Here is a 72,089-nt window from a genome sequence, read left to right on the forward strand (position 1 = left end):
CAACTCATGTGTGCACAGAACATGTAATGCGCTTGCAAGATTGAACAATATTATGGGAACATGTTATTAATGTTGTATTTGGATTGTTAAAGATGTAACGTTTTATGTTTAAATAAAATAACAAATGTTGCATGTTGGGTTCTGAAAATATGTGTACATTTTGAATGTGACACATGTTGTCTGTGTGGCTTCTGGGTAGATACATGTATTGGTCAGTTATTAGTGTCATTTTATAGTGTATCATGTGGGTATGAGTGAAACCAGAAACGTGGTCAAGCTCTCAATTACCTCTAATTGACACTGAGCTCATTGCCTAGAATTCTGTTTTTGATAAACCAAGTTTAGGTATCCGACTCTTTGTTATATGGGAGCTGGGGTTTAAACAGGGTTATGCTCTATACTAGTGCGGGAAAATGCAGTGAGTGTGGTGGATGTAAGGGCTCCAGTAAGGGCAAAAGCAATGTGGCTATATTTACTATGGCTATGCATAGATCAATTGTGGCACATGCATTAGGGTCACCTGTGTTTATGATGTGATTCTTTATAATGCAGATACCTAATCAGATGTTGAAGAGGAGTTCTCTGTTGGTTCCATTGGCTGAACATTGTCCATGCGGCAGGTCCTAGTGAAATCCAAGTACATGAATTATCCTAGCTTTGTGGAGTAATTTAAAGGCATAGTCAAATTCCAGGATGCATCTATGGTTCCCTTGACTCAACATGGTGTCATTCTCATATGTGTTTATGGTGATTTTCCTAGGGTGCAGGTACATGTCTTGTGTTTCCCATCTTAACTCTCCAGTAATGGAGAAACTGTTTTTTGTTTTTCAGTGGTGGCATCCAAGTTAAGCCTAGGCATCACATCCCCAAGGGCTTTGTGGAACTGTGTGAAATGAGGAGGGACATACATCTTCGACTGTTTTGAAACACTGGTGTTAGCTTTACACCTCCAGGAGGTGGAAGAGGAGTTATGGAGTGCAGCCCTTATGAGCCGACTGTCAGCACCTGGAACTGATGTTATTATTCAGTTAGCTCCTAAAGAGAGGTCCATTTATGAGAACATGAAAAACACTGTCCACAGGAAGTACTGCAAAACCCCAGAAAAGTTCCTCTGAAACTTTACAGACACACCAAAAAGGGGAGTCAAATCTTTGAGGTATGTCATCATTAGTCCTTTAAGTATATGAGTGGATAGGTCACAGGTAACAATGTTGACACGTTTGAGGACACATTTACATTGGTTGCATGTGAGAATATCCTTATAAATTGTTACTCCATCGTTTAGTGCAAAAGAGTGTAGCAGTCCATAAGAGCTTGCAAGGGATGGCAATATGTATGTGAACACTTGAGTCCAGAAAAACACGCAGGTGACTACATATAAACCAGACGACAGGGCAACTGATACAAGTTAAACAAAGTAGGTAAGGGCACAGGTCCTACTCCTCACGTTATGAAATGCTCCCCAGAGCATAATAGGAAATCCATGCCACATGGTTCGTGAGATCCCACAGAATGAAAGAGTGATGGTTCCAATAACACTCTACTTGTAGTTCTTATTCTTTTTTAGTTTGCCCTCTTGACTTTTTCCAAAGTTCTTCTTTTTTGCTTTTGCCCTCTTGGCATTTTCACAGTTCACATATTTCACTTTCCTCTTATTCTAATTTCTTTCCATATCGCATTTACTTTCTTTGCTTTGATCTCCGCTGTAATACCTTTCACAATTCATAACATTTCACAGAGACATTTGAATATGCAACTTCCCCTCACAGGACCTTCTGCTACTTTGTACCCTTTTCTTTCAACAATTGTTCTCTTCATTCCCATTTTATCGGCACATGCGCAACCTTCAACTTTCAAATTACAGCCGCTTTCCCTTTAACATCAACCGGACATTTGTTGTCCTCAATAGCTCACTGTTTGTGCTAATTGGATTTCTTTCATATTTTTCCTGCAGCTCAAGGCAACCACAACCACACCCTCATCTCCCAGAGGTTGCTTCCTACATGAAGAGCTGACACATAGGAGAGGAGATTCAGCTTACAAGTGTAAACACAAGCAGGCACTAGTGAGTGCTGGCCTCATGGAAGAAGAGTCCAGAGTCAGTCATTTTAGAAGATTAATTCCAACAAGGCTAGGGCATGGCCAAATGTTTTATTGTGGCTCTGAGTGGGAATGGTAATGCATCTCCAGCATAGTCCTGGTTCCCACCATTAATGCATTCTTTTTGGAGCATGTCATCATAAATGGAAATAAAGCCCCAGCACTACTGATACTGCTGTGGGTATCACAGATGTCCACTGACAAAGGGTGCAATATATTAGACAATTCCTGGTCCAGACAGGGGGTTGACAGACTTACCCAATGCCCACTTGCATTAGTTTGAGAGGGGCAACTTCTCAGCACTCTGTGGCTGTAAAATACGTAATACCAGTGGACTGTCTGTTAGGGAAAGACCTTTCCAATGAAAAAAATCATTGCCATTGTCACTAGGTCTAGACCCAAAGAAGCAGCACAAAAAGCTTTACTTGAGGGCCAAGGGTCTCTTCCAGCTAGAGATCCTGAAAAATTAGAGACCCCAGTACTGCTCAGTACAGATCCCAAGGGCACACAGGCATCTGCTTCTGACAGAGAGGGCCTATAGGTTACTGATCTGCCTACTTTGAAGGCACATGACTAAGGCTCCCAATTTTATGTTTTTTTTTTTTTTTTTTAATTTTCATTTGTATTTTGGGCTCGCGCTGAGCTGATCTCCCGTCTGGAAGCAAAAAAAACCTGGTAAATCCTGTGGTGCGAATAGCTTTCACTCCCTTGGCAAGCGCTGACATAGCTGTTACCGACCATGTCAGCCCTCTGCCGCATGGGTGAAAGCTATATTATCACAAGAATAACCACAGGTGTATATCGTCACACGAGCACATGCACATACACGACACACGTAATTTTGCACAGGTGTTAATGTGATTTTACATATGCAAACAGCATTTTCATTTAACCAACAACATTTCTCCATATGCAAATTCACGGTTATGACAACCCTGAAGTCAAATCTCCAGGAATTGTATTTGTTTATTTGCTTACAATCAACGTTAATGACTCCAATTGTAAAATGTGGCAACATAATCTGCATCGAATGTTCCTGGTTATTACTTTGCAAACAAAGGTCTGCTTCTATCTGAATTTGAAGTGAAGAAAATATATTACGCGACGTGTTACCATACAGTGCTTTTTAGTAACTAAATGCAATCTTTAACGATGAAACCAGGAAACTTTGACAGTACTGTCAATCATCTCTCTACGAGGACACCTAGAGCACACATGTTTTGCTCAGTGAATTAATGGTCTATAGATTTTTTTAAGACACAGCGTCAGGGGCCTGCATACATGTGGTACACATAGACCAATTGGGAAAACACATTCCAACATGGGAGTAAAGGTCAGAACAAGATAAATATTTTGCAACCGTTGCCTTGAAAATGATTGACGTGAATTATTTAGCCACTGTATGCTGTTATGCTTTTCAAAGCCTATCTGCGGCGCGCAGCTGCACTGGGACACATTCTTTCAATTGTCAGTTTTTATTAAAAATAGTCCATATATTGCTCGCATAAGGATCCGATAGGATTCTGCTGCTTGCCTTTTTTTTCATAAATCCAGAATCCAGTTTCCAACAATTGCGGGCAATCAGTCGCAGAAATCTATTAACACTGATGGTTAGAGATCATTGCCTTTCACTTCTGTATATATATATATATATATATATATATATATATATATATATATATAATATTATTTGTAAATGCCACCGATCGGCAGATTAGATGCAAGCGCAGAAATGTTATACGCGCCAAAAGAAAGCTCGATTCAGACTGAATTGTGTACCATCTGTATGTGTTTGCAGTAAAGCAACGATTGCCCATAGATGTGTTCTTTTGCAAGAGTTTCCGGTGTACCTCTGCATGCCAAGAAAACAAACAGCTCATGATTATGCCCTCACCCCGGCTGCACTCGCTGGGCTGATGAGCACAGTCAATTACAGGCTATTGACTCTACAAAGATAGGTTCCAGCTGCAGAGTCACAGGGCTGTGTGTGATCACTCACATACAGCAGGGAGACTGCGCCTGCCTGTGACTACATCTGCATGACCTCACGTGTTCTATTCTCCACATATTTCAGATTCTGGTGATGGTGTTAGTAAAACACTTTAAAAAAATGTTTAAAGCAGTTTTGCCTTATTATGAAAAAGACCAGCGTACGTAGATGGAGATGTCTTGTGACCAATACATGCATTTTATACAGACACGCTTTCTTCTTTTTAGACCAATGTGAGAATAAAATGCGTCATCAGATGAACTGTCAGAAAACATATTGGTGGGGCCAGACTTTCAAATAATAATAAAGCAGAGATGGGGCATGGGTGGTAAGGAAAGTCTCTTTTATATAGTGGTATGTTTTAGCACAATACAAGTCTGTTTTCAATAATATTTCTAAGGTTTTAAAAGCCTGAAAAACGAGTTGACGGTGAGAGTGAAGAGACGGCCCTTAAATGCTATTGGGAACGTTAGCTCGGTTGATGTTATGACTATTTACACCTGGAACGTATGCTAGGGTGTTCCTTTCACAAATGAAGTATTTTATTATATGTATACATGCACTCTTGGAGCATGAACACACTTTAGTCATTGTGGGAAAAAAGGACAACCATAAACGAAGAAAGACATCCCCTTCACAAAAGTAGGGGTCCCTTTTTATTTCCATGGTGGCCAAAAATGGGTAGAGACCAGAGAAGTGTTGAACCGTTGGAGAGAGGAGATGCCGAAAGATCCAGTAACGGTAAAGAAGGGCCAAGCTGGGAGGTGTACTGATCCCCTGAGATGGCTTGTATTGGGGCACAAGGTCAGCAGGTACATAATGGATTCTCAGCCTTCTGATTTGCTGAGGAGCTACACAATGGCCCTCATTACGATACTGGCGCTAAACCATGGCGCTATTAGCACCATGGTTGGTGCCGGTATCGTAACAAGTCCGCCAATGTTCAATGGGGAATTACCACCCCATTCCAAGGTTGGCGGGGTGGTAATTCCCCATTGAACATTGGCCCTTCTCCATTCCCATTTTTGCCCCATAGGGCTCAATGGGACTGGGGAAGGCGCTAAGTACGGTACCGCAAATTGTGGTACCGTACTTAACACCAAGGTCCCTTTGCGGGTCCCTACTTTAACGGCTGGTATAGACCAGCCGTTCAGGTCGAGTCCCGCAAAGGGACCTCGTAGTAAGGCGCTAATGGGTTAACGGCGCTGCAGCCTTTTACGCCGTCGTTAACCCATTATCGCCAGGGTCATAATGAGGCCCAATGTATATCCATTAACGAGGTGTTCAAAATGAGAAAGCCATCATTTAAATTTAAAAAAAGAGCTTTGAGTATTAAAGGGCATTATTTGAAAGATCTACGCTGGCAGAGGTGCCCATGACCGCAGATCTCACAACACAATTGGATCTCGTTGTGGAGGAAGGGACAATTGAAGAAGCATTGGCTCCATCAAACAATGAGTGTGAGATGTTAGGACCAGTGAGAGCATTTGAAGTGACGGGTCTTAAGAGGGCATCACTTTATAAATACATTGTTTACATTCTTACGGCTTCTCAAGAAGTGGAAATAAATAAATAAATAAATACATGTTATTGAAGCCCCTATGGAAAGCAAGAACACTTCTATTCTTATAGGATCAATACTGTCCAAACTATTTTCAGACCCTGGACATCATCACTCATTCCCCTGACTCTGGTCTATGACTGGAGAGACCTGCTACAGGGGAAAGAGGCGCAGAGCAGCCCCCTATGTGAACTGGGGTTCACTTTGATCTGTGGCAGATCCGCCCTGACAACATTCTGGTCGTATGATTCTCAAATGTGAATCTGCCAGTGCGAAAGCACTATGCCTGGATAATTAACTTTTGTGCCTGAGTCCAAGTGCATACTGCAGGAGTTTTCAACACTTGTGTGTCCCCTATGCACATGAAAAAAGGTAACTATTTTGTGAAACAGCCATATACTGTTTGCCCAAGATCACAATGCTGCAGTAGAATGTAATTTGCAGTATACATTGAGTTCCTACCATATGCAGTGGCTAAGACAGATTGAGTCATTGAAAGCCGAGTACTGCTTAAGTGATTTTGATCCCACATCATGATTGCTGCTCCTTAAAGTCTGCCCAATTTCCCATATGAAATTACTGGTGGGACAATAAGAAATAGTTCCCATTGAAAAGCTGATGAATGAACTCAAGTCATTGCCACTGCCTCCAAGCATTTAGAATTGATATCACAGTGATGTGTTCACTATCTGCTTTTATGTTCTCCTGGAGGAGCAATCACAGGAAAAGCATGACAATTACCTTGACTACCACTCAGGTTAGTCTCAAGGGATTGTGCCCTGTGAGCTGCATTCCATCCATGCGGATGAGGGACTGTGAGGAATTGCCATCTGGTGAGGGTAAGGAGGCCCTAAATTTTTGTATTTTTTATTTAAGCAATAGGCCCTGAGCTGGGGGCACATTTCCTCTTCAGGCAATGCCCTGGGCCCATAGTTACAGGCCCAAGCAAAGTGAGGGCCTTAACGCAGGCCCCAGGCATCACCTGAAGTGGCAATAGCTCAGGGCTTATTGCTGTTAGTTCTCTGGCCCCTTTGACTGGGCTACTAATATAATATTTTCAGGAGATAAAAAAAAAGATGTCCACCATGGAACGTGAGAAAAGTAGTCCCTTCCCTCATTCCATGTTGGTGTTTTGCAGATCGGTAGTGGATACGCTGAGAACACTACTGTTCCCTGCATGTCCGCTCCTGATCAGGACCAGAAACAACTAGAAGGTAAGTGGGGTGGGAGAGGGAGGGAGAGCAATCTGAGGCAAAGGGGAGGTGATGGGGCATTTACCTTGTTCCCAGGTGGGGGAGATGGTGGCCTCCAGCCCTGAGCGGGCACATAGTGGTGGGATTACCGTATGGTAATGCCCCCACTCTGAGCCTCCCCATTGACTGGAGGATAAAGCCACACCACCACCGGGTACTAATAATTAATAAAATTATACAGGAAATTACATCTCAGAAAAGGTGATCTGCTAACCAGACCTCCCTTTAATAAACTCCATGCCAAAAGCACAGTGTACATCAGGGCCCTACTGGATGAGTATCCTGATCTGGAAAGCCTGTTCTCCTGTGGAACAGAATAGGCTCAGGGGACATATTTGCCCATTTAACAGCTTCAGTGACAGCAAAGTCATTGCAGCACAGGGCCTGCATTTAAGAAATGCACCGCTGTTCCAAAAACACATATCTATGAGTGTAACTGTCCTAGTGGCAGTTATACACTTTAAAGATATGCCATATCAGAGTTTAGGGTATGCTGGCCATCATCTCTCATACTTATTACAGCTAAATCCATTTGATATCATACATGTTTTAACACTGTGAACCTATCTCAGCCATGGAAGGATAATATATATTCTGGTAATACAGCCTGCTCCTGCCAAGTGACAGGGAAGGAGACCGATGGTTATTCCTCTCCATTTAATCCTTTATGAGATTGGGTAAGACCTCTTTCCAGTGAACCAGACTTCCAGCATGCACTGTCATGGGAAACAGGAATAAAAGGGCACACCTTACCCCAAAAGAACCAGTCTCATAATTGGGGGCTGCATGCCAAAAGGGCAATTGATGCTACTGACAGGGGAAAGAGGTGTGATTAGTGTAGACAAATGGAGCTTAGACAAGTTGGAGGAAGATTCCACCATCTTCTTTATCTCCATTCCTTTCTGCCTCATGAGTTTACACAAAGCATTTTGGGTATGCTGTCAGAAGGTAAAGACCACTTATCACAAGAACACAGATTTGAACCCTTAAAGCAGGTTTGCCTTAGTCCAATCACCTGTGGGCTTTTGTCTTTAAAAGATGGGTTCTCACACTTATTCTCTGATTTTTCTCTAGACTTGAACCCTTGAAGATGAATGTGTTTTGACCCTGTTGGGACAGCAGTCTTTTCCAAAGTCCCCCAGTTGTAAATTGAATCCAGATAATCCAAGGCAGAGGCAAGATTTGCTCCCTAACCATCCCAAAGGCACATTGGAGGTGACCTGCTGCTGGAGCAAGACCTGCCTCTCCCCCAATTGCATTGGTAACCGGGACCTCAACATGCTTACATACTCCTGCAGTTGTATGCTAGCATCATTCGTGTTTGGGAACCCAGGTATTACTCTTTCTCTTCAGATCTTGGAATGGGACCTTAGAGACCTCCAGCTCCTTTGCAGAACTTTGGGGCTCTGAACTTATTTATTCTGTTTGTTTTCTGTGTTTATTTCTTTTGATTATGGAGTTTTAGATAACTGCATAGGCATCATCTTTTCATGTGTGTCACACAGCACCTTCAGTGCAGTGACACAAGGATGTCTTTTTAGACTTCCCAATGGTTTAAATAGCTTCTCTGGGATAAACTACTGTTTCCCAGAAAATGTAAAGTGAAATTGACTTAGCTAGACTTTCCAATTTCCTAGACCTAGCACAACCTCGAACATGAGTAGCTAAAAATCACAAGAGCCATGTTTTTCAAGATGGCACATTAAGCCTGTTTGTTTAAATGGGTCCAGGTCTTCTTTTTTTGCTGTTTCTTTTTTGAAACATCCTTCTAGTGTTTGCCTCTGCGCGCCAAACCAGGATTGGCCCCTTTGTTTGTATGCCTTTGGTGTGCTTTAGGACTGAAGACTGCCTGTGGTGTCTGTGTGCTGGGGTGGGCAGGAAGTGAGGGAGGTTCCTGAAACTCCCTGTGCTTAGTCTCCTAGGAGACCCAAATGCACTCTGGCGTGATTGTCTGGCTGACTGTCCGGCAAGGACAGCCACCCTGCTGGTTGAGTGACAGCTAGGCATGAAAAGGAGAGAACTGTTTAAAAGCGAGTCTCTGGGATTGGAAAGCAGAGTCAACCACTGGAACGAAAGAACCGAAGAAGAGCAGGAAGAGGACAGCTGCTGCAACTCCTGGACTGTTGGTTTGCCCGGTAAAGCCCTGCTGCAGGTCCTAATTGCCAAGTTCTTCTTGACAGAGAAGCCCCTTCAAGGACAACTTCTTCCTTTGAGTTGGTGGGACCAATCAACTTGTAAGCCACCTGGATACCATTCTCAAGGGTGGTTCGGATTAACCAGGGAGAGGGATACCAGCTTGTGCGCTTGAATCTACAGCTACTGGAACTGAAGTGACTCCATGTTGTCTGATTTTTCGATGATCCCATGCAGTGTAGGATTCCCCTGACATCCTCCCTCTTGTCCCCATGACTGAGGCTCAGGAACAGTGAGATCTACAGGACCTGCCAGGAACCAACGTCTTCATCTGCATTTTGTTCTTCATACAAATGTACTGTGCCAACCTGATTGAGAGAATGCCACTCTCGCTGTGAAAGTTTGTGAAACTTACCCAACTTGCAGGCCTAATCAGCGTGTGACCCGACATATGATTATTATTTTCCTAAACTACTTCTGAGAAGTTTTGCAAAGCCTTTACCATTTGATACCAGAACTGCTCTTTCCTATCCAGAACACTAGCCCATTTACTTTTTCCTGGGTTATTGACTTGAATTGAACTCTTCTGGTGAACTGAAACTATTTGCACTGTCTAACAAGTGTATATGATCAATTCTACTTATCTTGTCCCTTTTGCTCACTTCTAAGTAACTGAACTGCCATTTGGCTCCTATTTCAGGGGAGCTCAAACTGTCTCAAAATCTTGGAGTTTTGTATTTAAGTGTACTACTTGAACCACTGTTATTGAAAGTACTCTGTGTAATTACGTGTAATGCTCACATTCACTCTTGAGATAAGCCTGGCTGCTCAGCTCGCTACCAAAAACTGTGTGGGACAGACTTAATCCAAAGGTTGGTTTGGCTAACACCTGTAGTCCTAATTGTGTGTAGTGGTCCCAGAGGGTAGTGCATGCAATTCTGCCTAACAGTGACTCTTAGCACCTGAAAGCCAAGAGAGTCAGCGTAGCTGCACTTGTACTGTTAATCCTCTTTGAGCTGTAATTTGAGTCTGTTCAAAAACATTCTAACCAACAGGATCCTCCAGAGCTGCCTTTGGCACTTGCTAACCTTCCAGCCAGCTGAAGAGCGTCATTGCCTTGGTTGGAACTAACAGGCATCCATTTTGGAACCCTGACCCTCGAACGGCACCTGGTGACCTTCACAATTCGCAATGGTCGAGAATTGCTTCGAAACTGCAGCAGCCATCAATTTCACCCAGACTTGAAAACTTCCTGCCCTCTGGACCACTGTGACTGCTGCATTCAAGCCCAAATATAACCATCAGGAGAGCGATAGGAATCTTAGATCGCCTTTGTCAAATGACCAAGATCTGCAAAGCCCCCTGCTGGTCCATTTCCGTTCCCTATAGCCTGTGTTGGAAACTTAAATCCCTTTTGTATCCAAGAACATATCCTTTTTGAAGAACATTGTGGTTTGTATTGCCTCCCGCCCCATTTCTCATTACCACATCTAGCTTTGCATATTCTGTGTTCTTTCTACATTGGTGGGCTTTTATATTTAGTTATTGCATTAGGTGGGTTTAATTAAAATAGATGACTGGTCATTCCTTTAATTTAGACACTTGTACTTTGCTGGATAGGTTGCAACTGTTTCACATTCACACCCCTATTGAGAGCATAGCCTTCCCTTTGCCCATGTAACCAGAAAAGGACAAATTAGTTCTCTTCACTGTGCCTGTTTAACATTTATGAGTGTATTGGCTCCTGGTTTGTAGACGTGTGAGGGCTGAGGAGGCAGTCTAGCATCTTCTCATTCTTGTAGTCCTGCAAGGCACAACTCAATGTGTTTCAGGTTGTGGCAGAGTGTCCTGAACAAAGTAGTGGCACTATGGTCTCAGCAAGGGAGTGGGTAGGCGGAAGCATAGTGCAATATGTAATGAAGCATTGTGGTTGGGATATTACAATAGTCTAAGTGACTAGTAACTAAGGCTCTTATTACAACTTTACACTTGCACAGGGACATGAATGGACAAGTCCTCTATATAAAATGGTGAATATGGTCATAGAAAGTAGAGGCATGGTAAACAGAAAAAATTAAAAGTAGACGAACATTGCTCCTGACCGTTCCCGCTCACTTCGATCACTGGTCTCAGGGACTTTTTGCATGCATGTAGGTCTCCTCAAAGTCTTCCCCATGCATGCATTGTTAAGTATTTACTTGTTGATATGCAAGCATTTGTCCAGCAGTAAGTAAAAATATAAAGGGCCTCATTACAAGCATGCCGGTCTGGAAACAATGGGACTGGTAAGATAACCAGCACTGAAATTTCCAGTTCAGAATACTCCAACTCTGCCGGGCTGGTGCCCTCCCGTCTAGCAGGTCTGACTTGCCAGGCGAATCGGCGCCCACTCGCAGAGTTTCACTGAAGCACCGGCACCCTTATTACCCGTGCTGGATTTTCCGCGTTCCCCACTCCTCTATGGGAATGAGGAACAACATTTACCGGCGCCTGACTTCCCGGCTGCTGGGGTCGTAATCCCCCAGTTACTGGAAAGTCAGGAGCCAGTAAATATTTACTTGTCCAGCGGCAACCAGCCAGTATGACTGGCATGGTTACCGCTGGATCCGTAATGAAGCCCAAAGGCTTCTTAGCTGCTCCTGCACACTGCTGTGACCACTCTCGTGACAACACAAACCCAAAAACATTATTGATGAGGCACATCCGGGCTTCACACTTATTTTTCATGGGGACTTGGCCATGTATGAGGGGGCCCAGAATGTCCCAGGGAATCCATACCATTATAGAGGTTCTGCTGTTGATAGAATTCTGAAGATTGCTTGCTGCTTGGTTCTGCTGTGTGTCCCCGTATTCACGGCAAATCAATGGTTAATGGGAGGACACTGCATTCACATCCACACACCAATGACAATTGGCAGAGCAGATGGGCTGAAAAAAATATTGAAAGCCTATCACCCCATTTTGCAAAACATGTCAGTGAAGCATAGAATGCTGAACGTAATGAACATTCATACTCTCCTTACCACAGTACACTCTCCTTACCACATTCTGGCTTAGCAACATCATTTTTGCTTTCGGTACTGATCTCTTAATTTCAACTGGATGTTAAAAGCAGTTGTTTCTTACAGTTCTTGAAAGCTGCAGCTCAGTTGCAGTACACATTGTATGAATATCTTAAATTTCTGTCATGGGCATTATTATCTCAGCACATTATTCGATAAGTTTGGTTTTGGTCGTGGTCGTTTCTACCTAAATCAATACGCTGGAAGAAGAGGATGTCAAGCCCCCAACATGGGTGAACGGCTTGAATCAGGTTTACATCAATATAACAACTGGAGGAGGAGCGGTAACATTCACTGAAATGCTTGTTAAATTTGAAGCCGGATCTCAAAAGGATTAGATTTCCATGACTGATTGAAGTGGCCAAAACAGATAAAAATACAACTTTGTAAATCAGGCCCTGTTGACTTCTCCTGCCTTGAACTTAGAACAACTGTGTATAGTTTTACTTAACTAACTTTGTCCATTTTTTGGTGTTTATGGACTTCTATTTGATTTTATTCTGATACTCTGCTTTTATTCAGATTCATATCCAAGAATCCTTTTTTGAACCAGTAGGTGCCTTTGCTTGACATTATTTCAAAACAATCATGCCAACAAACCAGTACTTTAAGCTTGAATTAATCACTTAAAGGCTCGGCTAAAATCCCCTTACAAGTCAGCTCTGTAGAGGTCGACATATTTGAACCATAATTTGAATGGAACACTTTAAGATCGGTGTAGTTCTTAACGGTGAGTGTCATGAATTTTCATTGCCTCTGTTTAGGCACCACTTTGGCTGTCGTATTTTTTGCTCTTTCGCTGAGCCAGCTCTGGCTTCGATACATTTGCTTTGTCCAAACTTCAGTCAATACTGGCACTTTCTCTCTGGCTCTCTGAAGATTTAAACACATTTAAATGGTGATTTTACGAGGAAATGGCACACTTGTGCTATTCGTTCACTATTACTCATGTATTGATTATGACAAAAAATCTACAAATAGAGTAAAAGGTTTTCCTTCCAATGAAGCATTATATAATCATGATATTAACGACAGCAATGAAAATAGTACTGGTTATAATAATAGCCCTATGAGATTATTGAATGTACATGCATAGTTGTATGCTGTTTATAATGCATTCAAGTGTCCTTCCTGTGACATGATGGATGTTACAGTATGTTATGTTATGTTACTTTGCATTTATATAGCGCCTTATGTACCATTGGTATGATCTCAAGGCGCTTGTAGGTTGAACACCCGTCGGGAACTGTAGTTCAAGTCAGTAGAGAGAGAGAGAGAGTCATAAGGTGCATGTGAGCACCTGCTATGTGTGCAGCTGGTGTTGCACTCGTATCATAGCTGCTTCTTAGCGGTAGGTGTGGTGGTTGGGAGATCAGAAGTATGTGTTTGTTCTGGCAGAGTGATATCCAGACTGATTATGGCTGCATTATGCCTGAGAAGAATGCCTAGGCTGGTGGGTGTGCATCCAGCTGTGTTTTAGTTAGGATGATGGGGAGTATGTGGGAGCTGTTGGTATGAGAACAGCTATACCGAATGTTTCATAGTATCACTGTGTTCTAGTTGAGTGGTGGTGTATAGAAGAGAGTAAGCGTGGTGACGTGATATCGTGGTTTTCAGTAGGTGCTTGAGATCAAGCGCACATCTGGAGCATTTATTCTATCTGTTTTATTCACTCAGTCTGTTCAGTCGGCTTCGTCTGTTCAACTCTATCCGTTGAGTCTGCGAGATCCATAGTGACTACTCCATGCATTCCATGCACTCTAACTGTTCCGTGCACCCCAACCATTCCATGCACCCCAACTGTTTCATGGCCCCCAGCCGTTCCATGCACCTCAACCGTTCCATGCACCCCAACCATTTCATGCACTCCAACCATTCTTGCACAGTGTCCATTCCATGCCATCTATCTGTTCCTGCCCTCTATCTGTTCCAAGCCTTCCGTCTGTCGCATGTACTCCCTCAGTTCAATGCACTCCATCTGTTCAATCAGTTCCATCTTCCACTCCACACACTTGCCATCCGCTCCACACACTCACCATCTGCTCCACACACTCGCCACCCACTCCACACACTCACCACCCACTCCACACGCTCTCTATCCGCTCCACACACTCTCCATCCGCTCCACACACTCCCCATCCAATCCACGCACTTCCCATCTGCTTCACACACTCCCCATCTGCTCCACACTCTCTCCATCCGCTCCACACACTCTCCATCTGCTCCACACACTCTCCATACGTCCCATGCACTCCATCCATCCATGCACTCCATCCATCCATGCACTCCATCCATTCCATGCACTTGATTCATCTATTCCATTCGTTACGTTCATTCCATGCACTCTGTCATTCCATGCCATCTATCCGTTCCATGCATTTTATCTATTCCGTGCACTCCATCCGTTTTATGTACTCATAATTTCCATACTTGCGTCCACTTTATTCCTCTTGTCCACTTCTTACCTCTCATCCATTTCATTCATTTCATCCATTTCCTTAATTTCATCCACTTCACTCCTTTCATCGAGTTTATTCCTTTCATCCACTTCACTACTTTCATCCACTTCATTCTTTCTATTCAGTTTATTCATTTTAATTTACATTAGCGGTGATTAGTTTTTGATTGCTCGCTCTTATCATGATGCTCGATTGTTATTTATGATATAGCAACTATGTGCTAAGGTCATTGATTGCTGTTATCTAGTTTGAGTTAAGGGTCAATTTTAGGGGAATGGCCATGTTTTCAGTAATTTACGAAAATGCATGAGATCCTCGGTGAGTTGGATGTGGGGTGGAAGTGCATTCCACAGCTTGGGCCAGGGCCGAGAATGATGATCCACCAAACCTGACTGAGTTGGTTTTTGGGATGACTAAGAGGCCGGCAGAGCTTGATCTTAGCGTGCGTGGAGGATGGTAGGGTTTTAGTTTGTCTTGAAGATATTGAGGTCCGGTTTTATGCATTGCTCAGTGAGAGATGCATAAGGTTGTGAAGGTCACCCTTCAGGCAACCGGAAGCCAGTGAAGTGTTTTGAGGGCTTGGCAGATGTGATCTCTTGGGCCAAGTGCTAGAAGCAGTTTGGCCGCAGCGATTTGAGCTCTTTGTAGTTTAGTCAGTTAGTACGTGTGGACTCCGAGGTAGAGGGGGTTAGCATAGTCCAGGCTTGACATAACAATTGATTGGACCACGGAGAGTCTGTTGGGAAAGGAGAGGCATGGAAAAATGCACCTAAGAGTTTTAAGGTCGTAGTGGCAGGACTTGGGGACGTTGTTGACTTGGAGCGAGAGGGTTAGGTCTGAGTCTACGGTGCATCCAAGGTTTTTTACTGAATATGAGGGTGTCTGGGAATTGCCCATGGCAGATGGCCAGGGTAGCGGGTGCGGAAGAAGTTCGGTGTTGCCACATACCATGATTTCAGTTTTGGAGGGGTTTAGCAAGAGGTGGTTTGCGGTCATCCAGTGATCTATGTCAAGGAGGCAGGAAGCGAGGTCGGGTTGGCAGTTGGGGTTTGAATTCAGGAGTTTTAGGATTAGTTGTGTGTCACCGGCGTAGTTGTAGCACAGGATATTGTGCAAGTGGATTATTCTTGGGAGGGTGGACATATAGAGGTTAAACAGGAGGGCTGATAAGCATGCTCCTTGTGTAACTCTGGTGTTGACTGGTTGGTCGTGGGAAGTGTAGGTGGAGAGTAGAATTATTTGGTTCCTATTGTTGATGAAGGAAGCTATCCATTTGAGAGCATTTCCACGGATTCCCAGGGAGTGGAGGCGGTCAAGGAGGATTGAGTGGTTGATTGTGTCGAAGGCGGCAGATAGGTCAAGAAGGATTAGTGCGGTGCATCCCACAGAATCTGCAGTGTTTTTGAGGTCATCCCAGATTGAGGTTAGGGTGGATTCGGTTCCGTGTCGGGCTCTGAAACCCGACTGACCGGAGTCTAGGAGATTGTTGTCTTCGACAAAGGCATTTAGTTGGGAGTAGGTGGTTCGGTCAATGAGTTTGGCCAGGAACCTGGTGTTTGAGATGGGGCAGTAGTTCTTGGGCTCGAGAGGGTCGAGGGAGTTTTTTTTAGAAGAGGCTTGACATGAACAGTTTTGAACGTGTCAGGAAAAATTCCTGAGGACAGGGAGTCGTTTATGATGGTTCTTGCATGTTCTCCTGCGCAGGTAGATGAGAACATTTCTTTGAGGGTTGTGGCTGGGCAGGGGTCCAGCGGGGAGCCGGATGGTTTGCGGGCAGAGAGAAGTTTGAGCAATTGGTCAGTTGATATTGGAGAGAAGGAGTCGAAAGTCGGTTGAGTATCGGTTGCAGGCGGTGGAATGGCAGGTAGGGTGGTGGGTGTAAGAGAGCTAGTTTGTTGGTTAGAGAGTTTGTTCTTTCAAGAGCTGTGGTGTAAAAGTGTAGAGAGATTGCATCGCACAGTGATTGTGAGGGGGTGGGAAGGGTGGTGGCACATGATGGTTTGGTGAATTCGGCGATGATTTTGTGAAGTTCTTTGCTGGGGTTTTTCAGTTTAGGATTCGGGAGTTGTAATGGGCTTTTTTAGCTTTCTGGATACAGCCGTGTAGTGACAATGGTGCCGGGCCAAGGTAGATCTACTCAGGGCTGTTTTGTCTTTCCGCCATGTGCCTTCTAGGGATTTGTATAGTCGTTTAGTGGTCTTCAGATAGGTGTGAAACATCTAGGTTAAAGGCCATGGCGAGCTGATGGTTTGCAAGAGGAGGTGACTGGGATTAGTGAGGTGTTGAGCTATGAGTTAAAGGTGTTAGGGGCTCATTGGGTAGGCGGGTAGCAGAGGAGACTGACGGAGATCATCGGCTTGGTTGGGAAGGATTTTTAGATTCTTCCAGCATTTGCGTAGATTCAGAGGTTCTGGTTCGGGTAAGGGGAGCGGGTTGGGTGAGCGAACGGTGAAAGAAACAATGAAGTGATTGAATCAGATGATCGGGGTGGGGAAGTTTAGATGTATCAGGTTGTGGGAGCTGAAGATTACTTCAAGTGTGTGTCCTTTATAGTGAGTCGGCCCATTTATGTGGGTACGGAGATTAATTGCGTCTAGGCCGTCAACCAGAGAGTGGGTCATAGGGTTGATGGGGATGTCAAGCCATATGTTGAAATCTCCTAATAGGGTGAGGGTGGGATGGTTTAGTTGGAATGTGGCAATAGAGTCCCAGAGGTTGTTTGAGAATTGTCTATCATAGCCAGGGGGTCTGTAGATGATTAGGAAGCTGTGGGAGAACGAGGGGGGGAGGGATAGTTTAACTAGGAGTTATTTGCAGGAAGGAATGGATGGCTAGTTGTCAAAGATTGAGGCGTAGAAGTGAGACTTAAAGGCGATTGCTATTCCTCTTCCCCTAGAGGGGCAGTTCAGTGGGATGAGGGAGTAGTCTGGGGGGAAGGCTTCATTGGCAATAGGGGCGAAGTCGTCAGAGAACCAGGTTTCCATGATGAAGACCAGTTCCAGTTTGTCAGAGGCGAGGAGGTCAAAGATGCTGTGTCTGTTTTTTGCTACTAATCGGGCATTAAAAAGGATGCAATTTACTTTGGTACAGGAGGATGATGAGGGAGTTGCAGAGGTGGGGGTGGGAGGGGAGATGATGGAAAATGGGGAGGGAGGGGGGGGCGTGGTCGGTGGTCGATGGGAAGAGTAGGCAGGCAGTCGAGATGGTGGGTTGGGGGGGAGGGGATGGACTGGTGTGACGGGTTGATTTGATTTGGGTCGGAGGATTTGAAGGCGGGGTGTGGGGGGTTAGGAGTTTCAGTTGTGTTTGGTGAGAATTTGAGCGAGAGAGATTTCAGTTAGGGTGAGGCAGGGGGGGAGGGTGGTGATGATCGAGATTGGGAGGATGAGGAGGTGGGTTGAGACAGGAGTGGCGATGAGTACTGAAAGATTGGGGGAGACCAAGCACGTTTTCTCTTAAGTGTTTTTGTTGTGGTTGGTGTGTGAGAGAGGGTAGGGGGTTTGATGGGGAAAGGGAAGTGGCTACTGTTCTTGACAGGGCAAGGCTTGCAGTTTTTAGTGAAGGGAAGGAGTGGGGTTGAAGGGGGATGATGGTGGGAGTTGATGAGGGGAGTGGGGGTGGATGGTGGTGGGGTTGGGTGTGCCTGGGAGGATAGGCGGGCCGTTAGTTGGGGGAGCCAGGGGGCGGGTATGCTGATAGTAGGCGGGTGGGTGGAGGGGATGGGAGGAGCAATGGTCTTAGGATGGTTTGCTCACCATTGTGCCCCTCTGGCTTGGTGTTTGGATAGGGGATTGGTAGGGGATGTGGTGGAGGGTAGGATAAAAGGCATTCATAACTCATTGCAACAGTATTATTTATTATTATTATTTATTGTTGTTGTTATTATACTTATTGAGCACAGACCTAGTTTCGAGAAGCAATGGAACACTTTACAATCATAAGGGGAAGAACCTGGTGACGGAAGCAAAGAAACAGTGGGGTTGGAAGGAGGTGGGGTTGAAGGGGGATGATGGTGGGAGTTGATGAGGGGAGTGGGGGTGGATGGTGGTGGGGTTGGGTGTGCCTGGGAGGATAGGCGGGCCGTTAGTTGGGGGGGCCAGGGGGCGGGTATGCTGATAGTAGGCGGGTGGGTGGAGGGGATGGGAGGAGCAATGGTCTTAGGATGGTTTGCTCACCATTGTGCCCCTCTGGCTTGGTGTTTGGATAGGGGATTGGTAGGGGATGTGGTGGAGGGTAGGATAAAAGGCATTCATAACTCATTGCAACAGTATTATTTATTATTATTATTTATTGTTGTTGTTATTATACTTATTGAGCACAGACCTAGTTTCGAGAAGCAATGGAACACTTTACAATCATAAGGGGAAGAACCTGGTGACGGAAGCAAAGAAACAAAGGATTCAGAGGCTAACAAAATTGGAGGGGAAAGGTAGGCAATTTGTCAGCAAGGAATCTACAAGCAACCAGGGGAGGAAACAGTGGGGATCAGATTGCCAGCCTCAGGTAGGTTCTATTTGTGGTGTTGATTTTCAACTATATCAAGAACAATACATCACTACTCTACAATAATAATAACTTATGATGTACCACTATCTGTGCATGTCTTACCTAACCTATAAACACACCAATACATGTTGTTTTCAAATGACAATTTATTTATTATATTGATCATTTTAATTGAATCTTTTCAAGTTACTTATTTTCTCTGATAGCTTGCAATACTTAGCTTGTAAGGGCATGGGCAATGGTGCATGTTTATTAGAAGAGACAGATCCTTGCTGGACAGTCGTGTTTGCTGTAAGCATTCCCTTAAATGCCTAATGGTAGTTTAACGCCTATAGGTAGTAGAGGAGTGGGTGGACACCTTCTCCCTGGTCTCTGCCCCTTTAGCACCATCCCATTGGAATGACAGAAAAAAAGCCACAAGTGGAAACCCGTGCGTGAATCCTTGCAATATTCCTGTACCACGTCGAGTATATGAGAGACGATATGCACTCAGGCAACAAATTAGAGTGTACCCACAAGCTGATATAGTGACGGAATGTTATCAAGAAGGATGCCCCCTGCCGAACTGTCAAACTGAACCATGAACATAATGGATGTACATTAAAACAAAGTCTGCCGACGCAAAAGAATGTCATAAAGAAAATATAAGAACTTATGCTGAAACTATAAGAAAACACTCAAGAATGACGATGTAACTGGAGCACTAACAGAAACATGTATCCAATGATAGGGTAATCATGAACACAAAGAAGAATGAAGTGAATCACTGGTCAATAATTGTAAATACACTGTAACACAAGGTAGAAAAATAGAAAAAACATATAGAAGCTTGCTTAAAGATATACATTCAACATTTAGGACGAACCATTAGAAGAAAATGGATGACAGCATATGTCAATTAACCCAGCTACCTCAAAATACAAGCCCAGGATCATGAAGTGAAAAGACAATGCCAATGCTGTTTTCCCTTGCAAAATAAAGGAGTAAATTGGCCTGGGACCAATGATGCTATTTTGAGAGAAGAAGGCAAAGTACGAAGGGAGTCCAACGAGCAGATCATCTGCAAAGGACATATTTCTCAAGTGTGGGAGGAACAAGAACATTTACAGATGCCAAGTATTGGACAATATTAAAAGTGTATCAAGTTTATATGGGATACAGTGAGCAAGTCTCTAAAGGCCAAGAGGAGCAAATGCATCCAGTATAATTGAATAAAATAGTTGTAACTAGGCTGTCAAATTGACAAAGTCGTGGTCTCTTTAGACATGACGAAGAGTTTGCAAAACAAGAGCTATTCATTAGGCTTAAAACTAAGATAACGGCGTGCCTACACTCCCTTGTTCTGGGACAGGGCATACTGGTAAGGTCAATCCTTAAACAGAGGACACTGGCATGACACTGGCAGGAGGCCCTCCGATTAGAGAGGATATACTAATTGGGAAGATATGGGAAGAGATGACGTATCTCAAAGCAACTGGGTTTATTTTCTATGTACCTGCTGCTAGCGAGCCAAATGTTTAAGGTTGGATATGGGCTGCCGAGCAATCAGAAAAGCCTGCCATGCACGTTTACATACAACGTTGCAAAGTATTATTCTGCTGCCATATTCTCTGTTGTAATCAGTATTATATGTATTAAGAAGTAGCGCAGGGCGTGTCCTACAGGCAAGGGGCCGCCAATGAGAGACTAACACTCATGCATTCTATATGTAAACATGTTCCCCTGATAGAATTCTACCCCTCAATATGTTTTTGAAATATGCCACATAGGATAATGTCATAGATGACACATCAAGCATTATTTAAACTAAGTATAATCAAGAAGACATTGTGATCCTGCATAAATCGAGATTTGTTGAATGATGATTAACCCTGCTTTACTTCAATGATATAAAAGCAGTATTTTACCATCTTCTTTGAATCTATCTGGTTATTTGGTCTGAGACATTTTATTGGTCATTCCATCTAGCCAACGACGCTTCAAGGTGCAAGAGCACAATAAACTTGTCTGAGCACTCACAGCTATCTCTCACAAACTTAATTGGATGGTTAGAGTACAACTTTCAATAACATTTTGCCCACACAATACTACAAATAGTACTGATTTTGCAGTGCACATGTTGTGCTTGTTGCAGGTAAGTGAACATTATTGATAAAGGGTTTTTCATTGTTCTGAGTTCGTTATCTTACCGGTCAAGGTCACAGTGAATGTCCAAAGTGCTGTGGAATCTCTGGATAATAAATGTGATTGCTTGGATCCGAATTTGCTTCACCAAAGGCCAGCCTCTGATAGGAATGAATGTGTGAGAGACAGGCCAGCTTCCTGTTGGCTCAGCGGGATGTCATCTGATTCTGCAGTACTCTCCAATATTAAACAAAGTCCCAATGTTTTGGATAGGGCTCCAACACATAAATTGGTACTCGTGATAAGTATTCTCCAGTACTTTTTCGTCAAAACCTCAGAAGTTGGGAAAGTCAATGTTCACCACTGGCAGCACTGGTATGCAGTTCTTCAATGAGATGCCAGTGGTGGCAACAATGCTTGCTATTTCTAATGCAAAATAAAAAACAGTACTATTGTCAAGGAAACATTAAAAAAGGTGTCAGTGACCTATGGGTCTACCTTTAACCTGTACAATCTTAAGGTATTCAAATAGGTATGTGTGTAGTAAAATAACAGAGGGAATTAGGGAGCATAAGAAATGTGTTATCGATTTCAAAAAATCAGATTCTCACCAAATGCACTTCATTAATCTAATATGAATGTCTGCAGTAGTTGTTAAAAACTGGGGGAATTCTTGGGTAAATGAGTCCTATTGTTTCTATAAAAACAGGCCCAGCTTTCATATTGCAAGATCACTCACTCCAATCTTCCCTAATCAGCCAAGCGCAGAACAGAAAGCATTTCGCCACCAGAGTTCTGTATATCGAGATATTCTAAAGGCACTTCTTTTCACCAGCCTGAGTATCATCCTTGTGAATCACTGGCTGACCTGGAAGTGCTGAATGCGTGTACAGCTGCTGTATGTTACATGAACATGTTTGTTTTACATTGTGTATGACTCTGATATGCGAACTACACATGTCGTTACCTCTGCGTATGAAAACGTTTTCCAGAGCTAACATTTGTTAAAATAACATTTGAATGTGACATCAAAAACATTCCATGTTCTTTTTGCATTTTGAATTTGTGGTCTCATTACATAAGCAATACCAGAAATTATATAGTGGGACTAGGTCCCACAGGAGTGCTCTAATGATACACGGAAAATGTATATTCTCAGCATGTACAATAGAGAGAATGCAACAGTCATAACAGTCAATTATTGTGTCAAGAGTTTTGACCCATGTTGAATCAATAGACTGGGTAGATGTGGGGATAAGCTGTCGCCGCCCACATTCACGCCAGAATCCAGGAAAACCACGCAGTTTGCGCACACCAAAATGGTCACCTAATCTGCCACCCACCAGTGCAAAGAAAGATGGTTCTGTTCGAAATCTTTTTTTATTGATGTCAAAAAGTTGCTAAAATCATGGGCACAAGACCACTCTACTGAAATGCATTAATTCAAGACAGATCCCAAAAATGGGTGCAGTACCAGCTTTGTCCACAAACCGGCGCTAGCGGTCTAAACTCTGACAGGAGAACTGCTACTTCAGAAGCTAATCAGCCTCCTGAGACAGCTGGAAACTTCAAAGGGCCGCTGGTTAATTAAAACTCTTAACCACCTACTGTTCCCAGAGACAATCTGATTGCATTAACAGGCCAAGAGGCTGGGAAACCTTCTCACCTCAGAGACCCACACAACAGCCCAGGAAATAACAGGTTCATGCTAACCAAATACAGAGTGGCCCCCTGGCCTGCTGACCTCAGCCGACACAATAGACTCTTGCAATTTAATGGGGTATGTTGATTTTCAGTGTGGACTGTAAACAGAGCCCTGCCTCAGAGAGGAGAGACATGTGGCACTCCCAAGTTTCTGGGGGTGGACTCAGACACTTTTGTGGAATCATATTGCAGCAAATATATGTTTAAGTTAAATGCTTCTAAAATATTGTATTAAGCTCACAAAAATGTGCAATTTGGAGAACCTTAATCTAAGAAATGTACCCACAATTCAAGACTTGATGCAACTTTGTACCATGTTCTGAGGCAAAAGCCCGGTATTTATTGATATTACAGATACTGGGTTTATGCTAGAGACCTAGTAAATTACTGGAATGTGTGTAGAAGGAGGGTGTACATTTGTGTAATTTTTGATACAGATTTAACATTGGTAAACCAACTAAAAATGAAAATAAGTTGTCATTTTTTAATGCAAGCCCCCAGGAAGATCAGAGTTGAACAAGCATGGACCATAAGTAATCTGTAATATGTACATGTAATGTCAAACAACTGTATATCTGGGAAGTATGTGTAATTATGAAAAATGATTTTCCAAGCAAAAGTAAAGGGGCGTTCTTCAATAGATCATAAATGGCTGACATCACTCTGACACTCCATTTCCTTCCCCCAATCAAGGAAGAGAGGAGGAACTGGCCAATGATAAGTTGAGAGGGTTGGGCATGCAGAATTAGCCGACCCACCCACTTTCTAAACACATAAAAAGAGCCACTGGAAGCCAGATAGCGTTTTTTTCTTTTTCACTTTCTGCGGAGCATTTTGACAGACAACGCTACATCCTGATTTCAGACTTCACATCCAGAAACTACAAGAACTCTAGAACCTAACAGCTGAACTCCTATCAGCAGGCCTTCAAAACCTAGCAACCAAAGCAGACTATTCAGACAGCCGGGCTGAGCTGTCTGATTCTGGCTAAAACCCTGTGCCACAAACACCCAGAAAGCAGAGCTTTACCCGAAACCAGAGACCAGACCACCGTGCAGTGCCAAGAACTTTTGTCAGAACCAGAGATCCAGACCGCTGTGCAGCGCCGCTAGCAGAGCTGACCCAGATCGCTGTGAGCAGAACCAGGCAGAGATCGTCTGTGGCGAGAGAACCGCCAGGAGTCCAGTCCAACCGGTTGACCCGATCCGTGACAAAGTCGCATTCCTGTCCAAAATCTAGTGTGAGTACCCAGCTAGCACTGTGCCAAAACAATCTCGTAGTTTAAAATAATCTAATCCAAACTATTTTAACCTATTAGAACTGCCTCCTAGAATTGTGTCATTCTGTCATCTTTAAAACTGAAAACTGCCATCTGTCATTCTGAAACTGTGATTTCATTTCTGAAAAACTACCTTCACAAAATCGTCGTATCTCCGGAACCGTTTGTGCTAGGAGCGAGCTTTAACTGTTATCTTAAAGCTAAGATTCTAACCTTTCCAACGAACATGAAAACGACTTGCTACCCCTTAAGTGCCTCCGTATTCGCGCTCGATGCATGTGATTAAATTGCTGTGATTTGACATTTTGCTTCATTTCAGCCACGGGTAAAAATATTTGTCCTTGCTTTCCTTTGCTGAAATTCGTTTGCAACCTGACAATCATTCATAGAGCATTGCTAAAGTGGTCCTGAATTAATTTAAAGTATCTCTCACTCACCCTGAACCTCCTATAGGGAATTAAAAGCAATTTGAGTATATTTTTTACTTCATTGCCACCACATTTAAAAGGATTTTGCCTGTGTTTAAAACTCCTACCTGTTTTCCTCTAAGCTTGCTAGGGGGGAACGGAATGATATTTGATTGCATTCCTGAGAACTGTGTGCTTTCCTTCCATCTCTTTACATTGCATAAAGGGGGGGGGTGAATTGCTACCAGAGGGAAAAGTGATTACATTGTTTTGGTTGAAATCATATCAAGTTTATTTTCTGTACTGCATTTCATTCATCATTGCATTGTCTTTGAAGCCATATGAGCATTCTCAGCTACTTTATCCTCTCTATATCAACTTCTACAATTAAAAATAGTGTACCACTATAACATTATCCATTGTTGATCAACATCATATTCTCAAGTGTGATATCAAATATTAATTTATTATAAAAGTGTGATATATATATATAATATATATATATATATATATATATATTGTTTAATTTTCAAAGAAACCTTTTAATTTGCAAAACAAACGTACTTCTTGGCTCAGTGGGGTCAGGGGGATTCTAAGAGAGGGGTGTTATATAAGGGTTGTCATCCAGAGTAAACGAACTGGACATAAAAATATATCAATAAGGGTTTCCCTCAGCATCCCAGACTAGGCATTGACTTAGCTGTAGTGTTGAATTGAATCCGCTTACAAAGTGGGGGCTTGTAGCCGGGGATTCTGGATTAGGTCTATCACTTGTGCAGATTAATACAGTGTGCCAGCTGACAGGATACATATCCGGTTAGATCACCACGCTGTGTTACACTGTAAAGCACTCCTCAAAGGAACGCTCTAAGGAAACTGTCTGTTTTGCAAAATGAAATACAAACTTCTGTAAGACAGGAAGGAACTCAAATTCCAGATTGACGACACTGGTAGACATCAAAATAGCCAGAGGGCACTTCTTACATGAGCTATTTGTGAGAGGTGAATGGACTGAGCAGGGCCAGGATGCGTGGTTGCAGGCAATCACACAACAGGTCACTGCAACTGGGTTAGATATCTGAAGAAATCAGGGTCCCTTACATGTGGCCCTGAGTGAACTATACATGGCTCCTAAAGCTAAAGATGAACACGACAAGATGGTTAGGATAGCGGCATATTTGTATCTATATATGGGAGCCATGCAGGACAAATGTGCTGAAGGCCAAGATCTGGCAAATAGGCAACAGATCGCGTTAGAGAAGGCCCAATCTGACATGGTCTCTTCTGAGCAGAGGATGCACAGAAGCCAGGAGTCAGAAAATGAGAGCAGACAGTGGGCCTCATTACGACCCAGGCGGTAAGTTACCGCCTGGGCCGTGACTTTACCACCATGGCGTAAACTACGTTTACGCCATGGTGGTTGGCGGACTTACTGCCCCATTCCGACCTAGGCGGGGCGGTAAGTCCCCAATCCCCATTTACCCTTCCCCATTCCCATTTTTGCCCCATAGGGCATAATGGGAGTGGGGAAGGCGTTAATTACGCCACCGTAAATTACGGTGGCGTAATTAACTCCATGGTCCCTTAGCGCCATGGAATTTAACACCTGCTAAAAGCAGGTGTTAAAAGCACCATGGCGCTAGGGGACCTCGTAATCAGGCGGTAAGGGTCGGCGCTGTTAACGCTGCCGTAAACCCCTTACCGCCTGAGTTGTAATGAGGCCCAGTATCTCATTAAAATCAAAGAGGACATGTGTATCTTGCAACAGGAAAAGTCTGACCAGGATACCAGATTTCTGGCCTTGCAGAAGGAGTACCAAGAAGGTTTGGACTCCCTACTGCAGAGCCAGAAAAAGCTGGAGCAACAATTAGATTTCAATAGGGCATGTGCTGAGCAGGAAGTTACCCTGCAAAGCCACCTAGATAGGGAAAAGGCAGAGAGCAATAAACTGATCCTGAAAGACCTGGATACCCAGGCAGAGTTTGATCAGGAGCGCCAGAAAGCTGGTGCCTTTCAAAGGCAAAGGGACGACCTGGCAGCACAGATGCAGACTCTTAGTCAGGAAAGGGACACCTTAGGCCAGGAAGTCTGCCATTTAAAAAGAAAAACTGAAGAAAATCACTTGGCCCTCCAGGGGCTGGGTGACCTCCAAAAAGAGCATCAGAACTTGTTAGAGCACACCAGGAGGGTGGAAGAGGCTCTGGCAAGAAAGGAGCAGGCCAGTAGGGATGGGACTCAGGAGGTAACCCTCCTGCATCAAAGACTGGCCCAGTACTCCAGGACCAATCAGGAGGCAGAGATAGAGAATGAGGCTCTCTGCCAGCACAATGATAGGCTCCAGCAACAGGTAGCCATGCAGGAGAGACTGATAGAGTCTAGTAAGGCCTTAACTGAGGAACTGAAGGCTCTTGCATTGCAACAGGGAGCAGGGGCTGATAGAGATGAGGTTCGCTGGGAAAGGGCAACGCCTGAGCATAACCTCAAGAGCCCTAGTACCAGAGGCCTTCATCTCTCCCAGTCCCTGGACTCTGCCACCCCCATGTCCCCTGGCCCACATGAGCACAGGGCCACAGGGATGGCAGATTACTATCCAGCCAAAAGTATGGGGCTCATAGGCCAGTACCACCCAGGAATGGATGGGCGGGCATCCGGGTATGGGCACCTAAGTACAGTGCAATTTAGTGGAGAACCCCAGGAGAGTAGGCCCACTAAGGGCATCCTGAAAACCTCTGCCCAGTTAGGTCAGTGGGGGGGTACCCATCAAATCCTGGTAGCAAGGAGGGATCTGAAGACTCCTCTGACCGTCACAGGACACAGGAGACCAGGTCCCCACATTCTGCCAGCTATTCCCAGGCTCACAGAATCCAAGAAAACCTGGAAGATCAGACGGACACCTCTGGGAGCAGTGCTTCTGAATCAGAGGATGAATGGACCAGGGTTACCCGAACCAAAAAGGCTAATAAGGTGAAAAGGGCCTTGCTTAAGGACCCCTTAAAACAGATTAGGGCAATCAGGAGTGTCATCACGCCTTATCATAAGAACGCCAAGTATTCTGTTTGGGAACACTTGGAGCTCTATGAGCAAATGATGGAGACTTTCCATTTGAAGGACAGCAGTAGCTTCATCCAGTACGTCAAATGGACATTCTCCCCTGAATACTCCAGTTTCTTTGCGGGGCTGGAGGACCGAAACCATTCAAGATGGTCCATATATAGGGCGGCCATCTTGAAAAAAATGTCTGTACATAGAAATCCCCAAGAGGCTCGCAAGGCAGCTACAATTTGCAATGTGGGGAGGATCAGGCCCCACAAGAATTTGTGCAAGAATTGAAGCGTGCATTTGCGCAGACCACCAGAAGGGTGCGCACGGACAGCAGAGAATTCATCAACACATTTTTCCATGCTCTTCCCAAGTACATAATGACCCAGCTCATGAGAGATTTTCACGAGAAAAGATCTTTAGACTGGGTCATTGAGCAAACCACCCGGATCAATGAGGTGCAGAATCACATAGAAAATAAAAGTAATGCGCCCAAAAACCCCAAAACCAACAGCACCCCTGCTGCTGCCAAGGTGGCAGAGGTAAAGGTTGGCCCCGTTTTAGATTTGGAGATGTGGGGGCCTAAAAACCTGCCTGCGCAGAATAACTCTAACACCAGAAGGCCCTCGGGCCAGTCACAGACAGGGAGTCAAGGAGGTAGTCCCACAAATGGGGTCCCTCACTCCCCTCAATATGTAAGACCCCACTAGAAGGGAAACCGACCCATCCTGGGTTATGTGTGGACTCCTCCAGCCCAAGGGTGGGAGGATCCAGTCAAGCACCTAACCCAGAGAACTTCCCTCCAAACTTCCCACAGGAGGACAGAAATTCACCAAACCCTGGGCCGAACCTTTTCCACAGGTATCCACAAGGTTTCCAGCCCCAAACTCATCCATCCTTCTTTCCCCAATTCCCTGAGCCCAGAGAACCTAATACGGGAGAGGGGAGGACAAGGGTGGAGGGGTACCCAAATCTTCCCAACCCGGGGTATTACCAAAGAGGGGGTAGCTACCCTTCCCAGGATCAGCCCAGGGGAGAAAACAGAACCCCGTATAAACCTGAGCGGGTTTCCCAACCTGAGCGCCAGGTCCAAAATATGGCACGGGATCTGGGTCACATACTGAGGGCTCAAGGGAACCCTCAGATGAGCATGCCACCGCAGAATGCCCCAAACTCTGGACCTGGTGCACCAGAACAATGACGGGGGCAGCAACCCGATAACCCACTGGTTCCCAGGGAGGAGGCACAAGAGGAAGAGGGGTGTAAAGCCTTGGAGGAAGCTTCCTTCCCAACTTGTAAACAGCCCCTGGAAAACCAGGAACCGGAAACAAAATCTCCTGCCCCTGAAAGCCTGCCTCCCAAGGAGCATAGGGGGGGTAGGAGAAACAAAGGACCCAAACAGACCCACTTTGTGGAGGAGGTACAGGTCTTCCAATTTGAGGGAGAGGGATCCTCAGAGGATCCTGGGAAAAGGATCTTCTCCTTCAGAGATGGGGGAACTCCTCCCAATGAAAAATGGGTCCCAAGAGATTCCAATCCAGACTGGGTGGATGTGGGGATTGAGCTGTCGCCGCCCATCATCCTATCCCAGAACCAACAAAACCAAACTTCCCTGGTTCAAACCCATCTTTGTGACTGCCTCCAAAATGGCAGGGGCGGCCCAGAACCGGAACCAGGGGAACCTAGACCCGAATCAACAGACTGGGTAGATGTGGGGATTGAGCTGTCACCGCCCATCATTCTATCCCAGAACCAACAATACCAAAATCCCATGGGTCAAACCCATCCTGATGACTGCCTCCAAAATGGGCGGGAGGAGGGCAGCCCAGAACCCAAAACCATTTCCAGTTGCCAACTTTTTCTTTCAGATTCCCCAGGCTCTTCACAGAATTCTGCCCAAATCTCTTCTCTCGCCATGTCCAAAACCAGAAAGTTAGCCCACCAGTTGTCCAAAAATGTGCATTATCTGTGCCCCCTTGAGGAGAAGGAGGGAAGATATATGCCCCGGTAAAAGTACAGGGGTAGGGTACAATCTTGGCGCTGGTGGACACTGGATCTCAAGCCACCCTTCTGTTCAGAAGGGCCTTTGATGAACTGAATTCAGGTAGGGGGGAGAAGTACCAAATTCCCCTCACCTCTCTTCCTGGACAACTTCAGAACTTTGACAGGAAGGAAATTCCCGTTGAGGGGACTGCAGAGTTGGACTTTAAAATTGGGCGACACATGGTGAAACACCTGGTCATAGTAGTAATTCCAGAGGGCATCCCTTGTTTACTAGGGAATGACCTCCTGAGAAGGTTGTCACCCCTAATAGATTGCGTATACAAGGTCCTCTGGACCCAGACTAGCCGACCAATAAAATTAAAACAGAGTGTCAACCATGTTAGTTTAAATGGCACCTGCCACATGGTTGAACAAAAATCTGACCAAGTAGAATTTCACTTCCAGAACAACCAAATTCCAGACGTGACAGTAATAGCAATAGGACAACAGACTGGTGATGGGGGGTCCTCTCTATTTCTGAAAATCAACCTTCCTTCCAGTTTAAGGTGGTATTCCACACTGGAAGGAAATACTCTGAAATTTTTTACCAATCCACAATCAGACACTCCGACTCCTATAGTCCAGAAAGATGTGAAATCAGCTCAGAGCCTGGCCGATATTCAGAAAATTGGAGAGCAGTTGTTCATCCCTGTTCAGTTAAATGATGGGAAGGACTCTGTTCTCGCTCGAGTTTGTGTGAACAACGGTAAGAGCTTCATCAGCGAAGCCATGTTCTGCCAACTCACAAAAGATCCAGCCATTCCCATATTCAAACTGATAGACAAATGGGAATTGGACCTGGAAGCACCCAATTCCAAACATCTCCTGCCAAGCAGGTGTATGCTCCAAATCGCCATTGGCAACAAGAGCATAGTCCATAATTGTTGGGTCGTGCGAGACGTCACTGCCGCCTTTTACTTAGGCAGTGACATTCTCAATCGCTTTGCCATTTACTTTGGACCTAATAAACTTTAAAGCTTGGTCCTGATTAGCGGATAATCCCATGGGCTTTGATGATCCAGAAGAAGCATTTAGGTCAGCTCAATTGCTACCTTATGAAGTTGAAATTCAGCTTAAAGAGGAAGTCACCATCCCAGAAAGGACCCGACAAATCTCCCTGGAAGTGAAAGTTAAAAGAGGACAAAAATTGAAACACCCTGATGCTTATATTCATCTAAATGCTTCTCTCCAACAGCAAGGGTTGGGGGTAAACCCAACACCATTAGTCAACATAGAACATGACACCATTCCAATAGAGGTGGATAACAGCGACTTAAAGAGTATTACTCTAGCCGCAGGCACCATTATTGGAATGGTGGTTGATGACCGACATTTCTCCATTGATTTAGGAAATGAACTGTTAGGACCAATCCCCAAGGACTGTTTTGACAGTGAGAGTGAGGACAATACAACACCAGACAGGATTTTCACCCGGCTTGGGGGGAACGTCCTGGTGTACACTTCTTGCCCTTATGGTAAGGAAGATGTGACTGGTGACTTCAGGAGGGATGAGGTGATTTTCCAAATCAGCACTCTGACCAGGGACTTCTCCACCCAGCTGGAGGAGGCCGCTGAGATAGCCAAACCAGAAGTCTTTCCAGGCTTCAGGTAGATGGTGGAAGAGAGAGTCAACCTAGCTGATGCCTGTGTGACTCTGGAACAGAAGCAAAAGTTGAAACAAGTTTTCTTGGATTTCCAAGATCTCTTTGTGGTAGACTCATATGACTGTGGTCGCACCGACATCCACACAACAACAATTCCCACGGACCCTGGCATGACTCCAGTGTTTGTGAAGCAATATCGCTTGCCTCTCGCATCCATGGAGTCCCTTACTGAAATAATTAAGAACCTTGAGTCCCAGGGAATAATCCGTCCAGTCCACAGCACTTTCAATAATCCGGTGCTGGGAATATTGAAGCCAAACGGCCAGTGGAGACTCTGTGCCGACCTTAGGGAGCTCAACACACGGGTCCATACTTCCCGATGGCCTCTGCCCTACATTGACCAAGGGCTGGCCCAGATCCAGGGGACACAGGTATTCACTGTAATAGACCTGACCAATGGATACTGGACTGTGCCTGTCATTAGGGAGGACCAATACAAACTGGCTTTTACCTTTGGGGGCCAGCATTACACATGGACCCGGACTCCCTTCGGATACCTCAACTCCGATAATTAATTCAACATTTTCCTACATAAGGCCATGCCCTACCTGGGTGCGAGGGGTAACCTGGCTTATGTAGATGATGTCCTCATCAAAAGTTCATCTGTGGAGGAACACATAGCGGAGATCCGTTATGTTCTGACGCAGTTGAGGGCCACCGGAGCAAATCTTTCCTTTCAGAAAGCACAGTGGTATAGAACCCGTGTTAATTTCTTTGGGCATGAGATTACTCCTCAGGTCTCTGTCCCCAGCAAAAGAAAGTGGAAGTACTTCAGAAACTGAAGGATCCCACAACTCTGCAGTCACTAAGGAGCCTCCTTGGACTGACTAATTACAGCACAAAGTTCATTAAGGGCTACGCAGAGATCACCAGACCCCTGATTCATCTCTTGAAGGGGGGGTCGAGTGGGAATGGGGTCCAGAACAATCTGAGGCAGTAAGACAACTCAAGAGAAGCCTCTCACAAGTGCCTTGCCTAGCTTACCCTGTCAGAAACAAGGAGTTCTTCCTGGAGACAGGGTTCTCTAATACGTGCTTGACGGCAGTATTATACCAAAAGCATGACAAGGTCAATAAAGTAATCTCCTAGGCGAGCAAAACTTTATCCTCTGTGGAGGAAAAATTCAACGATTGTGAGAAGGCACTCCTAACAACGGTGTGGGCATTGAAGAATTACCGCCCGTTTATTCAGGGGGAACACATCATAGTGGAGACTCCACACCAGCCTCTGCAATACATCCAAAGTGACAGAATTTGGGCCGGAAATGTGAGTTATTCCCGAATTACTTCCTGGATTCTGTCAATGCAAGGCTTTCCTGTGGAGGTCAGATATGGCCAAAACAAGAAGAGTCCCCTCGCGCAAGGTCTGGCTGACTTGCATGATTGTGCCAGAGAAAACTGTCTCGAGGACGAAAGTCTAAAAATCAAGGACAACATGGAGGCATACCTTAAATCCCCCCACAAAGTCTTTGAAGAAGGCAAGTGTGAGGGAATGCCCACTGTCTATGTGGATGGATGCTCTTACCATGTTGACAACAACAGGGAAAAAGAACTGGTGGCTGGCGTAGGGAATTCATGGGTGAATGAGTCCCCAGAATCCTCCGCTGGGTACAAAATTGGTCCCCGAAGTAGTCAGGTGGCAGAATTGATGGCTGTGCATCAAGCCATCCTCACTGCTATCTAACATCAACTCCACGAACTGGTCATAATCACGGATTCGGATTATGTACGGAACGGGTTTGTGGAGCACCTGGTTAATTGGAAAACCAGAGGCATGTTATGTGCTAATGACAAACCCCTGAAACATGGGAAGTTAATTCAAAATATTGATGATCTGGTCACATCGAAGGGGATGACCATCTACTGGAAAAAGATCAAGGGTCATCCAAAGGGATCAAATAGAAAAAGAGTCCCTGTTGGGGGAAATCCAGGTCACTGCTATCACTAGGTCCCAGACTAATGCTCACAATGATCTTTCAACTGCACAATGGAGTAAGGAGACCCCTGATGCTGATTTAATTACGGCTCAAAAGGGGGATCCAATAATTGGTAAGTTTACCAACACATTGAGGACCCTGAGAACTTTCCCCTGATGGATACCAATTACATTGGGAAGGAGGACCTTAGAGTGTTGATGAAATGTCCAAAGATGTTCTGAATTCAAGACGGTTTGTTGGTAAGGAAATCCCAAACTGGCCATGATCAGTAGGTGGTCCCTACCTCATTCTGAAGACTGATGTTAAGTCACGCCCATGATGCGGCCACAGCCGGTCATAGGGGGTTTCACACAACCCTTGAGATCTTAAGAGAGGTTGCATACTGGCCACACATGGGGCAGGACCTCGACCAATACTTGAAGGGGTGTCTGGTGTGTGCACAATTTCAGCCAACATCCCTCACACACCGGGTGCCTCTCCAAAAGAGGGGGATGACACTGCCATGGTCAGATTTGCAAATCAACTTCGTAGGCCCTGTAATTCGCTCGACTAGAGCAAACAAGTACATGTTGACCGTCACATGCTTGTTTACCAAGTGGATGGAATGTCTCCCGGCCCCAAACTGCAAGGCAGAAACAGCAGCTGCCCTGATGATTAACCACATCTTTTCCCGTTTTGGTCTACCTCAAAGAATTGAGTCAGACAGAGGAAGCCACTTCACCAGTGAAGTAATGACAAAGATGTGGGAGATACTGGGGGCTAAAAGGAAGCTACACATTGCTTACCAGCCAGCTTCTTCTGGAGCAGTAGAGAGATACAACCGAACCATTGGGAGCATCTTAAAAAAGTTTGAGGCAGATTCTGGGCCAAGTTGGGATATCCGACTACCTCTGGTCCTAATGGCCATCAGATCTACCCCTTCATCTGCAACTAAAATGTCACCATTTGAGTTGATGACCGGACTCAAGATGGTGCTTCCCCAGCATTTGCTCTACAGGACCCAAGAGCAGACGTTGATAAATGCCTCTGCAACTCATGAGTATGTGGAGAATTTAAGGAAACACCTCCAACATGCTTTTGCCTATGCTCAGCGGAATCTAGAAAGATCAGCTGATAGCATGAAGACCCACTACGACCTGAAGACCACCAGGAAGGAATATACTGTGGGAGACCAGGTCTATCTATACAATTTCCAAAGGAACCAGGCCAAACAGAGAAAATGTTTGCCTACATGGAAGGGACCATTTGAAATTATAGACAAGATCTCCCCAGTAGCTTATAAGATCCGCTTCCCCAAAGTAGTCTGGTGGAAGGGGAAGACAAGTGGGTCCATATAAATCAGCTAATGTGTTGCCATCCCTGGCACGCTCTGCAGCAACTGGAGGAGTCCTCTGAATACCAGAGGGGACCGCTCCAGATTAATACAGTTCCAACCCTAAAATTACCCACATATAGTCTCTAAAATATTATGATTCTTGTATGCAACTGTCTTTGAATTATATCTTGTTTTTCAAAATAAGAATGCTTTGTCTCTTGAGGTATAAAATGTATATGTTCGCCACACCATTAATAGTGGTGGAAAAATGTCTATGAATAGGTATTGCCGCTTTTGCTTTATCATCCTAGGAGGGATGAAACCATGGAGACTGACTAAGGAGGATGACCGGGGACCGGGAGCAAAGATCCGAGGGGCCTGAGGTACCACCCAATATTCCCATCAGGACCGGCGAGGAGAACCGATCGATCCAACCGGATGGAGGAAAAGATGCTGAACCGTGCCATCTACGGAATTGAAAGAAGATGATGCGGACATACCAGCGTGTGGATCAAAAACATCCTTTGCACCCAACTCCACCTCGACTCGTAATCAAAGCTCAGTCGGGCGGGGGGCTTGTCAAGGGTTTTGACCCATGTTGAATCAATAGACTGGGTAGATGTGGGGATAAGCTGTCGCCGCCCACATTCACGCCAGAATCCAGGAAAACCACGCAGTTTGCGCACACCAAAATGGTCACCTAATCTGCCACCCACCAGTGCAAAGAAAGATGGTTCTGTTCGAAATCTTTTTTTATTGATGTCAAAAGGTTGCTAAAATCATGGGCACAAGACCACTCTACTGAAATGCATTAATTCAAGACAGATCCCAAAAATGGGTGCAGTACCAGCTTTGTCCACAAACCGGCTCTAGCGGTCTAAACTCTGACAGGAGAACTGCTACTTCAGAAGCTAATCAGCCTCCTGAGACAGCTGGAAACTTCAAAGGCCCGCTGGTTAATTAAAACTCTTAACCGCCTGCTGTTCCCAGAGACAATCTGATTGCATTAACAGGCCAAGAGGCTGGGAGACCTTCTCACCTCAGAGACCCACACAACAGCCCAGGAAATCACAGGTTCATGCTAAACAAATGCAGAATTGCCCCTGGCCTGCTGACCTCAGCCGACACGGTAGACTCTTGCAATTGAATGGGGTATGTTGATTTTCAGTGTGGACTGTAAACAGAACCCTGACCGGGAGAGGAGAGACATGTGGTACTCCCAAATTTCTGGGGGTGGACTCAGACACTTTTGTGGAATCATATTGCAGCAAATATATGTTTAAGTTAAATGCTTCTAAAATATTGTATTAAGCTCACAAAAATGTGCAATTTGGAGAACCTTAATCTAAGAAGTGTACCCACAATTCAAGACTTGATTCAACTTTGTACCATGTTCTGAGGCAAAACCCCGCTATTTATTGATATTACAGACACTGGGTTTATGCTAGAGACCTAGTAAATTACTGGAATGTGTGTAGAAGGAGGGTGTACATTTGTGTAATTTTTGATACAGATTTAACATTGCAAGCCCCCAGGAAGATCAGAGTTGAACAAGCATGGACCATAAATAATCTGTAATATGTACATGTAATGTTAAACAACTGTATATCTGGGAAGTATGTGTAGTTATGAAAAATGATTTTCCAAACAAAAGTAAAGAGGCGTTCTTCAATAGATCATAAATGGCTGACATCACTCTGAAACTCCATTTCCTTCCCCCAATCAAGGAAGAGAGGAGGTACTGGCCAATGATAAGTTGAGAGGGTTGGGCATGCAGAATTAGCCAATCAACCCACTTTCTAAACACATAAAAAGAGCCACTGGAAGCCAGATAGGGTTTTTTTCTTTTTCACTTTCTGCAGAGCATTTTGACAGACAACGCTACATCCTGATTTCAGACTTGACTTCCAGAAACTCCAAGAACTCTAGAACCCAACAGCTGAACTCCTATCAGCAGGCCTTCAAAACCTAGCAACCAAACCAAACTATTCAGACAGCCGGGCTGAGCTGTCTGATTCTGGCTAAAACCCTGTGCCAGAAACACCCAGAAAGCAGAGCTTTACCCGGAACCAGAGACCAGACCGCCGTGCAGTGCCAAGAACTTTTGTCAGAACCAGAAATCCAGACCGCTGTGCAGCACCGCTAGCAGAGCTGACCCAGATCTCTGTGAGCAGAACCAGGCAGAGATCATCCGTGGCGAGAGAACCGCCAGGAGTCCAGTCCAACCGGTTGACCCGATCCGTGACGAATTCGCATTCCTGTCCAAAATCTAGTGTGAGTACCCAGCTAGCACTGTGCCAAAACCAATCTCTTAGTTTAAAATAATCTAATCCAAACTATTTTAACCTATTAGAACTGCCTCCTAGAATCGTGTCATTCTGTCATCTTTAAAACTGAAAACTGTCATCTGCCATTCTGAAACTGTGATTTCATTTCTGAAAAACTACCTTCACAAAATCGTCCGTATCTCCGGAACCATTTGTGCTAGGAGCGAGTTTTAAAGCTAAGATTCTAAGCTTTCCAACTACCCTAAAACGGACTTGCTACCCCTTATAGTGCCTCCGTAATTGCGCTTGATACATGCGATTAAATTGCTGTGATTTGACATTTTGCTTCATTTCAGCCACGGGTAAAAATATGTGTCCTTGCTTTCCTTTGCTGAAATTCGTTTGCAACCTGACAATCATTCATAGAGCATTGCTAAAGTGGTCCTGAATTAATTTAAAGTATCCCACCCTGAACCTCCTATAGGGAATTAAAAGTAATTTGAGTATATTTTTCACTTCATTGCCACCACATTTAAAAGGATTTTGCCTGTGTTTAAAACTCCTACCTGTTTTCCTCTGAGCTTGCTAGGGGGGAACTGAATTATATTTGATTTGCTACCAGGGGGAAAAGTGATTACATTGTTTTGGTTGAAATCATATCAAGTTTATTTTCTGTACTGCATTTCATTCATCATTGCATTGTCTTTGAAGCCATATGAGCATTCTCAGCTACTTTATCCTCTCTATATAAACTTCTAAGCCATTAAAAAGAGTGTGCCACTATAACATTATCCATTGTTGATCAACATCATATTCTCAAGTGTGATATCAAATATTAATTTATTATAAAAGTGTGATATATATTGTTTAATTTTCAAATAAACCTTTTAATTTTCAAAACAAACTTACTTCTTGGCTCAGTGGGGTCAGGGGGGATTCTAAGAGAGGGGGGTTATATAAGGGTTGTCATCCAGAGTAAACGAACTGGACATAAAAATATATCAATAAGAGTTTCCCTCAGCATCCCAGACTAGGCATTGACTTAGCTGTAGTGTTGAATTGAAACCGCTTACAATTGGGATATACCTGAAAAAGATGTTTAGTTTTTTTTTCCTGTAGAGGATATTGCATTTATAATTTTGTGGCTAAAAACCTCAAGCACACCTGGCTCTGATGGGTTACCAAATGCATTGTTTAAGAAAAATCCTAAGATTTGAGCCTGTATTCTTTTTATCATCTCTCTTGAAACTGGTTTGGTTCCGGAAAGCTGGAAACATGTGATGCTTATTCCGATTTATAAAAAAGAGATTACGGGAGCTTCTGACTAATTACCGATTATTAGCTATGATCGTCTCAAGTTCCAACATTTTTGCTGAGCTGCTTTTATGTCCTGGTTTTATAAGGGAAATATTTTAAAATGCCAACACACAGCTTTCATAAAGGGATTTACCACTGTTTCGAATCTTTGGACTTTAGTGTATTTTATATGTTTGAGCTTCATTCCTGAATTTAAGACTCTGTACATATGTTTTATTTATTTTACCAAAGCATTTGATACCATGAGACGTCATCTATTATGGGGAAAAATGGAACACTGTGGTTTGCATCTACAGATTTTATATTTTGTTAAAGGACTTTATTCAGATTCTAGGACACAAATCAGGATTAATCATAAAGTACACATCATCCCCCTTGAGCAGACCAATGTCTGATCACTTGTTCGTCCAATCTGGATGACTATGCAATTTTGGATCAACTGCCATTTTTCTCCAACACAGTTTAACAGCATTAGAACAATTTTCCTCCAATCATGGTCTGTTGATTAATTTAAGTTAAACAAAAATTATGACTTGTAATGCAAATAGGAAGAGAATGAAGGAATGTAACTGGGCAATCGGGAAAGTGCCCTTACAAGAAGTGATTATGTATGATATGATATGATTTTTTTTTATATCACACTCATAAACAATTGTTTCAGAGCGCGACCAAGCAACGGGAGGGGAAAAAATGAGAACAAAATAGACAACGAACTTACTAGGCCCAGTGACATTAAGAACGCGCAAGTGCATAGAAAAGGGAAAAAGGGGGAAAGTGTGTGGAAGGGGGAGAAGTGGAAAGTGCCGAACAGAGGAGAGAACAGAATAAATTATAAGTGCAGTAAATAAATAACTGAAAGAAAAAAGAGGTTGCAACCAGCAAAGCTTTCCCTTGCCGCCAGCTCTTAAAGCAATATGGTTGTCAGCATGAGTAGTTCCCAGATCTTTGTGTGGCTGCTACACAAACATTAATGCAAAAAATATATACAGAAATGAGAAAAAAGCTTTACTCAAATGTGCCAACTCGAAGTTTAAGATGTATGTTGGTGAGTTAATGAACCTTCAATAAGATTAGATTCTTGTTTGAAAAGAAAAAGACTGCATTCCATATGGATGGTGCAAAGTTGTTTAATTTAGTATGTAGTTATAGAACAAAAAATATATATTTCTACCCTGGTGTTATCATCTCATCTGGTAATATCCTGGTATTATCATCATATCTGGTAGTGGTAGTTGAAGAAACAAACAAATTATGTCTGTCCTGGTGTTATCATCACAAAGTAAATTCTCACTCAATTCTCACTCGACACATGGTTCCCTATTGAATGTATCAATGGTTCATCAAGAGAGAGAATATTTTCTAACAGAAAGAAGTAAAGAGACAGAAAGGAGTACAGAGTTATTAAAGCTTTTATATATTTTTATAAAATACTGTTTTTGTCAAAATCTATTATGGTAAACAGTGGTATCATATTCAGTAATCTGACTCACCCTGTATTGGTTTAAAATTCAGTTTTAGATGCCTTGGGTATTCCCAGGTTTATCTTTGACAACTTGAATATTTTTCAATTCATTGTATTTTGTGGCTTCAATAGTGCTTTCCAAATATATATTTGTAAGATTCAAGATTTAAGCAGCTGCTGGAATCGAAGAGGAAGGTATTGATGTACTTATGGAACCGGAGATGATTCTCCTCAAGTTTCAGGGTGGCCAGGAGGCTGTTCCAAACGGAGGACCCAGCTGAAGACAGAGATATACTCCCAGCTCGTTTCTTTGAAAAACGACTGACCCTGAGGGAGTTAGAAGTAGAGGAGTGAAGGGCTCGAGAGGGGAGGTATTTGAAGAGGGATAGTTGAATGTATTTTGGACCCAGGCCCCAGAAAGCCTTGTGGACAATGCAGAAGGTTTTAAATGTAATCCTTGCATCCACTGGGATCCAATGAAGGTATGTCAGAGCTGGAGAGATACAATCACAGGGCTTGAGGCCAAGGATAAGTCTAGCAGTCCTGTTCTGGATTAGTTGTAGAGGGCAGAGAGCGGCAGCAGGTAGACATAGAAAGAAGCTGTTACAGTAGTCCAAACTGGAGAGAACCAGAGCTTGGGAGACAGTGAGCTTCTAGGGAAGGAGAGGAAAGGCAGAGTACCTCTATGGAGGTGCAGTAAGAAGTTTGACTTTTTAGAGACGTCAGAGATGTGTGTGGTGAAGGAAAGTGTGGAGTCAAAGATGACCTCAAGATTCTTAGCCTCACAGGTAGGGGTAGGAAGAGGGCCAGGTGAGGCCGGCCAGAGAGTGAGGGGGAAAGATGGTGAAGGTGTACCAATGAGGAGGATCTCAGTCTTGTTTGCATTTAGACAGAGATTGTTGGCGGCACACCAATTTTGAATTATGATAAGGCAATCAGAGATAAGGGAAGGAGAGGAGGTGGCTGAGGGAAGCCTGAAAATGAGTTGGGTGTCATCAGCATAGCACTGGAAGTTTGAGCAGAAGATGGCAATGCAGTAGGCAAGAGCTGCCAGGTACTGGTTGAAAAGCCAGGATTAGAGGTTAGACCCCTGGGAACACCACTGGTGGAGAGGGAGACACAGGATGGGAAGGACCCAAGTTGTAACTGGTAGGGTCGATCGTAAAGGAAAGGGGTCAACCAAGCCAGAGCCTAATCGGTGATACCAAGGTGGTCCCTGAGACGATTGAGCAGGATGGTATGATTGACCGTGTCAAAGCAGAGGAGAGGTCAAGTAGGATGAGGATAGTTGAAATGTTAGAGTCAAGGTTGGAGAGCAGGTCTTCACGGATGTTCAGGATAGCAGTTTCCGTGCCTCTGGCAGCTCTGAATCCAGATTGGTGGTCATGGAGAGAGCCAACAGAGTCAGAAAGAAGGTTAAGCTGGGAGATGGGCAGCTTTTCCAGGAGCTTCCCCAAAAAGTGAGTAATGGAAATTGGGCGATAGTTAGTCGGACAAGAGAGATCAGCTAAGGGTTTCTTGAGGAGAGGATGAACATGGGAGTGCTTCAGAGGGGAGGGAAAAGAACAGTAGGCAAACAAATCATTATATAAATTGGCAAGGGCATGTGCGAGGGTATCAATGTGGTCCTTAATGGTTTTCGAGGAACAGGGATGGGCCTGTTTTCATAGATCGGACTTGTCTAGCCACCTCATCCGGGGAGAAAAGAGGAAAGGAGGAGAAAGAGGGAGCGGGTGGCTGAGGGAAGGTCAGCAAGCCGGGATGGAGTTGGGAGAGGAGGGGGTTGTTTAGAATTAAAGTGGGCATTGCAAAGTGCCTAGAAGCTGAGAGACGGGGTGGAGACTGCAGCAGGTATATGTATCTCGGTATTCCTATTACTAAAAGGATGGATAAAGTGGTACTATGAAGTTATATTATAAAAAATGACTATGGCCAGGTTTCAGACTATAAAGGCCTATATACAAAAAGAGGGTGACCAATCTATTGAAGGTTTATTGTCATTAAATCAATTTTGTATAGTACCTAGTATTCTATATGGCCTTTTGAAATGTTCACTGTTAAGCGGTAAAATGTTTAAGTATTTTGGAGGGGAACATCTGTCAGAAGTCTTTAGGCCTCTATAGATCAGTACCTATGGAGGCTATCTGTAATTAATTAGGACTTACTACTCGTGTTACATGGAAAACGATTGCCATTTTAGAAATTGTAAGAACTGTTATTCGATTTATTCTCATTTTGTAAATAAGATTGGTTTTAATACATCCCATTTAGATTTAAACACATGGACTGAGGACATTCAGACATTCAGACATTTCTTAATGAAATAAGTTGCTCTTTATCCATTTTTATTTTAAGAGGCCTTAACAAGAAAGCCATCCTCTCCAGAAACAACGAGCCACATGGCAAAGCCCAGGAGCTTCTATTGGGAAAAGAAAAACTTTTTTTAAAGTTTCTTTTTAGGGGTAGCAAGGGGGACCATAGTAGTAGCAAGGGAGAGCTCAGAGGCAACCCCAAAATGACGTCCCTGCTCCTGTCTGGGATCGAAATTTTAGAAACATCAAATTATCAGAAAAATCATCCTTCTCGAGTTATATTTTACAAGGCATCCCTGTGGACTCACCTTGTACTTACATAAAACATATACAATATAAGAAGGTAAGGCGCTTCATAATGTGTCTTGGACTAGGACAGCTTCCTGCCCTATCTCTAATAGGTGCATTGCAATCTATTCCGGTGTAGGCTATGCAAAACAGATATTGAGACTCCTAGACATTTAATAACGGATTGTAATTCTTTGACTGATATTTATGAACAAGGCTATGCAAAGGTTTCATGTGGCCTGCGGTATTTGCGCAGAGATCAATTTTGGGATTTATTGTATGCAGGAGAAAATGTAGTTATGAATTGTACTGTTTATTACATCTGGCATTAAATTCTTAGTAAAATGTTATAGGATTGTTTTAATTATAAGTTCATTTTAAACTATAATACTGGATTTTACTCTTTGTTAAATATGTGTATTGTTATATATTGTGATGTTTTATTATTGTCTGATCTTGTATTATAAGGTTATATGTAACTAATAAAACACTATAAAAATGCAAAGTATCTAAAACGTGTAGTTGAGCATGGGCCCCCTGGCCTCCTTTTCTACACAGTATGTCACCCGTTGTGGAGCAGCATTGCAAGAGATGTACAGTGGGGGAATGAGGGGCTATGTGCAACATAGAACAAACACAGCCCTTGAATTTGAGTTTAGCAGTGTCGCAAAAAAGGTTGTTAAAGTGGTGATAATTTCCTGCAAATTTCCTGCACTGTTCAATTGCAAATTTCTTCTCTGCTTATACTACAAAAGTGGAGTATTTACTGTGGGTGGAATTACTGCCAGCAATACATCCTTCAAATACATAATGAAGTCCTGAGGACTCCAGTAATGCGGTTAAAGACTGACATTTTGCCACTTGTGACCAGGTTTGTGAGTGGTGAAAAATGAGTTTGGCAGTGATACTTGGGAACTACTGCCGAACTTGCACTGTGCTGTGAAGTTTTTTTTTACACAGCTCACTAAAACGGAAAATAATAAAAAACCTGGCATAGATAATATTGTAAAGACCTGCTGTGATATCATAGCAGTTGATCATGACTTTGATAATCGCATGCCATTAAGGCACTGCAGGAAGACGCACAATTTAGAAATGTAAATAGTTGCTATTGGTGTTCTATGCAATCCATCCTAAACAAATATGTCAATGTACATGTGTGGACTAGGAATGTAGCTGGGAATAGAGGGATTCATATTGCTGCAATTCCACTTAAGAAACGCATGAGTCAGAATGCATTCTCTTATCTTTTACATATGCCTTTGCGCAATTTCTAAAGAAGCATATTTCTTGGCCGTCTGTGATTTTTAAATCGTATCTGGATTGGTGAAACAAGTTCGCATTTATGATTGCTGGAAATGCTCCATGATGCGCACACATCTGGAATGGAGTTAGAAAAGGCATTTGTAATGTATGCATCATTATGTTCACATTGAAATGTTCCTTAAGAATAGGGTGCATATTGTTTGGTGCACATTTTATATTTTGTTTCTGAATCTTCTTTGTTTTCTCAACCATATATAAACTTTCGCCCATAGAATATATTATATTTATAGTGTGTTGGCTGAGGGAGGAATTATCAGGCAGTGAAATGTTGCCCAACGTAACTTTGCAATCGCAATGTTAAGAGGTAATGACACTTTAGAAAGTCGGTGAGGCTATTGAATGTGTTTGCATTGTTATAATGGTAAATGCATCTTGGATAGGGGAATGTATTGTAATATTTTGGAGATAATGAAAGCTTTATTTCTATATACAGTCAATCATTTCGAATGAGATGATATACTGTAGAAGGGATGTTCTTATAATTTGGAAAATGTTTATAAATATTGTTTCTGCAGTAATTAAAAAAAACGTGAAATACAGTGTGTAATTGCTTTCTGTGTTCCATTTGCACGGGGTCTTTGGAAGGATATATAGGTGGGGCATTATTTTTATTAACTGAAAGCAAAGGCATCCCTTTTTTCCGCTTGCATATTCTTTAGCAGCTGGATCGTTTTTAAGTTAGGGCTTAGGTATGAGGGGGATTAGTGCTCGTATGGTTAGAGGCCTTTCCTTTGCTTCAGGAAGAGTTACTTGGGTGATGGTTTTATAGAACAAACTAGTTGTCTCTAATATAGGTTTTAATGGGTCAATTATTTGACTATTTTATTTATTTATTTCATTTGTTTATCGCGCCCAGACCCAGAGGTATCACAGCGCTAGTACATAAGTTGGTCTCAGCGAGAGGGTACAGACATAGCAGATGGTGGTTATGACAGGAAAGTTTATTATGCATATTTGTTAAACAAAACCGTTTTCAGGTTTTTTTTGTAAGTATCAAATAGGAAGGTTCATATTGGTTATACGGTGGGAAGGTGTTACAGAGCGTGGGGGCAGTAACGATGAAGCTAACACCAGCGGCTATTTTTCTGGGAAATCTGGCCACAGCTAAGGTTGTGGTTGAGGAGGAGTGCAGGCATCGTAGTTTGGCGCTCTTGGAAATGCGTTGGTACAGGTATGTCGGTGCTCTATTGTGAATGCATCTGTGAGTAATGGAGAGAATTTTAAACTCTATGTGAGCTTTGATTGGTAGCCAGTGTGCCTCCCTTCTTGCTTGTGAGATGTGGTCTGTTCGCTTCAGACTCAGGCAGCCCGAATGATATACATCATTCCTTTGAAAAGTTGAGTTCTCTGTTGTTGAAGTCACATCTCTGGCTGATTCAAGTTTCTGTGTAAACTACAAAGGAAATATAGCATAGTTATTGTGGAATTTATGAGAAGTGTATCATACATGTGAACATTCAAATGCCCTTTCCCACCCCATTTGTTCAAGCATGGGGGCTTCCATACACATTTCGAAACACATCCCAAATTCACAAATCTGTTTAAATGTGCAGAAATCAGGTGCATTGAGGTGCTCCTTATGGGACCATGTGCAGGGGGATGACACTACCATAACAAGGCCATTTTAACCCTATTTTTCTTTAGATTTTCTGGAGATCCCTATAAAATTCACCTGTTTTATGTGCCATAGGAATCCATTGTACATGCTCTCAGGAAGGGTGTACAATTAAAATTAAACGTCCGACAAGCCTGCATGTCGGCAATGTTTATTTGTAATTGTGAACACTGCTTACCATGCGAGCATGACAAGCGGCGCTCAAAATTAAAAGTTAACACTGCAGTGTTTACTCGCTTTACAAGGCGGAGTACAAACATTTAGGGCAAAAGGTGGCGTCCACATGTTTATACTGCCAGTTGCCTTGAACATTGGCACCCCTCTTTGCAAATGATGGAAATTTAGCGGTGCATAACTATGTGGATGTCAATGCATCATGGCTTTCTGCTGCCAAATTACTCACTGTAATGCAATAAGCTCTTTAGTGGTATCTGCAGAATGTATCCTGCTGCTTTGAAGCAACGGTGCACTGCAATACCTGTAATGACCATGGCCCGGGCAAAGTGTCCACTGACTATGCCCCCATGCAATGGATACATTACTTCAATAGTGCAAAGTTGTCACTTGGACTTGCTGCAGGATGAGCTCAGTAGTCATATGTGGTAGCTTGGTGGGGCCTGGACAAAGACTGTACAGCTTTGAGAGTAGATAATGTCTCACAGATCTTCAATGGGAAAAAGTGGCCATTTTGCCTTGTTGTAGGCCAGGCTAGGCCAAATGGCTACTTAGTCTGGCTTGCAGGGGCTTAGCTGAAAGCCTTGTCCTGGGCAAAGTGTCCACTTTCGATGGCTGCAAGACATGGGCAGTTGCTATTTTGGTTGTCTTGGGGATGTCTGTTGCACAGGCTAAGGCTAAGGAAAGTGTCCACTACCCATGGTCAGTAGCCAAAATTTCCACATGTTTTGCAAAGTGGCCACTAGACCGGGAAACAAACAATGCCCAGTGGCTACTTTGAGTAACTTGGTGTGGCTATGTGCCAGACAAAGTGGTCCTTGGCCATAACCTCAGGGCATGGGTATCTGCAATTTCGGTTGTCTTGCTGGCATCTGGCCTGGTTGGAAGCAAAGGCCATGGCTAGTGGCACATGTACAGGGAATGGGGTGGTAAAGTGAAGAAAAAGGGAAAGAAATGCCAGAAGCTGACTCACTATCAAAAACTAAAATAGGAATAAAGGGGTCTTGAAGACCGTTCGATATAGAGCCCAATAAGGCTAAACAGTAAGGGCCTAATTGCAGCTATGTTAGCAATATTAAAACAGGTGCTGTTTTAAAAATACCACCTGTTGTATTGCCACCGCATTTTAAAGCTGGCAGTATTTCAAGAGGCAAATACCATCAAGATACAATGGGCCTCATTGCGAGTTTGGAGGTAGCCATGCCGTTCTTAGCGGCATGGCTGCCTCCAAACTTGTGTCTGGGTCTGGGTCCCAAAAAAGGAATTACCGGGCCATTCTGGCTTTTGCGGGCCTGGTAATTCCCTTTTCTCGGGATTCGGACCCGGTACATCCCCATTCCCATTCGAGCCCCCATAAGGTTCAATGGGAATGGGGAGGATGCTAACAATGGACCCGTTAATGACAGGTCCGTTGTTAGCATCCTGGGGCAAGATTACAGAAACTTTGCAACGGTGCAAGTGCAAAGTTGCACGGTATTAGCCCTAGGGCAAAGTTTGCCTTATTTTTTAAATCAGTGGCAGACACTAGAAAACGATTGCACCATGGCAAAGGCAGTTTGACATATTAAAAGCACCAGGGAAAAAATTGCCCTATTGAAAAAAAGATACATTTTTGATGCATTTTTGCATCAGGGCAAAGTTTGCCGTAGTGCTAATACCATTCCGTATTAGCACTAGGGCAAACTTTGCTCTGGTGCAATAAAGTAGTGAAAATGCATCATTTTTGCACTAGGGCAATTTCTGCCCTGGTGCTTTTAATATGTCAAACTGCCCTTGTCATGGTGCAATTGTTTTCTAGTGTGTGCCACAGTTTTTAAAAATAGGGCAAACTTTGCCCTAGTGCTAATACCATGCAACTTTGCACTTGCAACAGTGCAAAGTTTCTGTAATCTGGCTCCAGGTCAGCTCGCGGGTGGCGGTATTCAAGTCTGGTCTGGCCCAGATGTGCATGCTGCCACCCGCGAGCAAACTCGTAATGTGGCAGCCCGGAATGAACGGTTCCGGTACCTTACCGGCACCGTTCATTCCACGGTCGCCAGCCCCGTAATGAGGCCCATTGTGTGCAATCACTTTGCAAATCTTGCCATTTTTACTTCAACCCCATTTCTTTTACTATCTAACAATGTAATAAAAGGCCAGATGTATGTTTGTCCTTGTATGTCTGTCCAATGCAGTAGCTTCACCTGTTGTCACCGCATAGGGAACTGTTGTCTTGGTATATATAGTGGTCCTTCTGTGTCAATGAAAACCTGCAATTTAGCCCGTGTACACGGGCCTGTACACTAGTACAGAAATGAAGAACCTCCATTTCCTTTAAATACAGGAAGAATATTGTATTTGGACATTGTAAAAGTGAAAAAGAGAGCATCGCTGATGCATACCTCCTCACCTAATATCCCTCATAATGAACTTAACTATCAGATGTTACCCTTTTCTGCTTTAAACACATTTTACAGTCTCGTTATTACCCATTACTGTACATATTAATTTCCACATTCAAGATGAGGATGGAGAGAGGAACACAAATTAAAACAGGGATGTCACTGAACTACTGGTAGTCATAGATCACGCAATGCATAGCTATTACCATTGTTTTGGTGATATTCCTGTAATTGGACTTATTGTAAGGATTGTAGGGATTAAAACCAGAGTGAATGCTAGCCTCTGTCAAAGAGATCCGCCATGAAAAAAACATGTAAGCTGTCATGAGGGTCTCACTATGTAAATAATTCACATTTATATTGATGTATTAAATGCATTGGTGTTAGCTGGGTTTAGCACTTAAGGGCGAGCCTTTGAAACCCCTAACATAGCACCTTATTATATTTTTCAAAATGACACAGATTTGAATAAAATTGATCTTTTAAAATGAGAAAGAGCATCAATGCCAATGTGTTGATATGAAGAGAAGGATGAACCACAATTTATTTTTAGAGAATGATAATCAACATGTGTAAGTTCATCATTTAAAACCTTAAAACCAGCATGTGTGTGATTCAGAACTCGTTTTTGAACGTGCCTCATCTGAGCTAGCTGCTTTGGTAATGCACTTACATAGACAGTTCTCACTCGCAATCATCCTTCCCTTCAGGCATGCTCCATGTCTATGTATTACTAGGCTCTCCTCTCTATCAGCTTTTAGCTAATTTTGGTTTTCTGTGGTATGAAATAAAACTCCAGAGGGGGGTTTCGCTTGAAGCTAAAAAATGTGATTTACTCCTCTTAATTGACCATTTTTCTGTAGACATATAAAACAACCAGAGGCTGTCGGTTCCAGGCAATTGACCACGTCTTTTTCGAAAGTGTTATGAAAATAAAAGCAAGGATACAACTGTGTGTAGAGTGAATGTTGTAAGCTCTCAGGTTCTTGAACAAAAACAATTTCGATCGTCTATCATACTGTACATTAGGAAACAAACACATCGTTCATTACGTGAATTTTAACTCCTTCTTGCAAGATGAAGAGGAGTAAATGTGGAGTGTGCTTAGTAGCTGTGGAATATTATCTAGAAATCCCCCTTCCACATCCCATTTTTTACTGTTGAAGGCGACCTGCCTTTGTGTAGCCCCGCACCTATAAAAGCATGCATTAGCCATAATTGACTTGGTTTTGGTTCGGTCCTCCAGACAGAGCTGCATGAGGTATCAGGGGAGCTACACTTCCTTAGAACACAAGCCCAAGGCTAAGGCATGACTCAGGAGCTAGGAGCTGAAGTAGGAGAATAGCATTTAAGTAACACTCATGCTCAGCCCTCTAGCTGCTGGGTGTTTGTGCTGTACATGTTCCTATTGAGGTAATTGTGCTTTCTGTGGGACCAACATTCTTTGCAGGATACCAACACTCTCGGTAGTATAGTGGTGGGCTGCACATTCTTTTGCATTCCTGGATTATTGATCTATCTAAACACACTGAAAAGAGAAGGCGTCAGAAGACTTCTTTTTCCTCCACAGATTACTCAAACATTCCTCTTCAAAACAGATTTAGAAGGAGAAGGTCTAAATCTGCTCAATACATAATATAACAACATGGCGGCCAGCCTCTACAGGTGGGCGGGGGGTCATTGCCAGATGTTGCAGGCCGTGACATCGCACAAGTGGCAGGCATCACATCTCTGTGTGCTTTATTTCTATGTCTCTTAGCAGGGGGCATGTCTCCCGCTATGCTTTTATTTTTTGTTTGTTGCAGATCCGTTTCAGCTCTGCAAAAAACACAGCACAGAATAAGGGGAGCAGGTGGGTTGTTGGAAGCATGTCTACTTCCCAGAGAGGAAAGCAGGGCAATCCAGACTTCCCAGTGGCTGCATGGGCCTCTATGGCAGATGCATGCAGGTACGTGTTTTTATTGTAATCGGTGTGTGTGTATTGTGATGAATATAGGGAATTCAACCATTCTCCCAAGGAGAAGCCACCACCTTTGAGACTAGGAAGGAGAGCCTGCTACGCAAAATCCTCCCTAAGGAATTGCGCAAGCTGCATCTCATTGGGGTAACCCTTCTTTGGGAGACAAGCACTCCCCAATTAACAAATCTGTAAAGTCTCCCTTGCCACCTGTGGCTCACAGGGTTATTGCATACGTGGGGACTGAAAACAATGTTAAAGACAAGGGGCCTTTTACTATGCTTGGTTTGATGGCTGTTCCCTCCTGGAGACCAGAATCCTAGGGCCAATGGAATGATGTCTCTCCTTGCAGAGAGAGACATATAAGGTACAAAACCCTTAGCTGGCATAGAGGAGATGATGTAGAGCAAAATATATGCTGGGAGCAGATCAACCAGAGAGAGACTACGCCAGACAGAAGCCGCTGTTGCAGTGTGGAGCTGACATATTCAGGAGGCAGGACATTGATGCATATGTGGTCGGTGGGGAGACTGTGCAATACTTTCAAGTCCAGGAGCACAGATGCCCCGAGCTCCAAGGTCTCAAGAACAGTGAGACCGAGCCAACGACCAAGGTGGAAGACCGGCATACCTGAACAGCAGTATCCAAAGTATGCACCAAGGAACCAACCACCTGAAAAGCACAGTTCCACCACTTAAGGATCAACAGCCTTCCCCCACAGAAGGCCACCATTAGGACTCAGATTTGTGGTTCTCGGGCAGGAGAGTGAGGAGGGCAATTCAGCATTGCAGGGCTTCAGCAGGCAGCCACAACACTGAGAGAGCAAACCAATTGCTAAAGAAGGCCAATGGGCCTATAAACCAATAGAGACTTGGAGAAATACCCAAACCGGGAGGGGTTATTAGAAACCAGAAAGAGTGCAAAACACCAAATGGTGGTAAAATTGAAAGCCACAACCCATGACGGCTGTCGAGAAGCCAGAAACCAAAGCCAATATCAAAGCAGAATGCACTTGAAAGACATGACCCACAAGGGGTACAGAGAAAAGGCAGATTAAGAGAAATAGCAGAGAACGGTTCAGAGAAACAAAGCAAACCTAGAGAGGAGAAAAACTGGCTATGAACCCAGAGCCCAGCTCAGCCTCAAAATCCCAGCCACTCAGAGGAGGTAGAAAGCCACCGTATGTCAAAACCTCAAGTAGAGGAAGAGGTGCCCTTGGGGTAATAACTTACTGTTGGCACACATTTGAGATGTCCTGGTGGGTTGAGCAAGAGATAACAGTTGACCAACTGCAAGATTTACAGTATCAAGACACTTCTTGTTTGATGGAACTGTGTAAAAAGACAAGAAATAAGCCTTGGGAGAGCGGCCAAGATTTTGACCAATGCACTTGTGCTGGAATCCAAAACATTTGAACTGAATGAGAAACCCATAGAGGTCATCAAGGCTAATTCCACAGATATTGTTGAGAGGTGGTCATGCACTAGCCAACATAAGCCAAGCAACAGGGCGTAAGAAAAACCTTTCTGGGATAAGTTTGCGTTTCTTTGTTAGTGGTATGGTCAGTCAGAAATGTAAGATCAGTTTGGACTGAGTACAGAATGGAGTTTGTCATGCAATCCTGACAGGCACCTTTTGCTATTTTCCTAGAATAGTGAGCCTCCACAGCAGCAATATGGCCAGGCGAGGGCTTTTTATTTTACTTTAATAAAATTTGAGAGTTAAAAAATATCCAGCTGTCTGCATTTTTCCTCTGACTTACCACAGTATGTATGCTGGTGTGTTTGCTTTTATGAATGCGTGCATGAAGGTGTTGTATGAATGTCTGAATATGTGGCTTGAGGTGTTGTTTGTGTTTGTGTGTGTCAGCTCACATGTGAAATGTAATTGTATATAGGTCAGTCAAGCCATGTGATAACACTTCACTTACAGGCCTTACATGGTAATACTGGCATGTCTTGGTGTAGCATGCATGGGCTTGTGTGGGCACAACCAGCATGAACATTGTCCATATACTGGCAAGTGTTGTGGGCAAAGGCATCATACAAATGTGTTGTAAAATGGTCCTGTGCACTGTTGGTGACTTGCATCTATTAGTTTGTTCTTTTCAAACCCTATTTACCATGGTCTTGTGATTTATTAGCCAGATAACTGACTACAGGACCACCACAACAAACTGGGAAGTCTTTCCTTCCTCCAACAGCCGAGAGGGACCCCAGAGAAATTGAAGAGGTCAGCAGGTGTATGCAATTCGGCATTAGGTAACATTGTGCAAGCAAACGTTCCCGTGCAAAAGACACAGTGCAGTTGACATCTGGGAGAGGATAGAGGAGGTGAAGGCACAGTGGCTAAGGCCTTGTAAATTGCAGGTGGCCTTTGTTTCAGTAGTCAATGGATAAAATGTGATTGCTGCCTTATGAAATAGCAAGGCAGTGCACTACCCCTGCTTTGCACACACCGTTCACCTCATGGACACACTCTTTATCAGAAATTGTGAAATTGTGAAATAAATGGTCACTATGGCCCAGAAGATCATCTCCCCTTTCGGCTGTGCTTACCATGGTAAAAATTCACTATGGCAACCACAGGCGCATCACACATTGCCACTGCACAATCTGGAGACCTCAGTGACATCCCTTTGAATATCTACTTCGCCATTTTGGACAGGCCAAATAAGCAGTGCAATGACATCACAGGTTTCTTCAATAATCACTGAGGGTATTGAAGACTCTATCAGTGGCAGCTGTTGTATAATGTTTTCTCTCTACAATGGCCAGCACAGAATGCCAACAAGTGGCTTTGTTACTGAGGTTCATCCCTGAATAATTGTTGTCCCTCTGGTGTAAATGCTTGAACTGAACCTGACTGACACGGCAAGTGCTTGTGTTTTGACATGCAAATCTGAGGTGGCCCAAAAATGGAGATCTGATCCTTGTTTGGAAATCTATCAGTAGCTGGATTTAAAAGTAACATTTAGAACCTACTGGCTTCACTTATGGACATATGTTTGAAAGTGGCCACTACATGTCTGAGTGGAGGAGGACGGCAACACGCATCAAAAGGTGTAAATGTGCAAGGATGCTTTGCTGGGTTACCAGACATTTGGTCGAAAAAAATTGGTCGACCAGACAAATGGTCGAACCAATTTGGTCGAAAACCAAATGGTCGAATTTTTTATTTTTTTATTTTCACCCCTTTTTTTTGGGGGGGGGGGGGTCCCCCCCCACCCCCTTTTTTTTCTAAAAACCCATTTTTGTAAAAAACGAAAACCCGAAAAATAAAAATTAAAAAAAAAATTCGACCATTTGGTTTTCGACCAAATTGCGTCGACCAAATGTCATTCGACCAGTTTTAGGTCGACCAAATGTCTGGACACCGCTTTGCTGCCGTAATTTCAATATCAATTGGAGAACACCCACAGGCAGCACGTTGAACTCCGACCAGCCCACAGTTTTGCAACTATTCTGAGACTGTCAAGCTCATGATCGAAGGCATTAAGCAACTGCACATCACTAACACTTGATGAAAGCCTCATAAGTAATATGGGTACGGTCTAAAGGTAGATTGAATTTATGGGACACCCTCCTCAGTGACTCTGGAGTCTTGAACACCGGTGGGTTATCAACTTGAACAGACAGACGACCAGCTGCTACACAGATGTTTGATGCCTATCTACCGAACACTTCACCCATGGCACATTGTGCAAGTTGCTGTAGTTTTCCTAAACTGATCACTTTCCAGTGTTCAGTCCTGGAGAGATTTTGGTGTCAAAGGAGCTATTTTCTATAACTGCAAGAGAGGTCTCACAGTGTCACATGTTCAACAATTGACATTTATCAAAATTAACAGTCGCTTAATTGCAGAAGACTATGGGACAACACATACCCAGAGCCAAAAAAACAGGTTGGATGATCACAAAGATGTGTTACCTGGTACCTGTCAAGCCCTGAAATGTGGAGTGGGGTTGTTTTGTGGTCTGTGATTGGGAAATGGGCAGATTTAGTAGTGACTGAATGGCCCTGACCAGTTGCTTTTTTAAGCATGCAGTTGGCCATTGTGCAATTAATGTTTTTGGAATTTTTAACATCATGGAGATTGAAATTGATTGTGAGGTTTAGTGGTGATGTTGTTTTTTAAATTGCTAGTGTTTGTGTTTGTCAGGTCTATGTGAATGTATGTTAATGTTGATGGATTACATGTGTTTATGTAATGTATAAAGGGTTGAATAAACCATATATACAAATAACATAGAAAAGTCATTTTTTGAAGACTTATGTTTTATCATGAAGATTACAGAAACTTGTCAGAGGTTCTCGTGATCTGTCATAGGCGGCAGCCACCATCGGAGGTTATCATGTTCTCTCACTAGACACAGCTTGTTCTCTCACTGGGTACAGCTACCCATCACCTTTTTCAGGTTCTCTCACAGGACACAGACGGCAATTACATTTCTGGGGGTTTTCCTGAGGGTGCAGCCACCCACCAAAGCTGCTTTGGTTATCTTAAAGTTCTCATGCACTCTCACTGGGTGAAACCAACCGTTGAAGTTTTCAGGTTTTCTGAAAAGGTGCAGCCATCCACTAAAGTTCCTAGGATTTTTCACAGGGCCACCCATAAGGATCTTGGGTTCTTCCAAATGGCACAGCCACGCATTAAGGTTCTCAGTTACCCCTACTGGACACAACTGCTATTTAAGATTCTCATTATCAGTTTGTCTCACATGTTGTAGTCCCCCCTTAAGGTTGTTGGGTTCTTGCAAAAAGCACACACACCCATTAAAGTTATCAGGCTTTTTCACAGGGCGCATCCAATCCCTAAGGTTCTTGGGATTTTTGAAAGGGCACAGTAACATACTAAGGTTCTCTGTTCTTTGCCACATACATTCTCCAACTCTTCTACAGACCATTTGCTAAAGTTCTTCAGCTTACCAGCAGACTGCTCCCACCCTCATGCATGTCAAATCTCCCTGTGAGGCCTGACCCCCTTGTATTGCCTCCTTTCTCCCCACTGCACAACGCCATCCAGGAGCAAAGGTGGTGGAGCTAAATGTGCCTCTTTAGGTAGGCTGCCACTATTATATGGTCCAGCTCCACTGGTCCAGTGGTTAGCACACTTTCTGCAATAAATGCAACAGGTACCTCAACGCCTCTTGATGTAATTGAAGAGAGGCTTGCCCAATGAAGGGTGTGTTTAGTATTGCACCACACACAACTACTTGTGGGCATTGTCGTAAACAGGTTACTGTTGCATGCCAGAGTTGTAGATAATGTTGGCACTGATTTATCAGGCTGGACCAGTGTTGAGGTTTGGCTAATGCCCTCCAGATGTCAATGGAGTGGCACACAATCATCCTGGGAAGCACTAGGACTCGCTCTACATTCACCGCCACTGAAAAGGATTGTGCCAGCATATGGGTCACCAGCATGTTCTGCAGAGACAGACAACTTGTTTGCATGGTGGACTTTATTTTGGCTCTGGCAAAAAAGGTTCCTCATGGCTGTCATCCAAAAGACAAAGTGATTGCTCTTTCCATTCTGCCCCTACTTTAAGCTCTACTCATAACCATCCACCATGCAAAATGCCTCAGGCTTCACCCCCTGACATGTATTGTTGGATGTATAGAACGGCTATCCTCCCTGGTGATCCCCCTGTGACTGGCCTGTCCCCTCCATGATGGCAGGTGCATGAAGGGTCTCCTCTGCCACCACTGAAAACCCCTCAAGTAGGTCCACCCCCTGCTATGTTACCACCACTGGTTGTTACTTCCCCTGACTTCCTACTAATGGGTCTTTTCCTCATCAGTACACTATTCCTGTCGGATGGAGGCCACTTCCCCTTAGGACATCCACCCAGACAGAAGCTGCATCTTACTCGCTATCAAGGGGAATTTCTGTGGTCACCACCTCCTGCAACATGAACAATGTACTGTAATATTAATCCACTAGCCCTTCCCCGATGAGGACATACACTAGAGACCCTGCCTTCCCTGCCCCAACTGGGTCATCCAGAAGAAGCTCTGCCTCTGTGGGGGCATATGCTGGGTGCCCTGCCTCCTCTGCACCTGTGGGAGCTTCTACAAATGTCCCTGCTTCCCTGACCTTTGTGCTACAAGTAAAGCTTTCCTCCAATGGTCCTGCCCCCCCCAGCCCTTCTCATGACACCCTTTCAATGCCAGGCCTCCCTGTTGACATGGAGGACTGACAATGCTATATGGCACAGGTTCACACATATTTTGCTTTGAATATGACCAGATTCCTCCCCTTGTCTTCCATCTAGTGGAATCCTCCTTCTCCTGGAAGGAAAAACAGAGGTCCTCCCCTGCTTCCACTAAAGCATTCTTCCCCTTCACCATCCAGCATCTTCTTTTATTTATTTTTTTATTGTAATTTGGTTAATAAACAACTTTTTAAAAAAGCACAATGTGTAACCATCAGAGTTTAAAAGGCTAATTAAACAGAAATCTTCAACACTAAATACAGCTTACCAACAATTAATACAAAATGTACATAAAATCATATGACAGCGCTTCTAGGCAAAAAGCAGATAATAAAACAAGAAAAATTGAATGGAGGAAGTAGAGCAATCAGAAACTCGGTGTGTCTGTACCACCATAGGGCTCAATTAATATGTTAAAACACTGTCTGACTGACTTCCTTCCAACACCCGAACTTCTGCAATTGTGAGAACCTGGACGTGACCCGAGACCAGTCTGTCCCAAAACATGTCAGGCATAAAGCATGCCTTTCCCATCCCAAAACTTGCAAACAGCTTACAGCCAAAGTCAATTGGAGCACAGTATATGGAGCTGAGGGACTTCTTATAATCAAAGTCTTGCACAAAGTTAGAGAGTTTAAGAAAATCACTTGTAGGGTCACAAGCTGTTAGGCCTGTGAGAAGTAGAGTTGGAATCAACTCTAAAGGTAAGCCACTGCAAGTCTCAACTGTGGAAAGCACAGCTCAAAAACAATGCGATAACTACCCCAAGTCTGAAAAGTACCTCTGGTCTGAAGAAGAGTGGTCCAGCTGGATTATGTTCTGTTACTGCGATGCAAACCCTGTGTTCCTGAGCCTCAGTCATGGGGACAAGAGGAAGGCCGTCTGCAGTGGTAGTTGGGAGGTCGTTGGCAGCTACAGGCTATTTTTGGTTCAGCAGCACTTTGCGTTTTCAGCGCTTGTTAAACAGCACGACTGATGATCTCAGATATGGTTGGGCTTTCTTCACACCTTGGGTCCTGCACTCTGGTGCGGGGACTCGAGCTTGGGTCATCCTACTTGGAGAAGGTCCTAAGGAGACTCCTGGAGCTTCTGGACGGATTTCAGACGTTGCACTCAACCACAGATTTCTCAACCCCTGGCACTCAGTTCTTGCAGCAGTGAAGAAGCACAACCAGTCGGGGAGGATGGTAGTTTGTGCGGAATTATTTGGTTCCACTAACCCAAGGGAAGAAATCACCCCTTCCAGAGCTTGTCTGTCGAATTCAAAAAGGAGTTTCAGCACAGCAGCAGGGGTTCACCGGGCAATTCAAAGGTCCAGGAGGATGCAGCAAGCTTTGTTCACAGTTTCTTCATCGGGTATTTTTCCAAGTGGTCGACTCTGACTCTAGTCCCAAAACCAACACCTTTTAAGTAGGTTTCTCCCATTCATGCACAGCCTAGGCTGTCAATTACACAGCAGGGTGGCTGCCCTTAAAGGACATCCAGCCAGCTATTCAGGAATGGTTGCATTTAGGCATTCCTAGAGACCAAGGGCAGGGGAGTTTCGGGAACCTCCCTCACAACCTGCCTGTCCAAACACACTGGAGCCAGAGGCAGGCTTCAGACCTGCCCGCCAAAGGCAAAACAAACAAAGGGCTCAAACCTGGATCAACGCACAGAGTACATCCTAAGAAAGACCTCACAAACAGAAAATGGCAAAAAAAGAATACTAGGGACATTTTGATGAAATCGTCACCCATGGGTGCTGTACTGCAGCTGAGGAATCAGCATGCAGTAGGAATGCACAATGGTAGAAAACATTAAACCACTGCCACCAGCCATTTAAAGTAGTGAGGGTACCATCAACATGTTACATGAGAATGTAGGATAAGGGGCAACTAGACAACCCCCCAGCACTCCACATAAGATGGGGTGTGCTGGACCTACAAATGGAAAAGGTCAGTAAAGTCACTTTGATTTTACTATCCTTGGGAACTGAAGTTCACTCAAGAAAAGATATTTAAACCTTAAGAGAAATCCAAAGGACCTATCAGTGACATTGCACTGGAGGTGATGTGTGTCACCCTACAGAATGTAGATGCCTGTGGAGTTTGTCAGACTCCAAAAACAGTGGAAACACATAATCCAAATAAGGTCCAAACATACGAGAGAGTGAGAAAAAGGTCTTGCTCACTCCAGGGTTAAATGAAATAAATCCTAAGTCCAGAAAAAGAGCTGGGGGTCTCTAAAGTGGGAGGACATTTGAACAGAAATGAACATTCTCCCTAACACCCACCCTCACCTTAGTGTGGGAGGGTAAATGCAAACCATTCTGCTTATTTTCAATGTTTTGGCCTGTTGACATAAAACGTTGCACAATCGCTTATGTGCAGTGGTGTTTGGAGTGTCTCCTCTGAATAAGGAGCAGTCATTGGACCTTATTGTGAATTCTAACTCCTCTAACACCTCTTTGAATTGGTCTTTTTTTTGCTTTTTTTGTTACCCAATGACAGGTATGGCAGCATGCAAACATACCATCTCTGGTGGAAAAACATATTTAAACTTAGACCAGTAATGATCATCACAGCTTGGTGGCTGATGGGATCTGCTACAGACTGTTCAATGAAGCTGTAAAGGTTTAAATATCCCCACCCTGTAAGTGATTTCAATCCTGCACACACCCAAGTCAATGCCTAGCATGTAGTGCACAACTGAAATCCTTATTTATTTTTGTCTAAAAGTTCTTTATTCTGAATGATATACTAATCATATCACGCCCCTCTTCTGGACGCCCCCCCCTCACCCTTGCCTCCCGTTCACACTGAACCAGGAATCAGGCTGGTTTGCAAAGTTAACATATTTATCTATGTACTTACAATTGCATCACACTATGTTTTAATGGGTACACAATACTCACCAATGGGGAGATGTAACACAGAATAATCTCTTTAATACCACAGGAGCAATAGTGAGCAAAACAATTCAGCACAGAAATTATACTTTTGTGTGTGTGTTCAGATGAAATAGCACTGTGGTTAAAGGTTCCTCCTGCACACCCTTCAACCCCCCAATAGGCAATGTAAAAAGATAGGAGGAGAGAGCAGGTTTTCAGGAAAGGCAAAATTCACACAGAATATCAATCCCACTTTCCCACAGCAAACAACGGAATTGACAATCAAGCTGTCAGAATGGCTTTTAAATTTATCTTAGAATGGACTGGGCAAAAACACCAAATTTGGTCAAAATTGCTGAAATTACTGTAAATTCTTATAGGAGCTGCTTTGGATAGTTGCACACAAACATAAGCAATGATTTAATACCAAGATACAATTTGAAACCTTAAAATTCAAGTCGGAAGCAATCAAAAGCTGTTTTACATGTGTCAGAATTTCCCTAAAACAAAATTTGTGGCATACTTTTCACTGCACGATAATCATGATAACGGGAGAACCATATGGAGTTGGGATGCAGTTTTAGATGTGATTTAAAGCTGTGGGTGTTAGCTGCAAGCAGAAGTTTCTAGCACAAAAACTGAGGAAGTTATGGACATTTTAGTGGAGGTCGTTTTTTCGAGATAGGTGCAAGAATGGGAACCATGAATGCACTTTTAAAATGACAACAGGATTTCTTACAATGGAGGATGACTATGAACAAAACGAATGCCCCACAGGAACACAGCCACTTGATCAGAATGACTGCCTGCTAAGGACTCACCTTGTTCAGATGGGAAAAGATCAGCACAAAGATAGTTTTAGCTTACAGGAGGAAGATAGGAGGGATTTGATAGAGAGTTCAGACAATTCAAAAATACTTCAAACAATGCAGGTTCTGAATAAAAGATGGGATGGGTTTTAAGATAGGGATTGACTATGGACAGTACAGATGCTAGTGCCACAGTTATTTCTATAGATACTCACTAGATATATGTTAAAACAGCACCGTCAGGATTCTGGTCCATCAAGATTCTGGTCGGGGAATGGGATCTGGTTCTAGGACAGACGGCTGGGCACATCGGATTGGATCTGCAATCAGCAAGGCACTCTGGACACAGCATGGCACAGGACTGGATTGGATCTGCCCTTCTTGGCTCTGATGATAAAATGAGAATTATTTCAATAGGCAAGCAGTACAGCACAGCCCGGCTGTATTTTGATGCGTCCCCTTAGTTTTGTGGGGCTCTGGTTCTGGAATTTGAGACCTAGCTGAAAATGGTTCAGCTATGCAATGGGATTCTGCTTTGCCAAGTTTCTGGAGTCTGGAGCAAGGAAGATGTAGAGTTTAGCAGCAGGGTACTCCGGCAGTATCAGGATAGTGAGTTAATCTGTCTGCCTTTCTGAGTGGTGAGCTGTCTCTATTTATGCTATAAGGGGTGTATGGGCTGGTTTATCCTAAACTCGCCCCTTTGACAGTTGATTAGGTCAGAGTCTCCTCTCTGCCTTGATAGGAGGAGAGCAACAGTGTGTCAACTTTATCGTATGATTTTATGAGGCAGAGAATCCACCCCTAGCCCCTTGAACACAAAATCTACTTTTGGCACCATACATATTTACACATATGCAACCTCGATAACAATCAAACATTCAGATTACATATTTTATATGGCAGCTATTTCTCGAAACCCCATAGCTGTGGGATCTTGTCTCGGCTTTTCACAGAATTTTGCCCTTTTCATCTGGAACACAATGTCCAATTTATAAGCGAGTTTAACATGGACATAAGTGTATAACGTTTCATACTTCTAGCAGAAATACATTTTGTGTAAAATCACACTTCTTACCCTTCCTCTCCAGAACATGTCAAATGATTTTGTCGCCTCTTGAAACGTGCAGCCAAAATTTAAATTCACAAATCTGTTATTTTCATATTTTTCACAATTTTAAACAGTAAGTGATCTGTCTTTTTAAAATGTGTTCTTTGTCCTTGTTAAGCAACAAATGGTTGTTTTAGGTCCACCCCTTGGTCTCTCCCTGGAAGCCCAGGAGCCATCCCCCATGTTTGCTCCTTGCAGAGGCCATTTACGACTGTCCTCACACCCTGCATTTCTTTAGCAGCAGCTGTTAATTGTTCCCTTTTGCCTCTGTAGACCAGGTTCTTTCCAAACCCTATCATTATTGCTTTGGTGTGATTTCCTGGTTGGGGGAAAGGCCATCCTTCTGTGGAGAAACCTGATATTCCAGTTTGGTAGCTTTTAGCCAGGCCTGATTTAATTGTTAATTCTGTTGCATTTTTCCTTAGCTTAAAACAAACTTGTGATTTCAAAATAGCAGCTAGAATACTTATTCAAGATTTTAAACCATGGGATCAAAACAATTACAACATAGGTTACTCTCAGTAACAGGCCTCTTAGATTGCAAACATTTGATTTCAGTTTATCCATGTTTAACATTTAATCAGGCAAGCTCCTGACAGCTGACATTCCACCAGCCCTCTGCTGCACAGAGATTTTTTTTGACATCCACAGACAGGCCACTTTTTCTGTGGAAATCCCTTTATGCTTTCAGCTTTTCAGGATCTTGCAAGTTCACAATGATTTCTTAGACTAAGTGAATTGTAGCACCCAGCAAGAATTTTGGATGTTTGAGGGTGTTTTGTACCAGCATTTTGCAGTTTCAGCCAGAAAAAGGGGATTTATAGCAAGCTTTTGGGCTTTCATTTAGCCAAACACTGCTTTTTCCTTCTGTACTCTATTTTCACTTGTTGTGGAGTCCAGTGACATATTGCAGGAGTGAGATCTCTGTTCCACCACTGACAACATGCGTGGCAGATTGGGGAGCCATCTTTTTTGGTGTTGCAAAGCATGGTTTTCAGAGGTTTAGGTGCACACAAGGGTTTTACAGCCATTTTGTTATTTCTAGCACCGTCATAACACAGTGCTGCAGCATAGCAGAGCAGAAGTGGGTTAAAACATCCCACAGAGACCCCCCTCATGACTTGAGTTTGACTGCCCATCAAGGGAAAGTCGAGAGATTGGGATGTTCTTTCTTTCTTTGGTCCAGGTGGAGAAAGTTGTCTGCTTGTCCCATCAAAGCTGGATCGACATGCTCTCCCTGCCGGTTCTGGATGGGAGTATGGAGCGATACTCTGGGCTCCTTGGGTCTTTCCTTCCGGTCCCCAAGTGGTCCTCCTTGGTAATTAGAAATTCTTGGTTCCAATGCTATGAGACAGAACAGAGCATGGTTATGGACATTTCCCCACTACTACTCATGTAGTGGGGCACATGCATATATTGAAATACAATTTACAATATTCCCTGCCTGTATTTACTAATGGTTTTAACAGTTGGATTCTTCTAGGTATCCGGAATGTCCTCCTCTGGGTTTCCGGTTGACTCCTCTATTTGCCGCAAAGTATACCTGGGATGGCAACTCTTCAGCTGGTTTATGTGGACCCACTTGTCTTCCCCTTGAGCCAAACTGCCCTTTGGGATGCAGATTTTGTAGGCGACTGGTGAGATTCTGTCTACAATTTCAAAAGGACCCTGCCAATTTGGGAGGAATTTGCGCTGTTTGGCTTGGTTCTTTTGGAAATTGTACAAGAAGATCCGGTCTCCTACTTGGTATTCTTTTTTAGTTGTCTTAAGATCATAGTGGGCCTTCATACTGTCTGCAGATCTTTCTAGATTCCGCTGAGCATAGGCAAAAGCATGTTGACAGTGTTTTCTCAGATTTTCAACATACTCTTGAGTTGTGGAGGCATTTATCAAGGTCTGCTCTTGGGTTCTGTAGAGCAGATGCTGGGGTAGAACCATCCTTCGTCCTGTCATCCGCTCAAATGGAGACATTTTTGTTGCTGAAGAAGGGGTAGATCTGATGGCCATCAGGACAAGAGGTAATCGAATGTCCCAACTTGGCCCAGAATCAGTCACAAACTTTTTTAATATGCTAACAATAGTCTTGTTATATCTCTCAACTCCACCACTAGAGGCTAGCGGTAGGCAATTTGTAGTTTCATTTTGACCCCAAGTATCTCCCACATCTTTGTCATCACTTCGCTAGTGAAGTGACTGCCTCGGTCTGACTCAATCCTTTGGGGTAGTCCAAAATGTGAGAAGATGTGGTTTGTCATCAGGGCAGCTGCTTTTTCTGCCTTGTAATTTGGGGCCAGGAGACATTCCACCCATTTAGTGAACAAGCATATTACGGTCAACATGTACTTGTTCCCCCTAGAGGAGCGAATCACGGGCCTGATAAAATCGACTTGTAAATCTGACCGAGGCAGTGTCATCCCCCTCTTTTGGAGGGGAGCACGGTGTGTGAGAGATTTTGGCTGAAATTGTGCACACACAAGACACCCCTTCAATTATTGGCCAAGGCCCTGCCCCATGTGTGGCCAGTATGCAACCTCTCGCAAGATTTCTAATGTCGTATGAAACCCCCGATGACCAGCTGTGGCGGCATCATGGGTGTGGCTTAGCATCAGGCTTCGGAATGAGGTAGGAAGGACCCACTGGTCATGGCCAGCTATGGACCAGCAAACCGTTGTGGATTTGAAAAAATATTGGACAGGACATTTCATCAAAACTCTGAGGTCCTCTTTCCCCATGTAATCAGTATCCGTCAGGGGAAAGTTCTCAGGGTCCTCAATGTGTTGATAAAACTTACCAATTATTGGATCCCCTTTTTGAGCCGTATTCAAATCAGCATCCGGGGTCTCCTTACTCCATTGTGCAGTTGAAAGTTCACTGTGAGCATTTGTCTGGGACCTAGTGATAGAAGTGACCTGGATTTTCCCCAACAGAGACTCGATCTCAAGTAGATCCCCTCGGATGGCTCCGGTTTTGGCCAGCTCATCAGCTAGGTCATTTCCAGTTTTGTCTGGTCCCTCTACTTTAGAATGACCCTTGATCTTTTTCCAGTAGATGATCATCCCATTCGAGGTGACCAGATGATCAATATTTTGTATTTATTTTCCATGTTTTAAAGGTTTATTATTAGCACATAGCATGCCTCTGGTTTCTCAGTTAACCAGGTGCTCCACAAACCCGTTCCGTACATAATCTGAATCAGTGATTATGACCAGTTCGTGGAGTTGGTGTTGGACAGCAGTGAGGATGGCTTGATGCCCAGCCATCAGCTCTGCCACTTGACTACTTCGGGGACCGATTTTGTACCCAGCGGAGGGTTCTGGGGCACCATTCACCCATGCATTCCTACGCCGTCCACAAGTTCCTTTTCCCCGTTGTTGTCAACATGGTAGGAGCACCTATCCACATAGACAGTGGGCATTCCCTCACACTGGTCTTCTTCATAGACTTTGTGTGGGGAATTAAGGTATGCCTCCATGTTGTCCTTGAGTTTAAGACTTTCGTCCTCGAGACAGTTTTCTCGGGCACAATCATGCAAGTCAGCCAGACCTTGTGGAAGGGGACTCTTTTTGTTTTGGCCATATCTGACCTCCACAGGAAAGCCTTGCATTGACAGAATCCAGGAAGTAATTTGGGAATTACTCACATTTCGGGCCCAGATTCTGTCACTTTGAAGATATTGCAAAGGTTGGTGTGGAGTCTCCACTATAATGTGTTCCCCCTGAATAAATGGGCGGTAATTCTTCAAAGCCCACACTGTTGCCAGGAGTGCCTTCTCACAATCATTGAATTTTAACTCCACAGAGGATAAAGTCTTACTCGCATAGGAAATTACTTTATTGACCTTGTCATGCTTTTAGTATAATACTGCAGTCAAGCATGTATTTGAAAACCCTGTTTCCAAGAAGAACTCCTTGTTTTTGACAGGGTAAGCTATACAATGTGCTTGTGGGAGGCTTCTTTTGAGTTGTCTTACTGCCTTGGCTGGTTCTGGATCCCACTCCCACTTGACCCCACCCTTCAAAAGATGGATCAGGGGTCTTGTGATCTCTGCGTAGTCCTCAATGAACTTTCTGCTGTAATTAGTTAGTCCAAGGAGGCAACTTAGTTCCCGCAGAGTTGTGGGGTCTGTTATTGTCTGGAGAGCTTCTACTTTCTTTTCCTGGGGACAGAGTCCCTGAGGAGTTATCTCATGCCCCAAGAAATTGACACGGGTCCTGCACCACTGTGCCTTTTGAAAGGAGTGTTTTTCTCCGGCAGCCCTCAACTGTGTCAGGACATAGCGGATCTCTGGTATGTGTTCCTCCACAGTTGAGCTTTTGACTAGAACATCATCTACATAGGCCAGTTAGCCCCTTTCACCCAGGTAGGGCATGGCCTTATGTAGAAAGATGTTAAATTCATTGATGGACTTGATGTATCTGAAGGGAGTCTGGGTCCAAGTGTAAAGCTGCCCCCGAAGTTAAAGACCAGCTTGTATTGGTCCTCCCTACTGACAGGTACAGTCCAGTACCCATTGGTCAGGTCAATGGCAGTGAATAACTTTAACCCCTGGATCTGGACCAGCCCTTGGTCAATGTAGGGAAAAGGCCTTCAGGAAGTTTGAACCCGTTTGTTGAGCTCCTTTAGGTCAGCACAGAGTCTCCTCTAGCCGTTTGGTTTCAAAATCCCTGGCAACGGATTATTGAAGGTGCTGTGGTCTGGACCAATTATCCCACAGAACTCAAGGTTCTTAATTATTTCAGTAAGGGACTCCATTGATGCGAGAGGCAAGTGATATTGCTTCACAATCACTGGAGTCATGCCAGGGTCCGTGGGAATTGTTGTTGTGTGGATGTCGGTGCAACCACAGTCATATGAGTCCACTGCAAAGAGATCTTGAAAATTGAAGAAAACTTGTTTCAATTTTTGCTTTTGCTCCACAGTCTCATAGGCATCAGCTAGGTTGACTCTCTCTTCAACCATCTGCCTGAAGCCTGGAAAGACTTCCGGTTTGGCTATCTCAGCGGCCTCCTCCAGCTGGCTGGAGAAGTCCCTGGTTAAGATGCTGATTTGGACTGATTGCTTCAGGTGGAGAAGGCAGTCCTTGTGGATTTGAAAGATCACCTCATCTCTCCTGAAGTCACAAGTTACATCTTCCTTACCATAAGGGCAGGAAGAGTATACCGGGACATTCCCCCCATGCTGGGTGATGATCCTATCTGGTGTTTTTTCATCATCACTATCACTGTCAAAACAGTCTTTGGGGATTGGTCCTAACAGTTCATTACCTAAATCTATGGAAAAATATCAGTCATCAACCGGCATTCCAATAATGGTGTGTGCACCCAGAGTGATACTCTTTAGGTGCTGTTATCCACCTCTTTTGGAATGGTGTTGTGTTCTGTGTTGACTAGTGGTGTTGGGATTACCCCCAACCCTTGCTGTTGGAAATGAGCATTAAGATGGACATAGGCATCAGGATTTTTCAGTTTCTGTCGTCTTTTAATTTTTACTTCCAGTGAGAATTGTCAGGTCCGTTCTGGGATGGTGATTTCCTCTACAATCTGAATTTCAACTGCATATGGCAGCAGTTGAGCTGACCAAAATGCTTTCTCTGGGTCATCAAAGTCTATGGGATTACCCGCTAATCGGGACCAAGCTTTGAAGTTGATTAGGTCCAAACTTATGGCAAAGCGATTGAAAATGTCACTGCCTAAGTAAAATGCAGCCGGGACATCTTGCACGACCCAACAGTTATGGACTGTGCTCTTGTTGCTTATGGAAATTTTGAGCATACAGCTGCTAGGCAAGAGATGTCTGGAATTGGGTGTTTCCAGGTCCATTTCCCATTTGTCAAATAGTTTAAATGTTGGAATGGCTGGATCTTTTGGGAGTTTGCGGAATATGGCCCCTCTGATGAAGCTTTTACCGTTGTTCACACATACTAGGGCGAGAACAGAGTCCTTCCCTCATTTAATTGAATAGGGATGAACAACTGCTCTCCAATTTTCTGAATATCATCGAAGCTTTGAGCTGATTTCTCATCTTTTTGGACGATCGGAATGGGATTTTCTGATTGTGAATTTGTATAGAATTTCAGAGTGTTTCCTTCCAGTGCGGAATGCCACCTTAGAGTGGAAGGAATGTTGATTTTCAGAAATAGAGAGGACTCCCCATCACCAGTTTGTTGTCCTACTGCAATTACTGTCACGTCTGGGATTTGATTATTCTGGAAGTGAAATTCAATTTGGTCTGGTTTTTGTTCAACCATGTGGCATGTGCCATTTAAACTAACATGGTGTACACTCTGTTTCAATTTTATTGGTCGGTTAACCTGGGTCCAGAGGACCTTGTTTACACAATCTATGAGGGGAGACAATCTACGCAGGATGTAATTCCCTAGTAAACATTGTGAGCCCTCTAGAGTCACAACTATGACCAGGTACTTCACCTTGTGTCGCCCAATTTTAACGTCTAAATCTGCTGTCCCCTAGACAGGAATTTCTTTCCCATCAAAGTTCTGAAGTTGTCCAGGAAGAGGGGTGAGAGCAATTTGGTATTTCTCCCCCCTTCCCGAATTCAGCTGATCAAAGGCCTTTTTTGACAGAAGGGTAGTTTGGGATCCAGTGTCCACCAGTGCCAAAAGTGTACATTGCCCCTGTATTTGGACCGGGGCATACAATCTTCCCTCCTTTTCCTGAAGGGGGCAAAGATAATGGACATTTTTGGCCAACTGGTGGGCGAATATCCTTACTTTGGATACCGACAGAGAGGTGATTTGGGCAGGATTCTGTTTGGGATCTTGGGAACCTGTAAGAAAAAGGTGACAGCTAGATATGAGGGAAGTTTTGGGTTCCTCTGGTTCTGATTCTGGGCTGCCCCCCCCCTATTTGGAGGCAGTCACCAGGATGGGTTTTAACCAAGGGATTTTCATGCTGGTCATTCTGGGTTTTTATGATGGGCGGTTCGAACTCGCTCCCCACATCTACCCAGTCTGGATTTGGATCCTTTAGGACCCATTTTTCTTTGGGAGGAGTTCCCCCATCCCAGAAGGAGAAGATCCTTTTGCCAGAATCCTCTGAGGACCCCTCTCCTTCAAACTGGAAGATTTGCACCTCCTCCTCAAAATGGGCCTTTTTAGGCTCTTTATTTCTCCTCTCAACCCTCTGTTCCTTGGGTTGCAGAATTTCGGAGGCAGGAGATTTTGGTTCCGGTTCCTGGGCTTCCAGGGGCTTTTCACCAGTGGGGAAGGGAGATTTCTAGCTTCCTCCAAGGCTTTACACCCCTTCCCCTTGTGCCTCCTCCCTGGGAACCGGTGGGTTGTGTCATGATCTCTGCTTCCAAAAGGTTAGGGTTTTCCCAACTCCCTTGGAAGCAGATCCATAACCCAGGTTCCGAGTGCCAACCAGTCCCAATTGGGACCTTTTGGACCCAGTCCTGGCGCCAGTGGCACCAGGCTCATAAATATGCCCAGTCCCAGCGCTGGAAGCGCCGGGCTCATAATGCTTGGGTGGACTTACCTTCAGCAGACCATGCTGCTTACTTGCCTGCCAGTTGAGCCTCTGATCCTCTTCTGTTTGGAACTACTTTTCCTGTTGGGTGGGGCTGGAGCCACTCCCTAGATTCAGAACACTGGAACTCTTCTGGAAGGCAGGAACTCTTTTCTTACCAGGAACTCTTTTCTTACTTAGGCGTGGCTGTGGAAGGAGACACCTAAGCACTACAGGAGGCTATTTAAACCACACCCGGTGGATGAATCTTGCTTTGCGTTATTCTGCAACCTCTGCAGCAGAACGCTCATCGTGTCTTCTGCATCCGGTCCTGGGCCTAAGGAAAAAGGCTTACCATCCTGAATCCAGTCTTCAGCAACACCTATAAAGACAAGAAAGAACAGGTTAGCATTCTGGCATCTGAAAGGCAAAGGCTTACCATCCTGAATCCAGTCTTCAGCAACACCTATAAAGACAAGAAAGAACAGGTTAGCATTCCGGCATCTGAAAGACAAAAGTTTACCCACTCTTTGCACGCTCCGGAGGCCTTCGGCGCTGCATCCCGCATCTGAAAGACAAAACAAGGTGCGTTTAAAGACATTGGGGAACTTTAATACTCACGTGCCATTACTCCTTTCCACATCTAATCCAGTGGGTATTCCGGCACCCTGCAGCCGCTCCGAACTCGTACCTGCAAAATAAAAAGACAGTTAGAGCGCATAGTGAAGCAGGCAACAAGCGCTTACTTACGTGCTTCCAGGCGCTTCTATTCATCACACGGGCTCCATCTTCAACTCACTTCAGCCCGTCATCCGCCATCGCCGGAACCCTGCAAAACAAGAGACATCATTACTAAAGACTTTAAAGACATTTGAATGACTCGAAACTTACCGTTCGTGCAGTAAACGACGGACAGCAGTCCTCTGAAGTCAAGAGGCCTGCGCTACCTATCCAGTGAAGAAACTGGTTACAGCACCCTGCCCCGAGGCAGATGGAGAGCTCGGCATTCACTTACCTAAGGTGAGAGCGTTAACCTTTGGGGGTCTACAGGAGAGGAGAAGAGGAAAGAGATAGGGACACCCCAATAACCCCAGTTCATTAACCCCATATTTTCTATCTGCAGACATCTTACTCTACACGTCAGGCATACAGTGCACAGAGGTCCAGCCCAAAGAGCCAACCGGGTGCTACACATCACCTTTGAAGATACGGTAGTCGCCCAGTCAAGACCGGCGCCTCTGCGAGAATCAGGTGAGCGTTACAGGTTGTTGGGGTTCTTTCCCTGACATTGTTCTGGAGCACCAGACCCTGGATTCAAGGAGATCTGAGCCGCAATGCTCATCGGAGGGGTTTGTTGAGCCCTCAGCATGCAACCCAGATCCTGTGCCATGTTCTTGACCTGGCGCTCTAGTTGGGACACCCGCTCTGGCTGGTATGGGGTCCTCAGGTCTACCCTGGATTGATCCTGGGAAGGGTAACTATCCCTTCTCGCATAATACCCCTGGTTAGGATAGTTTGGGTACCCCTCCACCCTTGGCCTCCCCTCCCCTGTATTGGGCTGTCTGGGCTCAGCAAAGTGGGGAAAGAAAGAAGGGTTGTTTTGGGGGGTTGAAGTTTGGTGGGTAACGGGAAAGAAATTTGGTCTGGCATTTGGGGGATTACTGCCCTCCTGGGGGAAGTGTAGAGGGAAGTTTCCTGGGTTTCCTGCTGTTTGGTTGGATCTGCCCTTGGGCTGGAGGAGTCCACACATAGCTCAGGATGGGCCTATTCTCCTTGTAGCGTGGGCTGATGTAGTCAGGGGATTTAGGGTTCCCATTTGTGGGGTTACCTCACAGGCTCCCTGTTTGGGATTGGCCCGAGGGCCTTCTGGGTTTGGGGTTGGTCAGATTCTGCACGTGAAGGTTTTTAGGAAAACCTTCACCTCCGCCACCTTAGCAGCAGCAGGGGTGTTGGTTGGTTTAGGGCTTCTGCTAATATTTTTAGTTTCCAACGGCTTCTGCTCTTCATAGATGCACGTTGCTTGTTCAATGACCCAGTCTAGTGATCTTTTCTCATGAAAGTCCCTCACTAGCTGGGTCATAATGTACTTAGGGAGAGCATGAAAGAAGGTGTTTACAAATTCCTTACTGTCAGTGCGCACCCTTCTAGTGGTCTGCGCAAAGGCATATTTCAATTCCTGAACACATTCTTGTGGGGCCTTGTCTTCCCCACATTGTAAGTTGTAGGCTGCCTTACGAGCCTCTTGAGGGTTCCTATGAATGGAAAAATGTTTCAGGATGGCCGCCCTATAGGTGGACCATCTGGAATGGTTTTGATCCTCCAGCCCTGCAAAGAATCTGGAGTACTCAGGAAAAAACTTCCACTTTACATACTGAATACAGCTTTGGCCGTCCTTCAGATGGAAAGTCTCCATCATCTGCTCAAATAATTCAAGGTGCTGCCAAACCGAATATTTGGCATTTTGTGGTAGGGCGTGAGTAAGGCCCTCTTAACTTTGTTAGCCTTTTTAGTTCTGGTCACCCTGGTCCACTCATCCTCTGACTCAGATGCACTGCTACCAGAGGTGGCTGTCTGATCTTCTAGACTCTCCCGGATTCTGCGAGCTTGGGAATGACTGGCAGAATGTGGGGGCCTAGTCTCTAGGGATCTGTGGCACTCAGAAGAGTCTTCTGACTCTTCCTTGCTCCCAGGATTGGTTGAGTACCCCCCCCCCCCACTGTCCTAGCTGGGAAGAGGTTTTTAGTATGCTCTTGGTGGGCCTAGTCTTGAGGAATTCCCTAACAAATTTCACTGCTTGATCTCTTGGTAAGTTATATTTCTGAGGATCCATTTCTCTGATTCTCCCCTCACTGGAGTCTCCCTGATCAGAGAAGATGGCCCTAGCACTTGGGAACCTGTACATAGATGCCCGCCCATCCATTTCTGGGAGGTGCTGACTATTCCCCATTGGGTTGAAATCTACCATCCCCATGGCCCTTAGTTCATATGAGCCAGTAGACATGGGGGTGGCAGAGTCCATGGAATTGAAGGGATTAAAGTCTCTGGTGCCAGGGTTCCTGAGGTTATGCTCTGGGGTTTCCCTCTCCCATCTGGCCTCATCTCTCTCAGCCCCTACTCCCCATTGGCATGCAAGAATCTGACCCTTATGTTCTTCTATTAAGGCCTTACTGGTCTCTATTAGTTGTTCCTGCATGGCTATCAATATATGGAGCCTGTCATTTTTTTCACAGAGAACCTCGTTGTCTCTCTGTGCTTGCTGTCTGCTTTGGGAGTATTTGGCCAATTTTGGCTGCAGGAGGCTCACCTCCTGAGTCTGATCTTTACTGGCCTGATCATGCTTTGCCAGAGAATCTTCCACCCTCCTGGTGTGCTCTAACAGCTTTTCATAGTCCATTTTGAGTTCACCCAGTCCCTGGAGGGCCAAGTGATTTTCTTCCACCTTGGTTTTTAAATGGCTGACTTCCTGACATAAGGCGTCCCTTTCCTGAATTAGAGTACCCCTCTGTGCAGCCAGGTCATCCCTTTGTTTTCTAATGGCACATAATTTCTGGCGCTCCTCATCAAAATCTGTTTGAGTGTGGAGATCCTTCACTGTTAATTTATTATTTTCGTCCTTCATTTCATCAATCTGATTTTCTAGAGCAACTATCTGCCCTGCACAGACTCTATTATTACTTAATTGCTGCTCCAGCTTTTGTTGGTTCTGTAGAAGAGAATCCAACCTTTTGTTACGCTCACCTGGGTTCCACAGGGGCGCCGAGCGAAGCTGGACTGCAACGGTCTCCACCAATGTGATTCGTAGTGTAGTGATGTGTGATTGCGCTTGCCCACCGAGTTTTGTCTGTCTGGCATGTAGGAGGATTTTTCCTAGAGTTGTAAAAATGGCAAATTAGTTGACCGCTGAAAGGAGGTTTTGACTTCTGCTTCCGTAACCACCTGGTGTT

Source organism: Ambystoma mexicanum, chromosome 3p (assembly GCF_040938575.1).
Source record: "Ambystoma mexicanum isolate Mex_15411 chromosome 3p, UKY_AmexF1_1, whole genome shotgun sequence".
NCBI classification, from domain to species: domain Eukaryota; kingdom Metazoa; phylum Chordata; class Amphibia; order Caudata; family Ambystomatidae; genus Ambystoma; species Ambystoma mexicanum.